Raw genomic sequence first — 72089 nt, forward strand, 5'->3', positions numbered from 1 at the left:
CACTGGACCTCCCCCCATCAAAAGGGAAACCTCTTTAGGGTGCCCACAGGTGTCCCTGTCTCCCAGAATGCACCTCTCCATTCTCCAGGCTAGGGAAACGGAACACCAATCAATACCTCATAATGAGCGAACGTCAGGTGTCACATGGCCACAGTGTAGTCTATCGAGTCAGTGGGGCACTTTTTTTTTTGAGCCCTGACCCCCCCTGGTGAGACAGTTTCTGTCTGCCACACTTCTCCACCAGGGAGCATACTGTCCTGTGAGAGGGAAAAAAAAACAAGAAATTCCAATCTCGCATCCCACAGCCATCAGCGTCAAGATGGGGATGTCTAGGGAACGCGCCCCCCCCCCCCCCCCCAGCAAGCCCTGCAAGAACATCAGCTGCTCTCTGTCACTCTGCTCCCAGAGAGAGACATCCATAGGGCCACAAACAAAGCTGGCAGACCCTGGGGAGCAAGGATTACTCATTAATATGCATTCCCGTGTGTTTACACTGACTGCCACCGGCCGGATTCCTACTCGTCCCTTAAACACAGACCGGGGGGAGGGGTGCACTCTTTCATCTGTAAATGGCAGCTACATGGATCCATGTATATGAATACAATCCGATCATTCAGCGGAGTCCATTCATTTGCTTATTAGATTTCCTATTTGCTGAGCTATTGTCTGGGTGGCGTTGGGAGGCTCATGTATGGGCTGTACAGACCATCTCCAGTCAAACCCATCCTTACGACTCTCTAGCCAGCAAATCAGACTCTTCTTTAGGACTCTCCTGCCGGAACGCCGAACCCTTCCTTAGAACTCTCTAACCAGTATGCCAAATCCTTCCTTAGAACTGTCTAACCAGCATGCCAAACACTTCATTAGAACTGCCTAAACAGCACGCCAAACCCTTCTTTAGAACTGTCTAACTGGCATGTCAAACCCTTCCGTAGAGCTCTCTCACTGGCATGCCACAGTATTGCCACAGGGTCTCATCATAGAGCGCACAGTGTCAGGGCCTCAGCACAGAGCTCACAGTGTCAAGGCCTCAGCAATGGGCTCACAGTGTCAGGGCCTCAGCACAGAGCTCACAGTGTCAAGGCCTCAGCAATGGGCTCACAGTGTCAAGGCCTCAGCAATGGGCTCACAGTGTCAGGGCCTCAGCACAGAGCTCACAGTGTCAGGTCCTCAGCACAGAGCTCACAGTGTCAGGGCCTCAGCAATGGGCTCACAGTGTCAAGGCCTCAGCACAGAGCTCACAGTGTCAGGGCCTCAGCACAGAGCTTACAGTGTCAGGGCCTCAGCAATGGGCTCACAGTGTCAAGGCCTCAGCACAGAGCTCACAGTGTCAGGGCCTCAGCAATGGGCTCACAGTGTCAAGGCCTCAGCACAGAGCTCACAGTGTCAGGGCCTCAGCACAGAGCTCACAGTGTCAAGGCCTCAGCAATGGGCTCACAGTGTCAAGGCCTCAGCACTGAGCTCATAGTGTCAGGGCCCCAGCTCAGAGCAAATAATGTCAGGGTCCCAGCTCAGAGCAAATAATGTCAGGGTCCCAGCTCAGAGCACACAGTCTCAGGGCCTCAGCTCAGAGTATATAGTGTCAGGGACCCAGCTCAGAGCACATAGTATTAGGGGCTCAGCTCAGAGCTCATAGTGTCAGGGCCCCAGCTCAGAGCTCATAGTGTCAGGGCCCCAGCTCAGAGCTCATAGTGTCAGGGCCCCAGCTCAGAGCTCATAGTGTCAGGGCCCCAGCTCAGAGCAAATAGTGTCAGGGCCTCAGCTCAGAGCTCATAGTGTCAGGGCCCCAGCTCAGAGCTCATAGTGTCAGGGCCCCAGCTCAGAGCAAATAGTGTCAGGGCCTCAGCTCAGAGCTCATAGTGTCAGGGCCCCAGCTCAGAGCAAATAGTGTCAGGGCCTCAGCTCAGAGCTCATAGTGTCAGGGCCCCAGCTCAGATCACAGTGCCAGGGCCCCAGCTCAGAGCTCATAGTGTCAGGGCCCCAGCTCAGAGCTCATAGTGTCAGGGCCCCAGCTCAGAGCGCACAGTGTCAGGACCCCAGTTCAGATCACAGTGCCAGGGCCTCCACTCTGAGCTTACAGTGTCAGAGCCCCAACACAACAGAGCTCATAGTGTCAAGGTCTCAGTTCAGAGCTCACAGTATCTGGGTCCCAGCTAAGAAGGCCCCAGTCGCAGTTCACAATGGCCCCAGGTCAGAGAGTTTCTCCTCAAAGCCCCAGTCCGGAGATATGTTGTTGAGGGGGGTGTGGGCATTCCTCCACATGTGACTTCTCAGTCTGTGGGTTGGACAGGCACCAGATGGAGAAAGCCTTGGAACACTTGAATAAGACAATAGGGTGTGAGAAAGCGACTGGGTGACATTTGGCACCAGACCCTCCTTACTGGGTTTCAAAAACTGAATGACATCACAACAGAATTGAACAAATAAGGGAAATAAAACAGCCAATCACAAATCAGCTCACACACAGAGCATCAGTGAGAAATGCTGGACACACCAAAACAAGCATTTTATCCACAGTGGTTTGTTCTTTTATTGTCTGATAAACATGGCTGCCACAGTGCCTTTTCCCTGCCAGTTTCCCTGTGTGTTAGTGTGCCCTCACTGGCCAATGGCATCTCACCATCGTGGGCTTTCCCACCGCGTCGTTTATTCAGTGGCCCTTGCACGTGACTCCACCAGCTGGTCCATTCTCCCAGTCCCCCCCACCCCCAACCTCCCCCTCCGGGGGTCTACGCTTGGTCTGATAACATCCGTGCTTTGCGTGTCGCCACGGAGCTCCGCCGAGGCCCACAATGCTGCCCCGGCACCGCCTTCACACACCATCTACATGTGAAAACACACTGCATCTTATCTGCGGCTGACCGGGGCCCCGTCCGCGGGTGAACATGCACGTGTGCGTGTGTGTGTGTGTGTGCGTGCCTGCGCTCTTTGTGTGTCAGCCTGCTTGTCAGATTATCGTCCCAAGCGAGAGTCCCTTTCAGCGGCGGATTACGGACCCAGGGATAGAAACTGTCGAAAGAGGCCCTTAATTCCACTGCTCTCCAGAAGAACGGGAACCTTCTCTGTGGTGGAAGGGGCACTTTGGCCAAGATGGCGGGCACTTATCCACCACTTGTCCTGCGCGTGATCTCCATCCACCAGGAGAGACACACGGCGGCCCCTAGGCCCTGTGGAACGCTCAACGCTTTTTCTCATTTCCGGAACGCGGGAGGGTGGCGTTCCTCTGAGCCTGGCTACTTGAATGCCCCTCCTTGGTCCTACTTCTACTCTCCAAAATAAGCGCTATACTCTCACAGCTGCTGTGCATAAAGACTGCTTAGATCAACAGATTAAGCGTCTCAAGAGACAGGGACTACGTGGCCTGCGGTAACCCCAACCCCCTCCTCATGACACTGAGATGATGACGTCGTGGCCCTTGTTTGGGGTGTGACACAGTAGGACTGTGGACCTTCTTCCATGGTGTATGCCAACCCGCAGACTATAGAGATATCAGGGGTCTTGTGTTTTTCAGTACAGCTGCCAAATTGAGTACCATTGGATTGGCGAGATGCCCTACATCCCATCTTCAGACTCATCACTCAAAGATTAATAAATAAACCTACAGGCACAAAAGGAGCCACATCTGCTGCTCTCTATTAGTAGGGCTGATCTGTGATGTGGGCGGAAACAAGCAGAACAGTCACTCAAAGCCACTCGCTTGCCTCAAGTCAGCTGATATGCACCATGTGACTGCTGCTGTCACGTCAGTGTTCGCAGATCAGTTTGGAGTCATCAATTCATCGATTTAATTTCTTTTGCACATTTCAGTGTTTATAGATGTCAGCACTGTGCCTGCAGCTAATTGTCTTTAAGACCCGGTGAACAAGCTGGACCCACAAGTTGCACCGAATTTATCAGATTATTTTACCTGATATTTGCTAGAGGTCCAGAAGAGCCACATGGGGAAATTAGCCCCATGATGAGAAAATGAGAATTCAGTCTTTTTAAACAGTGCATTTCAACCAGGGACCCACATCCCCCTGGGGGCCCATGAAGGTATTTGCAGGGGTCTGTGAAAGATTACTGTTGCAATCCAAATGATGCTGAGTGGAATTTATCCATTTCTTTATAAATCTGTTGTGTAACTGCTATCATAGTCAGATATGCTGTTTTAAGTTTATTTAACTTAAATTACAAAATACAAGAACAATTTAAATATTACTGAAATACAAGCATTATTTCGTTTAAATAAAGAATACTTTTTTGACTAACATAATTGTAATTAAGATCATATGTCTGTAAGGACCTGTCTAATATTTCCATATCGGAACTATAATAATCTTCTGTGCAACCAAAATGCCGGGCCAGTATTATCGGTTGCACTTTTCGTCTTTCTGGTTTGAGTTCGGCACTTATTATATAGCTGAGGAGAATGTTTTAAGTTTGCAGTAGTAATGTTCTTGGAAAGTTATTTGACAAGCTGTAAGCATGACGTTTCCCCTCTTTAACTCCCCTTGAGTTAACGCGGCCAGTGAGGTATGAGAGTTTCTGTCCATTTTACACTGTACTTATAGTTATTGCAGATGCCAGCAGTCTAGCTAACGGCTAATGCTACAGTAGTGATTCGTAATCTGCAAGATAATGGCGTGCGCGAGCTGTATTTCTGAGATAACCATTAATTATTTTCCAGGAAAATGGCTGTATTTTTTCTGATTTATTTTATGATTTATGTACTTTATTTGATCTAGTTCTCACGGCATGCTCGACAGACTGGATATGCAAATAAATGTCCGTGAACAGAGACCGATTTGTGTTCGTGATCGTAATTAAGGGGAATACCATGTTATATTTGTTGAGTCTTTTGTAAAGAAAATACATCCCCATAATCATCATCTGTTGTTGCATTATTTGTGTTGGTAATGTCTTGCATATTTTTTCATCAAAAGTGAACAATTAGCCTAGTTGAATACTGGAAAACACCTGCAATTAAGACCAAGATAATTGTACATTTGTTGGAGTACATAAAATGCACAAGACAGGCCTTTGAGCTGGTACATCAATAAGGGTTGACCCCTTCAATTCACAGTAATTGTAAGTTAGCTAATAAGCCAAAATGGACCAGTTCCTGATTAAGAAATGACCTGTTAATGGTGTATAAGAACCATTCATGTCCAAAGAAGGAAGGAAACTGGCAACTCAAATGAGAGGAAAATCAAGAAAAGAACATGATAAATAAATTTATGTGAAATATTTATTGATTCATTCATTGATTCATTAATTCATCCATTCATTCATTTTCTGTACCCACATGTCCTATTGAGGGTCACAGGGAAGCATATCCCATAAGGCTATGGGCACAAGGCATCGAACAACCCAGGATAGGGCTGTTTGTGAAATATGAATCCTGATAAGGCAGAGCGTTAAGTAGCACTTGGTGAGATGTGTTCTGCCTGTCTATCCAACAAGAGCAGGTGGCTGTGAAAACTGACCTATAGAGAGACATCACAGCCATCTGAAAGCCAAACCTGATAAATGTGCTCAGGAATTACGGTGGATATAAAAAAGGGCTTGATAGAGGACTTCAAAGGCTCTGCAAACCTCATATAAGGTTCCACTTAGACTTGAGCAAAACAAGAAAAGTTGCACGATAACAGAGGAACGCATTTCAGTGGCAGCCGTGAAACAATGACGGGCAGAGAACGTGGCCGCCTCTGTCGCTTGGCACATCGGCCCAGCTAGTGGTGGACCTGCTGCAGGATGTGACGCCACAAGATAACTGAGAAACCCAAAGTACCTGATGGGTTTGCAGTTCAGGTGGAGAAGGAGACACAGATTCCTCAGGAGACTCAGCCGCTGGTATTTTATTTGTTACCTTGAGAATAGCTCCATGTGTGAAGGGGGGTCCTTTTCTGAAATACACTGCCTGGAAGCACACCCTGAAGAGAAGACCTTCAAAATGCTTGAGGACGACTGCGAAGTGGTGATATACCACAGTAAATGTGGGGGTGGCATGCAGCTCAGCAGGTTAGGACTCTGTGCCTGTGATCAGTTTAAGACCTTCGCTGACAGAGTGATTTCACTGTTAGGCAAAAGCGGCAAAGCCTTTAACCTCAATTGGACCAACTCCTAATTAGCTCCTAATTGCTTCGTCAATTCAGTGTTGCTCTGCATAGATGTTCCTGCTAAATTAATGCAGATGTTGCATCTTACACTGACCGTCAGAGGGATGACTGGTAATCAGAGCGTGTTGCTAGTGCATGTAAGGAAGCTACAAGCCACCGGGAGACTTTGCCATCTAAAGAATGAAGTTTCCAAGCTGAGTGAGATGCTTAACACTACAATAGTAGTCGTCAGCCTCATTAAGGACAGAGGCCTCATTTCAAAGGGCTGGGAAATGAGCACCTGTATGGGCTGTGATCTTCCGTATACGACTCTGATTTAGCAAAGCTATAGGCATCTCGCTCCTTGTTTTGAGACAGATTGGTCTTCTAGGCTGGCCTATGTTACATATGGGCTTCTGAATTGATCACATTAAGCATGGCAGTGCAGGGAAGAGACACGATGAGCTTCAGGTGTACAGCTCAGCAGCATTTACTTGGCACTTTTATCCAACGCGACTTACAGTAGAGGGAATGGTTGCAGTTTAGTTGGGCTCCCTGGGATTTGAACCTACAATCAATGCGTTGTTAAGACAATGCTGTGCTTGTTGCACTACAGTGAAAAAGTGGAGTGAGAGAGCAGAATGAAGGTGTGCAGGGACAGAGCTGACAGAAGTGTGATCTTCTGCCCCCTGGAAGACCTCCTGAGTACTGTGAGTACTTGGCACTGTGATGGAAAATCGATTCTGGTACCTTTCAGTGCCAGAGGGGTCAAGCCTAAGAGGAGGATCAGTTGATTGACGCCATTCAATAGCACAGGTTTGGATCGCAGTCTCTGGTCTAGTCTTGGGTGGGATATCGATCACACTTCCCCAATCTTCAGATGCTTTGAGTTGTATGTTTACGCTGTGCCACTAAGTGTGGCTGTGAGGACAGATTCTTCATGCTCACCCACCTAAAGAACAGAAGATGATGAGATGAAGTCTGTCTACAAGTATGTCACCAAGAATAGGAGGATTGCAGATCATCAGGCCCCCACATCACCAGTGCTAAGGTGTTTCCTCATTTATATTTGTATATTTGTAGGCTATTTGTGTGTGTGTGTGTGTGTGTTTGTGTGTGTCTGTGGGGGGGGGGGTTAGAAAGTCCATGGGTCAAAAAAGTTTCAAAACCCCAGCTTTAAGACGCCCACCCCGTCGCAGGGTAAGCTGCAGCTATGCAGCTGCAGGACTCCCTAGACTTGGGAGTTTTTGTTGGTCCTAAGATTTGTGAGTCAAAACACTGCTAATTGGCTTAGTGTCAACGGGGAGGTCTCCTGTTTTGCTGCCAAATACAATGAGCAATAACTAATTTAGTATGCATGACGTGGCGGCAAATCTGTGTATAAACACAGAATGACTAATTGTTCTAAGGGGAGGAAAATTCCCCATTACTTAGTATGAATTTCTGTGCAGTGAGGAAACACTGACACCTAGTGTGCAATAGGTAGAACCACAACATTTGAGGTAGCGATTTACTTAGCTTTTTCCTGCCCATTTCTGCACATTATTGCAGATTTTGGACTTCCTTTGCTGGTCCTAGGAGCCTGAGCTCCCCCTTTGACCACAGTTCCTCCTAAAGTTACTACCTACTAGGGTGTTTTTCTTGCCACCACACATAGCAACTGATTCTGGGCCAGATCTGCCCGCATCTTCTTAAATCTGGGTGCCAGTGACATTCAGGGAGGAGAGTCTGCACCAGAATCAGTCCAGAGTTCTAAATGCTTACAGTTGGTCTGTATACACTCTGCAGATCCAGCATGCATTCGCCTGATCATACATGTATGATCAGTCACTTACCAGATGCGCAGCTGATGCGCTAAGAATCTGAGGGGCGATCGCCTCACATAACAAGATGAGTCTGAACCGAATCTGGGCCAAATGTTGTTCAGAAATCGCCAGAGATCTGTAAACTGGATCTGTTCTGGCCTTTATCTGCACCAGAGTCAAAAGTCAGTTTCAGAGTTGTGAGGGGCTGGGTGAGCTAAGTGTCTGTGTGTCTGAGCAGAAGGTTGCTGGTTCAAGCCCTTGCCTCCATGCGGGGAGCTGTGCAGTAGTTGACCTTGCATTGAGACCCCCATGCTTTGGAGAGTAAAATGGGGTCAGTGACGAGAATCATTCCAATATATCATGTTTGTTAAATGAGGCTCAAACTCATTTTTTCCAGACTGACTGACCAGTTCTTGTCCAGGATCCCAGCTTAACATGTGGATGGCGAATGGCTCAGCGGCGAAAGTCTCTGCGCTCGTGAGCAGAAGGTTGCTGGTTTGAGCCCAGGCCCCGGTGGCTTGATCATGTGTCTGTGGAGCCTTCAGCAAGGTCTTAAAACCCCAGCTCTGCTGCATGTATGCAAGATGGGTGAGGAGAAGCAGTGTGTTCCAGAGTAGCTGCAAATAAAAGCATTGATTAAGTTGTGTGCTCCAGGATCCCCAAGTAAGAACTTAAGCTTGTATTTACATAGCTATACTGGAATGCTTTTCTTTCTTTCAGCACCACCATTCCACCAGGGCTAGGGCTCGAACCAGTAACCTTCAGCTCATAAGCACAGAGGCTTAGCCCACTGAGCCACTCACTACCCTGTTAACTCAGGACTATGGAGCAGAACTGGTCAGTTTACATCCTTGTATGAGCAAACATACAAGGATGTTTTTTAATATTATTAATGTCTTGTACTATTGTGATGCCATTGGTTATAAGGACTGGTTTGGGACAAAAACTTATATGTCAGTAAGGTGTAAAATAAGGTATAATAAATTTTATTGATCACAGAGGAAAATTCTTGTATTTGAATGTTAAAATGACGTATCTGTTTGGTTACTTGATCTCAAATGACTACATTAAATTCAAATAATTTTTCCTTGATTTTTATTGAATGTTGCTGAGATCATTTAACTTTAAAATACACACATACAATACTATGGCACACCACCAAGCACACAAAAAATCAAACCTGTAAATACACAACACCATATTTATTTAATAAAGTTAATACAACAAATAATACAGTCAAGAAATGCACATTATAAGGCAAAGAGGATAGCAGATTATATACAATTTACAGATAGCTTTGTTCATATCGACGACATGAGCCATTTAAAACGGCGCCGACTGGTGGACATTATCGGTATTGCAGACTAGTGTTCTGCCTTGCCAAGTTGTCCGCAACTTTTCAATTATTGGCTGTAAACGTAATTTAAATAATCGTCACACGCACATATAAAGCTCTGAAAAAATTGAGACCACAGCAAAAAATTTTATTTCACTCATTTCTCAATTTATGGGTATTTTTTTTTTATAAAATATACATTGTTACGCAAACTGCAGCCTGGCTCTTCCCTGCTTCTCATTAATGAAGGGCTTCTTCCTTATTTTATGGGACTGCAGTCCTGCTTCTAGCAGCCTGATACGAACTGTCCTAGCAGTGCACTTCACACCGCTTAATGTTTCTCATTCTTTTTGAAGGTCACTTGAGGTCATCCTCCGATTTATGAGGCACTGTCGGATAAGTTGATGATCATCTCTGCCATTAGCAAGTCTCTTCTGCCCTCTCCCTGGCTGGTTTCTGGTCGTTCCTAGTGTCTCCTGCTTCACCTTGTTCCTGTGTACTGGTGTCTTAGAAACTTTGAGCCTGGAAGCAGCCTGCCTCGCAGTGTAGCCTTCTGCTACCAGAACCAGGATCAAACCAGGATTTAAAAATGCATATTTTTAAAAAATACAGAGTGGTCTCATTTTTTTTCCCAGAGCTGAATGTGTTCTCCATACCTGTGCTTTCTGATAAGGCTTCACAAAACTGTCTGCCAAATGAACAGATTCTTGAGTGCTTAATGTGACACCTGCTATTGACATTACGAGCTTCTGTAACAGACTACCATTACTCACCAACTCGGATAAAATCATGTTTTTTGTGTTTTTATTTTGTGCTTTGCAAGCATATTTTTCTTTTCACCTCCTACAATGCAACACACGTGTAAACATTAACATACATTTCAGATAAAATTGGTCTCTGGACATCAGACAGCCATTGAATTTTCAGGCATAGAAAAACAGTCCGGTTTAGAACACAGCTCTAGAAAAGACAGACATTCCAGTTTAAAAACTCACCGATTTCTTCAAACACAGTGAATGACAGATGGTGTGTGATATTTACTCTGCTGCTCAGAACACATCTTTGTGGGACTGGGATTTCTGCTATAATTAACTTGCAAGGAAATGGGGCCTTTTCAAAACAGAAGAATAATTAAAATTTAAAAACAAGAAACTCTGGCATTTACTTTAGCCTCACTGTGGTGCATTTGTCCTTGGGCACAGGCTCATGGGAAGGAGGAGGTCAGCCAAGCACGTTACTGCAAAAATACCCACAATGCCATGCGAACTGTGTTTGTAAGGCAAGACAGGGGGCCCACATTAATGTTAGCATTATTATCTAGTTCATGAAAAAATATCCTCATCCTCATTTTTTAGTTATATGATCACAGATATGATTGGGGGTGGGGGGTAGATTAATTTGGGTGCCCCTGGTTTCAGACAGGTAGGAAACCCACATCTCTAAAAGCACATGTAAAATTTTCTTATGTACATACTTATACAGTAAATTATTTTGAAATTGTCTTGCATGTTTAACATTGTACCAGAGCACTCACAAGGCAAATCCCTCAATACATTTAGTATACTTGCCCAATAAAGATATTTCTGATTCTGATTCTACTTGTAAGAGACAAGACAATCTGTAACTGACGTGAGGTGTCACTGACCTGAGAGGAACCATCGTGTTTGGGCCGTCGAGTCTGTCTATGTCACCTTGCTTACAGGCGCTCAAGGGGGTGAGAAAGCCAGGCGGGTCGGAGAAGGGAAATCCCGTTATTATTCACAAACATTTTGGCTTCCACAGGCCAAGGAGAACAGTAGACCATGTAGAAAGCTGGATAAATCGAAGCACGAACTAACAGAATGTTATGTGGAGCAGTGCCTGTCACATGTAGCTCTTTGAGGGATGTATTCCTCTTACTGTAACCAGCCGGTTGCTTTCTGACTCAGGTCTGGACTCACCTACTGCCCTGCTGAGCTCGGCCAATCGGAAAAGCCCTCGCGGCTACTGCCCTGCTGAGCTCGGCCAATCGGAAATGCCCTCGCGGCTACTGCCCTGCTGAGCTCGGCCAATCGGAAAAGCCCTCACAGTGGCAACGCTGGCCTGACATCACATATCCATGTAGTGTAATCATTTACCTAATGACGTGGCCCCAACCAAAGACGGCCTGGTGTGTTTTTAACTGATATCAGGCCAGGGCTGGTTTAAAGTTCAGCTGCAGAAACTCGATAGCAGACTATTGTTAGCTAACGGTTGGAAATCCTCTTGTAACAGACTCAGTGTAATTCAGCTTTGCATGTTAACTGCTACTATTAGGGTGACTCAGTGAGCAGTGCTACTGTCTCACACCTCCAGGCCTTTGGATGAGGGGGGACTTTCCTGTCCACAGCTTTTTGTGCGTCTACAGCTGAATTTTTTTTTTACTGTTGTGGGGGAGTTGCCAAGCTCTTGTGAATCTGCTTCATATATAAAGCAACATTCTTCTGGCCTTCCTAGAGAACTCAGTAATGAAAGAAAAGATTCTTGAAGCTCATAAAAAATTAGATTGATTTTTCGTTTTTTTTACACAGCTGTGCTTGGTTTGTAAACGAGAGGTCTGGAACGTCGTCTTTGAAAGTCTTTCACTGTGGTCATTAAGTCCCAGAGATCCAGAGGCGTTAGAAGGACAAGAAGGAGAATCCCAAGCAGCGGGAGGAGCAGTGGGAAGGCAGGCTGACGGATGGGAGGTCAGGCCGGTGTCTGTTGGCCACGCAAGCAGCTTCAGATCAGGATGTTTGGAAGAAACCAGGAGTCACTCTACTGTGCTTTGGCTGGGATTTACGGAGAGTCGAAAAGGAAACATTCTGAAGTCTGCAAGTGCTACAGGTATGCACACACCCAAGAAAACTGACGTCACAGAGCGTAGGGAAGGAGCACGATGAAGACAGCACATGCAACGGGGCACAAATGGCAGGCCCTGATGGTACGACACACAAGAGGAGTGGTGAGGTAGGATACGTCTCTACATTCGAAAGGACAGGGGGGGCTGGGCCATCCAAATCAGCCCGGCAGCGATGAGGGCTGCCCAACCCGCCAGCATAAAGCAGATGGACCTCCAAGAGCCTTACTGAGCATCAATGCAATTGGGCCCTACGACTGGCCCTACGACGGGCCCTACGACTGGCCCTACGACTGGCCCTCAAGCGCGATCCTTGGCAAGCAGCTCCTCCAAGCTTATATTCCAGTTTAAAGTGGGTAGAAAACCCCCCTCCTGCAGCTCACGGGAGGAGAAGGCGGGGCCCTGACACAAGGAGTATGAGAACAGCAAACGCAGAAGCGGAAAGTGTCAGGAGGCATCATGGACAACGTCACACGTCTCCTTGTGGCACTACTTCCATTCAGTGCCACTCGGAGGCGCTGTTGCCTTACAGGAGTGCGGGAGTGAAAACTAACAGGCAAGTTTCTGGGGCCACACCGAGCTCCCGAGTATTTTACCATATGCACTCATACGGAGTAATAAACCCTTCTTTAAATACCTTCAGATTCTGTATTACTTACATCAATATTACTTTATCTGTGGAATCATCATATATACATAAGAATATATATATATATGTACATACATACACAAACATTACATTTTTTACACAACATCATATCGTCATATTGTAAGCAGTGAAAATATTGGTAAAAATACTAGTGAAAAACTAGTAAATATATCTGAAATCATACTGAAAACATACATTCCAGTCGATAAAGAAGAGCTACATGTTGAGCTTATACACTGAAAGTGCGCTAGAGTGCCCTCTGCTGGAGAAGGGTGTTAGTGGCGCATCACCCTACCAAGCGCACCTCTGGAGTCCATGTTGCCGGGGTTCATACGGAGTAGCATCCTTCATGGGTGTGCGCCAACGTCAGTGAGGCGTGGCGGCTTTACCCGTCCTCCGCTGGGGGAAAGAGCATTTCGATGCATGCAGAGAAGCAGGGGTGATGGTTTTCTCCATAGAATCCTCCAACAGAAGGAGCAGGACCTCCAACCGGAGCTCCATGTTGACTGGCCCAGTTGGACCTGCTGTTCATGCACAGGCAACGGACGGATTACAGCTGATCCGACTGCTCCCTGGGGCTGGCGGGGGTCCTCTCTGGATGGATGGACTCGGGTGGGGCTGATCGGGCCTCGTATGGGGGAAGATCCCTCTGGGGCGGAGCCTCCCCGTCAGGGTGGTAGGGCGGAGGCGGGAGGTCAAACCAGGGGGGGCGGCTGCGGGTAGCGAGAAGAGGTGGATTGGGGGTTTTAGAATGTTCTAGAAAAAAAATGCAGCTAATGGAAAATGTCCTGATAGGATTAAGAAAAGTGAGGGAAGCTCCTTATTTCTCTTTCATTAGACGGAGCCGTAAAAACTCTGGGAACGAGTATGAAATCGCACCCGAAAAAGGCACTTAATTCCTCTGCTAATAACTTGACTGGGTTATCCTTTTTGCAAAAGCTTTAAATGTCCAGTATAGCCAGGGGAGGTGGGGGGGGGGGTTATAAGGAACCGAGTCAGGCTAAAGGGAGGAGTGGGGGCGTACCTGACGTCCAGCACGGCCTGGGAGTAGGAGGGCGGGGAGTCCATGGGGTGCCCCGCAGGGTAGAGGGCGCTGGAGAGCAGGTGGAGGCTGGGGCGGCTGCTGAACATGCCGGAGGTGGGCGACAGGCCCGGGGCGTGGGCCCGGTCCAGGATGACGAGGCGGGACAAGAGCAGCGGCTGCTGGTGGCCCCCGGGCCGCACGGCCCGCGGGATCAGCATACTGCGCTTCCGCTGGTGGTGCAGCACCAGGGCCAACAGCGCCACCACCAGGACGAAGATGACAGCGCTGCCGATGACGGCGTACGTGATGCTGGGGTAGTAGCGCAGTCGGTAGTCCAGCGTCACAAAGTCCTGCCTGGGAGCCTCTGCAAAAAGAAAGGGGGGTGGGGGTAAGAGCTCAGTCCCGCCAGCTGACAGTGGAGCACTGTCTCCCGCACTGTCTCCCGCACTGTCTCCCGCACTGTCACCCGCACTGTCTCCCGCACTGTCTCCCGCACGTACAGAAGGACAGTGTGCGTCCGTGAGAATGACATGACTACCCAGATGCAGCCGCCGTGAAGACAGAGGGATGCCCTTGTTACCCCCCCCACCACAATCCCGGGTCAGTGAGAAACATACCCCCCCCCCACACAGGAAGCACACGTGAAACAAAGATGGCTTCACCATCCTCTGGGGGCCCAGGATGCTTGTGAGCTCCGTGTCCTTTTGCTCACCCGGAAGCCAGGGGTGGGGGGCAGCTGGGGGCACCGCCTTTTTATGCCCATATGGTGTATCCTTTTGTCTTGGTGGGGGAGGGGGGGTGGTGCCTTGTGTCAGGGCACGCAGAAGCCCAACAGGGAGCTCTGTATCCATGGCAACCTGTTGTGAACCTGACCCCACGACCGGGGCCGGTAGCAGGCCATGCCCCGCCTTCCCCCGCCCGGCTGGCCAGCCAATGAAAGAGCCCCTCTGAATGGTGGTGGTCGCCTCCTGCGGCCACAGAGCCTAATTATGAGACGGCCCCGGCTGGGCAGGGGACAAGGGGAGGGTAAATACAGCGGCCACTGACCCGCCATGGGGCTGATCTCAGTCATGCAGGCGGAGGCTGGAGGCCATAACGGCATCGGGGAGATCAGATCATGCCGAGCACTTTGCCACATCACCCCGAGGATGGCGATCTCTAAAACATCGCCGGGCTGATGGCAGGAGCGGGACAGCGCCGTCACCCCCTCAGGCGGAAATCCCGCAGATTGGGACCTGCGCTCTGTCTCCGTTTCTCTCGGTCTGTTTCTGATCGGCCTGTGCTGCTCCTTTAAACTGCAGGATGTTTTATAACCCTGCAGGATTTCAAGTGGCTCCGATCCCATCCGGCATGATTCGGCTCTACCTGCTCAGCGTAGCTCTGTCACACACACACAGATAAGGGGTCTCCAGCCACCACCCACACCCACACACACACATTTGTATTCATGTCTTTGTGGGGACCGTCCATTCATTTCTATAAGAAAGACCCTAATCCCAACAATGACAACCCTACCCAGCCCTAACCTTAACCATAAACAACCAAATAAAGTTTGAGACTTTTGGCATTTTTAGTTTTTTGATTGCATTCACAGATTTTTATAAAACTGAGTTTCCCAAAAAATGCCCCCCACAATGTCAAAATAATAGGCTTTTATCACAGTTCTGGAGCCCCCAGTTTCAGTTTCAGACCCTGTAAATTGACTGCCCGTGGGAGGTGGGGGGTGGAACTCGGGGTGCCACGGCGACCTGCTGCCCCACACACCCCGCTCTGCTAAACCCTGTGATCCGTGATACACTGTAACGGCCATGGGGAGTCGCGTAATCAGCTCCCCCCCCTCCCCCGCTGTTCTCCACCAACCACTAACCTCCTCTGTTGACTCACTCTCATCCCAATCAGGTCGGTGTCCTGTGGAGGGTGACTAAAGCCAAAGGCAGCACTCCTCCTGGGGGGTCAAGGCCAGCCCTACACCATCTCTGCTGCCCTCCCCCCAGTAGACCAAAGGCCAGCCCCCACCTGCTGAGGCTCGGCTTTTGTTTACCTACGAGGCTGTGTGCGATGGCCGACAGCCGACTCGGCCCTGACGGACGCGCTCTCGGAAATTTTCTTCACTTTCATTCACTGCTGTTTGGAAATCTCTCCCCCCCCCAAAAAAAATAAACACTAAGGTCCCTTGAGGAAGAAAATAACAAATAAAAAACAAGAATAAATTACATAAAAATACATAAACAGGTTCAATGCGGAGAGATGGGTGTGGACACTCTGCCTGTGACCCCCGTCCCCATTTTATCCCCGTATTCTGCTGCACAGAACTAGCTCAGCGAGTCACACATGTGGTACTGAAGGGAACTAAACTCGTTATGAAATGAAAAGCCCCCCTACAAAGACAGAGAAAGCCTGAACAATGTCCCAGATGGAAATGTGTTACCGTGACCCAGGCACGGAATAAGAGCCAGCTTTGCAGGACGGCTGTGGGACCCTGCTTTGGTTCAACTGGGGATGAACTTTAATTGCTGCACACCATGGTGCCTCGTTGCTGAGATACAGCATTTTTCAGAGTGAAATTCTCAATCCCCACTGGTAGCCAGGGCCAAGAATGTGAATGAGCGGCAGGCCTGCGACTTTGTTCCCACCCCTGCTGGACAGACAAAATGATGAAAGGTGTTTGTCTTGTTTCGAGTGCGTGATCGCGTTCAGGTGCATTGTGGGAAACCGCAGGCCTTTAAATTTCCACCTTCCGGCTGCCTTTCTGTTGTACGTGGGGATTCAATTATCCATTGAGAATTTTTCAGTCAGAATGTGGGCAACTGAATTTGACAAATAAAGAAAAATTTCAAAAACTTGTGGAAAAGCATAGCAGTTCAAAGGACCCATTTTAAATACTGGAGATTATTTTGCTGAGATTTTTAGCATGTTTCTTCTAGAAATCATGCCGCTGATTTCTCTTTTCCCATGACTGTGACCAAGATCAGTGATCGTGGATGGATGGATGGAAGGATGGATGGAAGGATGACTTTTAATCCACATGTTGCTTTGTTGCCATAGATAATAAGTGTGAACTCATACACGCAATCACATGAGTCACTGCAGTGACGGGCAAATCAAAGGCAAAAAATAAAAAATAAATGTATTACAAAAACCTGCAAATATAAATGACCCCAGCAGGGGGCAGTATGATATGTTAATTTTTTACTGAAATCCTCCCCTTGAATTACGCCTTCCTCGCCCCCTTTGGGTAAACGATCCCAGATAAACAAGGCGGAAGCCAACTTTCCCCACCATTTACCCGCAGGCTCCAATTCAGGATGTCAGTGGGACCGTGGGCTGTGAAACTAGGCTTTATAATATGCCTGCCGAATCAGGTCTCAATTTATATACACAACCCGGACCCCCAGCCACTAGCTCAGGAGATCATGTCTGGCCAACTGCACTCCGACTCCTTGCCAGATGCATGTTCTTCCACGCTTTATCTCCAGGGGGCGCCATAGAGTACACACACTCAGTACTGAGAGCGTGAGAGGCTGTCACGCTCTATCCAACGCATTTGGCTCCCTTATAATAGCTTGTCAGGCTTGGCCTGGGCCATTATCTCCTTGGCTTTTGCGCATAGAAGCCGACAAAGTGGCCTCATTGTTGGGGGGGCGTTGCCAGTCAACACTGACAGCAGTCTGCAGGGCGGGAATTTCAAGATTACAGCCGTGTTTAAATAAATTTTGTAGCAGTTGATTAAAAATAAAAACTTTTTTTAACCACAGAGTGATCAAACCACTGAATAATTCAGTTGGTTTCCAAAGACGGCATGACTGGGAATTATAAAATCTTTCAAGGGCAGCTGAAAGTTCTTTCTGGGGGGGGGGGGGGGGCGGTTGTGGTGCAGGGTCATAGTTCAAAGGAAGACTGTGGAGCAGCTTTGAAGATGAGATAATCACGGGACATGCAAAAAGGGGTGAGCGGTTTCTGTGGCAACTGGGGGGAGTGGAGGGGGTAGGTCAACATATTCTGGCCTTTAGGTGGGTGTCCGTGGGTGACTGAGGAAGGACTGGGGGATTAACTTCCGTGTGCATGCTGAGAGCAAAAAAAAAGAGTAAAATTTGGGCCAGACAACAAACCTGGAAGAGACCAAGGTTTCCACTCAGAGCCAGAATTAAAACATGGACTCCAGTTCTGACCAGGCCTGCAAAGCGTACGGGTGCGTTAGATCGAGCACTGAAGTACAGCGCAGACTGTTACAGGCACAAAAAACATCCACTCCTCGCTGAACCGCTTCCACGTGACTAATTAAACTTAAATCGGCATTACAATTATCATCAATTCGCCAGGAGCCTTTTTCAGAAAACACATTACATTCTTGCTACAAAAGGCTGCCACAAACAGTTATAATTAGAGTAACAGAGGAGCTGTTTTCATAGAACAGTATTAAAAAACTTACCACAGGCATGAACAGACATGTTAGTGCCCCACCCCCACCCCCACCCCCGCAGCCTTGCAGTACTACCAGGTCTGCTAGCCTTCCAGCCGGCCACATCAGAAGAACCGTTTGACAGTTTCAGTTATTTAAATTTCTCTTTGTTTCCTTTGTAATAAATGGTCTGAAAGTCCTTCTTAATAGATGAGGAATAGTGTCTTCAGCACAAGGGAAACACCAAAGATGGTGTGGCGACTGGTGACTGGCGTATGGGGGCTTTTCCCTAGCAAAGCGAGATCATTATTTTCTGTAACCTGAAAAGGAGGAGGATTGTATTTAACTTCAGAGATAATCAGCCCCTTCTCAGAGTTGTTCTGTTGAACAGTGAAGCGTGGGGGGGGGGGGTGTCCAATGAGCCCATTACATCTCCCTCGTCTCCTGCCCTCAATTTAACCCCCCGTCGCTTCTCCTGAAAGATCCTGCGGATGAGAGCAGGCATGAATGAGGTCCTACCTAGCAGAGTGGGTGACACCCCGAGATCCGAACCTCCTCTCCTCCGCTGGCCCCTTTCAAAGCGGCTTTCCTCACACCGGCATGGAACACAAAGGAGACGACACTTTAACCGCCTTACGCCGAGGGCATCTCAGAACAATGCGGCCTCTGTGAGTCAGGGGGGCCTGTGGCATACTCAGAAACATCCCATAATGAGCCTCAACACAAATAGCCTGCTTAATTGACCCGGGAGCGTCGTCTCGAAGATGCCACAGAGACTCCGTGCGCCTTGAGCGTGGTCTTTGAGGAGATGTTTGGGTTTCAGAGCCCAGTTCCTTGACTGCATTGATGGTGGTTTTGTGGGGGAAGATTAGCAATAGGGGGGGGTGTAAGGAGACAGTTTAGGGGGGCAGTGGAGTAACTAAAAGGCACATTAAGAAAACACTCACTCTCTAAGCACCGGCACACCGATTCCTGGCTGATTGCCTCCGGCCGGAATGGACGCAGGTCCGCTTGGGATCATGTGGCACCACCTCAGATAAGGGTGGGCTTAGAATAGTCCCAACTCAACCCAAGGCACCTAATGAGTGTGAGAGGTCATGGAGGGGGTATTCACGGTGGCCACTGATACAGCCCTGACATCCGGAAGCCAAAGATGACATCAACCAGTCCAGCATCCACCCTCCCGCTCTCACTGAGTCTTCATCAGAATACAACGGTCAAATCTTCCGAATTGGGGCCCAGTCTTTGTGTCTCAAACCGCTGGATTTGACCTGCTACCATCAGTAGCTGTAGGGCCACCTCGTCACCACTAACCTACCTAACGTTAGAGCTCAGGCAAAAAGGACACTGACGTTAACATCGGGGCAGATCTTCAGGAGTGCGAACATCCCCGGCACTAAGTGCTGCGTAGGGATACAGTTGGTATGTGGAGTTCAGCAGAAAGAAAATAGTTCCTACATTAAACTGCTCACTACAAAGTCTACGGATTATCTTGAGTAACCGGGTCAAGATTTCTGGTAAGAGGCATTGCTGTCAAATTTTTATATTCAAGGGAAGCCTGACATTTCTATAGCAGATTGCTCCAAAACTAGGCAACGCTCACCACAACAATCTGGATGGATAGACAGTCCTACAGCATATTTGAATCATATGTTTTTTTGATTTTTGGGTGAGCTGCCCCTTTAAGTGCGGTGCGGACGCCACGCCGGCCACGGCATCAGTAGTGGGTGGTGAGAAGTTGGTCCGGGAATGTTTAGGGCAACCAACACATGCTCACTGCTACAGCACGAGTGTCCGAATACATGGATTGAAACTTTAGAAGTTAATTTAGCACAGGGACAACTGACAGATTTATTCAAGCGGCTATCATAGTGCTTTATGGGTCCCTCATTCACAGCTAGAGGGTTGCTAACGTCCACCAGGCTCAGGCCTGTAGGGATGTTAGCAGTTTGCAGGCCGTTAGCCCATTCGGCTACCCTGCTGACTGTCGGCGCCTTCCATGAAGTTTGATGAGCTTTGCGGACCGAAGTCGTGTCAGCTACAGATGGTCGACCTCGTTCTTCTCCTCTTGGTGTGTCACCTGTGTGTGACACCTGCAGCCAACATGCTTTCCACATGGGGAGCCCGGTCTGGCCAATGGGAGCTGGAGGGTGATAGGCTTGACGAAAACAGAAGCGGAATGAGGCCAAGAGACAAGAGCCTGGCGGGAAGGTCAGGGAAGCGGGAGCGGAGAAGGAAGACTTCCGGAGGCGGAAATCCGACAGAGCATCGGAGGAGGGGAAAGGGAGGCAGACAGGGGAGAGACGGATAAAAATAAAGTCTCTGTGGGAGCCGTCTGGAATTACCACTTCAAGCGGCTTACGCATCATGTCTCGGAGCAAAGCGCTAGGCGGGATCCTCGGGGAGGGCGTGCGGAAACGGCAGTAAGAGGCCACTGCGGCACGACTGTTGGGCTGGCAGCATGGTTCCATGGCCGAGCTCCAGGCAGGTGGGGCATTCTGGGATGCGGCACAGTCAGCCAATGGGCACAGAGCAGAGGAAAGGTTAGAAGTAGGACAACAGAAATAGGGTCAGTGATGGTGTTGGGTTTTGGCTTCACTTCCATCATTAGCTTTGCTCCTCCTCACCTCCCCCCTCCCCTCAGTCTTCACTCTTCATTGGACACCTCCCCCCTCCCTCCCCTCAGTCTTCACTCTTCATTGGACACCTCCCCCCTCCCTCCCCCCAGTCTTCACTTTTCATTGGACACCTCACCCCTCCCTCCGCCCCACCCTCCTTCCTGTTTTCCATTTTGTGCCCTGGAACACAACAATGATGACCCCTCCCTGCACATGTTTTTCTCATCCCTGTGCTGGTTTTTCCCCCTGGCTGGTGGGCTAACGACCGCAAATAAAACCGACAAAGAACACTTCTCCGTTTAAAACCGCGCTGGCTGTCCTGCTCCGCCGGCACATGATGGGGTTTCGCTCCCGCGGTTCCTCCCACGGGTAGCATGCTGGTAAAGGAACACGCCTGGCGGGTCTGCAATGCTCTCCGTGTCACCAGAGCCCAGGTCTCCAAATTAAATTCCTCACTCTGGGGCAGAGCTGCCCACGCTATCAGTCAGCACTAAACCAACAATAAATTTAATGGTTCAACACACGTTTGCCGCTGACCTTCTCCTGTCACCCCTGCTATGGTATAATGATCAATGTAAATGAAGCAAGACAGAAATATTATTGCAGCCTGACTGTAATAAAGCACACCTCTGCTCTGCTCGGGGAGTGTGCCTATGTTCTGTTCCTCTCAGGACCATATGGACCTCCTGGGGTCCAAAGACATCCCATTAGACTGAACGGCACGCACCGGGCATCTCCAGTGCTTTAAGTCTGACTCCTGGCCCCACTGGATAGGTAGAGTTTGCATGGTCTTCCTTCCAGATACAAAAAACATACCTCTAAATTGCCCTATGATAGACTGGCATCTCATCCTAAAAATTGCCATGAGTTTCCTGAAATTGGCTCCAACACCGCCCCCCCCACCAAACCCGTACTGGATAAGCACTGTATGGTCGGCTGGTTCCGTATTAAAATAAAATTCTTGCTACTTACTTCATGTAGGAATGCCTAAGAAATGAAACATGGCGGAGTGAGATAAACAGGCTCACTGGAGGCCCGATAAACGCTCTGCTACTTATGTCAGCCGTGGAGCGAGGAGTAGCGGCACTTAAAGAGCCGCAGCCTTTATCGCCGCGTAAATGAGTAGGTGCCATTTCACGCCCGGACCCTGCAATGTCCACTCGTCACCACCAGAGAGCCTGTGCCTTCCACCGCAGCCCGGCACGGCCCTCCCCAGCTCGCTCACGCTTCTGGCATCGGCGTCAGCAGACCCACAGTCTTTCCGTCAGACTGACTGGCATCAGGAGAGGTATAACTCTGAAAGGAGAGGTTTCCTGGGGCTACGTTGCTGTACCACAGATATTCTGCTCTGCAGTGCTGCAGCCCTGTTCTGTACCGTCTGCCTGCGCCGCTACAATAAATGATGTATGTCCTGACAGCCAAAGGCGAACAGAAAAAAAGGATCTTCTGTTCTCTGGAAGTTCAGGGGGGGCCTGGATCACCTCTGTGCAGGGGCATAGCTAGACACTCCGGGCCCCCCCGGCAAAATGTCATCTTGGGCCTAGGGTTGCCACTTTCTGAAGAAATTCCTCCCCTTGATGATAAAATATGCTGCCAGGTGTGGTGGGGGGGAAAGGGGGGGATAAAATTGACCATATTCCCCTAAGTTATAAATTGCTGTATTCAAGGGCCCCTATAGTGCTGGGCCCCTATAGCGCTGGGCCCCTATAGCGCTGGGCCCCTATAGCACTGGGCCCCTTGAATCTGCCATGGTATCTATACCCCTCTTTGGCTCCTGCTTCTGTGTGACACGACTCCATATACAGATGGGAACAGAGTGAGAGAGAGTGACAGTAAGAGAGAGGGAGAGTGATGTGAGCCAATCTCCGCCCACCTGACATGAAGCCACGCCTACGTGCACATTCCCGGAGAGCACATCCATGGATACGCTGGAGGAGGAGTTAGCAGGAGACGGAGCCCTCGGAGCGGGAAAGTGCAGCACTCTGCGGCCTCTGAGATGTCAGGAGGTGAGGTGTTCAGTGCCTTCGCGGTGATCTCAGCCCCAACGCCGGCCAAGGTCACTCCAGGGGGCAGGGGGGCGGCCTGGGAACACTGGCTCTTTTGTCCTGGCTGAAATTCCACCACGGGTCGCTGGACTAGTACGTTGCCACTTGGCCACCATCGCCATGGTTACGCACCGGTGGGGAGGCGGGAGTGATTCTGGGAGCTGAACAGCCTGGCCTAGTTCAGGGTTTGGGGGCGCGTGACACGCTAAAGAATGGGGGCCGACGGACCCCTCCCTCCTGGGGGACAGGGCTGCCAGTTCACCCCATCCGCCCACACGCTCGGATGGCCCTATTTAACCCTTTGATGAAGACTGGGGGGGCGGGACTATGCCAGTGGGGGGAGCAAAGACTCACAAACACGCGCAGCAGGCAGATGCACGCGCAGAGACACACACACAAACACACAGACACATCATAAAAGTGTTCTGGGCTGTAGAAGAGCTGGAGCAGAATTTCAAGGGCATTTCAGAACCCATTAAGAATGTGCTGGGGAGGCCGGCCCATCCTAATGTGGGCCGGCGAGTTTGGGGACAGGCCTGCTTTCGCGCTTGCAGGCCAGCTGGCCGCCAGTGATGGATGAGGCTCCGCAGTGTCTCCTTATGCTCCAGTATACGCAGTGAGCATGTCCGGCTCCTCGGGACCAGAGAAGTGTGCGATGGCGCAGAAGGAAACACGGCTGCTTCTGAACGAGCCAACGTGTAAACCGATGGATTGCCATTGGCGGCGCGCTTGCCGACGCCGCTCTAGCTGCCAGACCAATGCCGTGACGGCGAGGATAACTGATGGCAGGTTGGCATCTGTGACTGGAGTCTCTCGCTGCAGCCTGCTCATCATGCCCCTGACGAGGCGTGAAAGACGGTCACACACACACACACACACACACACACACACACACACACACACACAGTCCATGTATTCATGTCTTTATGAGGACTCGCCATTCTTTTCTATGGGCCTAATCCCAACTATGACGACCCTAACTCCTACCCAGCCCGAACCTTAACCATAAGTAACCAAACAAAATACAAGACTTTTGGCTTTTTTTTTTTGATTCAGAAAAAAAAATGGTCCCCACAACGTCAAAATAACAGGTTTTTATCACATTGTGTGGACATTTGGTCTCCACAATGTAATACATACATAACCTCACACACACACTCACTCACAAACCCTAGATACTGATCCATAACTAAAGCATCAGATGTCACCAATCAGAGGACAAATGACACATCTTCAATGCACAAAGGAAGTGGATCCTTTTCCACCATCAAACATCAGCGTCTCCGCTGAAGTCCTGTGAACTCACTGGCCTGGAACATCCAGGAGACGTCAAGTCAGCGTCACTCAAGCGAGAGGAAAGTAAAGGAGGAGGAGAACAGCCCCCCACCCACCCATTCCATCCCAAGGTGCTACAGGCTGAATTAATCACCCCACGGAAACCGCAAACTTCAGCATTAAGGGGCTGACGGTGTGGCGAGGTTTAATTATCAGAGGGTCTGCAACATCACTGGGTTGCTGCAGGAGGATAGCAGAGATTTGGGCCCTTCAGAGAGGAGCGACGGAGACGGGGTGCGGCTCAGGTAGCTTATCAGAGCTCGTGGCTCTTATCAGCCCCCGACAGCATGCCTGCGATTAGCACAGGGCCAGGCCGGGCCAGACCAGAGCGGGACGGAGCAGAGAGTGGTAGGCGCTTGCTGCATCCAAGCTCTCCCTGACAAAGGAAGGGCTGAAATTTTCACCCGAAAGTTTGCAGTGGCACAGGGACTGGTGTTAAGGCGTTTGCATTTGGATGCAAGTGCCTTACTGCTCAGGGTTCATACTTACTCAGCAATTTGCAGCGCGGTGCAAATAGTTAGTCAATAAAAACGATGTTTGAATGATCTTCCTGTTGGTGTAAAACGATATTATGCCTGTCAAAGTGTGTTAGCTTTGCCATTCCAAAACCTCTGCTAAAGTCACTACAGTATCTTCATAAACCAACCAATACTCACATGTAGTTTCTGACTCGACCGCTAATATGCCTCGAATGACTAATATCTCATTGAGTAATTTAACATATTATGTTAATTCATTAAGTCAGCTGGTTGTGAACTAAAACATGGAATGGCTACGGTGCCCCTGAGGAGAGGTTTGGGAACTGAAGCGGTGTTCGTCTAGCCATCCAACAAGATACCAGTAACTTTTTGGACAACAAAAGAAATTCCTGTTAGTTTTTAATTGTGTTTTTTTTTGCATATGTTTTAATGTTAAATTGTGTTTTTTTTTCTCTGAGCAAACCCTTACCCTTACTACCCAGATAAGTAGCTTTAAACATTTCCTTTGACTGCCTAAGACTTACAGTACTGTACACTATCGCCGACAGACAGGAACAAGGTAACAAGGTAACCATAAAGCCAGCGTATGCATGACGCAGCCATAAAACAAGGAGCTGCAGGAGAGCCGGAGGGAACCGGCACGTTTAAACTTTAAAACATTTCCCTCAGACCACCTGAATTTGGCATTCATTCTGGCAAAGTGACAGATCACACGTAACAACGAATTCATTCCTTGTGGAAAGCAGGTGCACGGTGTGTGTGTGCATGTGCATGTGTGTGTGTGTGCGTGCGTCCGTGTGTGTGCATGTGTGAGTACATATTTGTGGGCGTGCTTGTGTGTGTGTGTGTGTCTGTGTGTGTGTGTGCACGCATCTACGCACCAGGGGTGGTGTGGCATTCCTCCTCATCGCTGTTGTCCAGGCAGTTGTCCTGGCCGTTGCATAGGAAACTGCGATCGACGCAACGCCCGTTGCGGCAGTGGAAGCGGGTGGCGGAGCACACCAGGGGGTTAGCCGCTGCATGGGGAGAGGACGCAGTGTCAGGGTGGGGGGGGGGTATCTGCCGCTGTCACAGCCCCGCCCCCCTCTCGGCGAGGCCACGGGCCCGACACAGAGACTGACGCTCCCCGGGACAATGGGGCTGAGCCAGCCCGTGCTCCCTGCTGGGGGGGCACTCTGTGAGACGTCAGCCCCACCCAGAGGGAGGCTGTGGTCCATGGCCGTCGACACCACGTACGGCTGAGCTGGGAGAAGGAACTGGGCTCTGGAGACCAGCGCTCACACCATGGAACCCCCATGTTACATTTAATACGGGCAGGTTTCCCTTGCCTGTACTCGCGTTTAATGTCAGGCCGTACACCAATTACCCACAATCCCTATGTGCTTCCTGTCACATGCCCCAAGTAGAATCACACTCTGGCCTTTAAGTGACCCCCCCCCCCCAACAACCGGGGGCACCGTCGGCCAACTCACTGCAGTTCTCCTCGTCGCTGCCGTCCGGACAGTCGGTGAAGCCGTTGCAGCGGAAGCGGCCGATGATGCAGTGCTCGCCGTTTGCACAGGCGAAGAATGTGGACGCGCACTTGGACCTCAGCTTGGCTGCGGAGAGGAGGCAGGATATAATTAGGGAACCGGGGACTGGTTAAGGCTGGACCGGACTGGACCGGACCGGGCGGTGTGAGCGGGGGGGATGCGGTTATAGACTGGGGGGTACAGTGATGTGGATATACAATAGGGAGACTTCTGGCAGGGCTGGGGGAGCAGGGGACAGGATACAATTACGGGGGTCCAGAGGGGGGGTGAAGGTGATTACAGGACCAATAATGGCTGTATGGCTGGTAGGAGGCAAGCCTGCTATAGTGTTTCTGCTTTCCTTGTACTGCTTGCATCCAGACCCCATGTTGCTCCATGCTGGAAGCTTCTCCAGCAGGAAGCCATCAACCAACCGCCCTGTCGGCCAATTTAGAGGAAGGACAGGGCAGGGTGTGGGGGGGGGGGGCATGCAGGAGCCTGCAAGAATGTTAAAAAGCCAGCGAACCGCCGGAAAGCAGCGACCGTGCAAAGGGTCCCACAACGGGCTGCAGGCTTGGTGCAGAGACACACGGCTGCATGGCTCCGCGTGTCACGCTTCATGAGTAAGTCGCTGGGGGGGAGGGGGGGGTGGAAACGACCCAGAGTCTGCGGTTCAGGCGGTTACCGCTAATTCCCGCAGGCTTTCCACGTTCGGGCCGACATGCACACATAGCCCCCGGCACCAGACCTGCCCAAAAGCGCAGATGAAACAGCCTCTCTCAAGGAGGCGTTAAGCACGACAAATCGCGCCAGACGTTACGAAAAGGGATTGAAGTGCACCCTGTCAATCCCCCCCTCCCCATGCATAAAAACAGCAGTGCGTCTTAGCTTGCTTAACATAACGTCGACTCCCTTCCATTCCCTCAAATGAGAACTGAGCATGACACGGGACGGGGCTCTGAATTTTAAAAAACTGCACGAGTGAACAGAAGCCCCACAGACCGAGTCTCACTCTCCCGCGAGCATCTGGGGGCCCAGCTCACAGCTTCCACGTGCAGAGGCCCCTTTTCACGCTGCTGAAATGCCAGGTACTGTGTACGCATCCAGACAAATGCGACAAGCAAAACTAATCAGAAATAATGGAATGTTGTGTTGTAAAACCTCTAGTGAAAAATGGAATGACAGACAAGCTTTGAGAATACTTGGGAAAATATTAATTACCCTTGTTATTCCTCCAGTAATGTTACTTGATCTCATCTGGCTACTCGGACCTGCTTATACCATCCTACTGGTTCTCTGGTTTACCCCCACAGTCCAAAAACATGCCAGGCCAAATTATCCATGGGTGCGACTATGTATGAATGGTGTGTGAGCTTGCCCTGCGGTGGGTTGGTACCCCATCCTGGGTTGTGCCCTGTCTTGCTTCCATAGTTTCTGGGTTAGGCTCTGAACCAGTGACCCTGCATAGCACAAGTGGGGATAGAAAACTGATGGACGGATGCAGTTACAGTGTTTTTCCTTTGTGTGGCAGCACTGAATGGGCAGATCTCTTGCCCTGGGATGCAACCCCCTCCTACTCGCAGTCCCAAGACATGTGTGACCCCCCCTAGCTGGGGTCGCAGGGGGCCTGCTGCCTGCCTGCACAAAGCTAGCGGACACCTGGACCATCATCGGCGCTTTTTGGTCCCACGCGCCAAACGGTTTAGCGGCTGCAGGTTGGCTGCTGCCCTCGTCGATTTTCTGTCTGGTCGCTTAAGGGCGCCGCTGGACTAATTAAATTGATGCAGCCCCCCCCCCCCCCCTCCCCTCGATACTGACACTGAGGAAAGTAGGGAAAAAAACACCCGCGAGCGCTGTGGCCTCGCAGGACCAAGGACGAGAGCCATGGAAATAGGCCCCCAGCCAGTGAGCTCAGCCATATTCAACAAAGGAAAGTCCAGCGTATGACTGATTACTGGGTACCAGCTACCACCGCTGACCTTGATAATCACAGATGTCTACTTAAATGTATTTAGATTTAAAGGTGCTCCATAGTTTCCTTATTTCCTCCATGTTTAATTTCTTTCCAGGCATTTTCTGTTACAGTCGAACGTTGTTTACAGATTTCATCTCGTCTCCCTTCTCTCTGTGTCACTGTCAGAATGCCTCTAGGCTCACATCCTGCTGCCACGGCGGGTACCGACGGGTCTGGGTGCGACAAGAGCTTGCAATGCTGCCCGCGTCGCCGGCTCACAACACTAGGGGGTGCTGTCAGGAGGGTAGGAAGTTGATGGGGAATTTGTTGGGCAGCTGGGGTCAGAGCCTGGCCCTACCTCCCCCACTCCACTCCCTGTCATTGCTCATCACCAGCACCACCATCAGGGATCGACTAGGACAGATAGGTGATACAGGAGCTGAGCGCTGTGCAGAAAGCCAGGGAGAGGCAAGCAAGGCACTGGGCTGAACACACCCTCTGACCCTGTATTCTGTATCCTGAAATAAAATCAATAGCTAATGGCACTCGGATGTAAGGACAGTGGCCACAGAGACAGGCTGAGCCGAGTCAGCAAGACAAAAGCAATCAATCACCACATTTTAAAGGATGGCCCCACCTTTGACGTGCAGATGTGATAGAATGCTGCCCCCCCCCCACCCCCATCGACTCGCCATGGTTTTGGCCAGCTACGTTTGGCCACCCGTTAACGCTCCATTTGCACAAATATTTTAGGAATGGTAACTTTCACCACTTTCATCATTTGATGAGCGAGCTTTGACAGTGAAAGGAGGGAAAATAAAATCTTGGCTAAAATATCACGGAATCAGCTAGTCTCTCACACAGCGAGCCACTCTGGCTGTTAATTACATCATTAAGTGCTTTGTAATGGACCTGCTTTGAGTGAACGGTTTTCATGGCCACTATAAACGTGAGGCATCGTCATGCTTCAGTAAGTTCTTCCTCATTTTGCTCAGGTCTCACCTGCCGTCTCCGGCTGTGCAGTAAACACGGCCCATTCGATACGTCATGGCTGCTGGTCGCCATTAATTACAGTATAAGCAGCTGTCCAATCAAAGCCGGAGGGAGGAAAACCTCATCCAATCACGTGGCCCCTCAATCCTGCCCATAGGACAGAATCTCCCCTGACTATTTAGCCACATCACCTCAATCCTAAGGACACTGAAGCACACGTCAGGACAGAGGGAGGAATTGAGGATGCAGTCACTTGGTATTTAATAACAATAACACTTAACAATAAATTCTCTTTTTGCCTACCCATCTTGCTCTCCATGACGCACATGTAGGTGTGAGCAAACTTGGCAGCCACTGGCAGTGGTGCCCATGGAGCTGGGGGGTTAAGGGCCTTGCTCAAGGGCCCACAGACATGATTATTCTGTCAGGGCTTGAACCGGCGACCTGCCGATCGCAGGCACAAAGGCTTAGCCTGTTGAGCCACACGCTGCCCCCTAAGATAAAGGTGGTCAAAGTCACACTTTTCTGCCTTGCGTGTCCCATCTCATATAAGCCCACAATGAGCAAACAGAGATTGCAATAGCTGCCTTTCCTCTCCTCTAACCACCTCGCTGGAGTGCCACCCTAAAGCGTTCCCTGGAAACAGGCCGGAGGACCGGTGTTGGGAAATAATCTCACTTATCTGCACAGCTGGGCCAGGTGGGAGGCTCCCCCAGGGCAGAGGAGAGACAGGCCAGCCCCCCCCCCCCGATGCTGGCTTGCACTTGGGACTTCATCAATGGTAGGCAAATATTCTTAACTATTAGTATAGTCCACAGCATGGCCGTCATGGCAACTAGCCCTGGAAACGCGGTGTGTTCTGATGGCGCCATAAACATGGTGCTCTCTGACCTGACCCCCACGCCCCCCCACCCACACCAGCACTAATTAGACCGTAACATGTCTGCATGTAGGCTGGAAAAAAACATATATATAACGTAATTCTTAGAATGCTGACGTGAGCAAGCCGTGACATCATCCCATCTCGTTGGTGGGGGGCGTTAATGATGTAATGATGACCGCGAGGCAACCGGATACAACCTCAGACACGCTGAGCCTCAGGTAAACACGCATGACCTCCTACACCAAAAACCACACATGTTGGCTGCAAGACTGGGGGAGGGAGAGGATGTTTTGGGGCGGGACAGGGTCAGGTGACCCAGGCCCTGATAATACAACACTCATCTTTTTTTCTGCCCCCCAACAGAACAGACCTTACGGCTACAGCCCCCTCCCATTTGTAGACCCCAAAAATTGGCTGCATTTTGGGTTTGAAATGTGTATAAAAATACAAGACAAACAGATAAATGGATTAATATAATTTCAGGGATGCTGAGATAAAAAAAAATATGGTGGCTAGAGCCCCCTAAATCTGCTATATTCCCAAACCCTCATAAAGTCCCCTCACTTCCTTCTACTCTCACCATGTGGACCTGTGCACCCGCCTGAAGCGAATCTTATAATGCGCAGTGCCAATCCCTCTACACAGAAAAGCATCCAGTAAGCAAAAAACAATATTAACATTCTTTCTTTGCTGCTGAGCTAATGATTACATGCAGAGCTCCTTCATCCACCTGGATATTTATTGAAGTTAATCGTGTTTGGTGGTCTCCTCGACGGCAGTAAACCAGTAACTCTTACAGTAAGTCATGAATCGGGTTTCTGGCTGGTGTCCTTAAATGGAAAGGGCACAGCCATGAAAATCGCAGTAAGTCATGAACGCCGCTGTAGGGTCTCTTATGTACCTCCATAATAATGCGCAGATATGCCTTTGAATACAGCAGAATGTTCTGGAGGGTGCAGCAATTATTGAGTGACTGGCTGAGAGACAGACAGACAGAGAGACAGAGATAGACAGACAGAGATAGACAGACAGACAGACAGACAGAGACAGACAGACAGACAGAGATAGACAGACAGACAGACAGACAGACAGACAGACAGACAGACACAGACAGACAGACAGACAGACAGATAGGAGCTTTATTGATCCCGCAGGAAATGTAGGCACCCTGTGTCTTACACATATAAAAGACCACAATGGCATCCTGTATCTTACATATACAAAAGACCAGAATGCAAAGGAATAATTGGAAGAAGAATAAAGAATAATAAGACTGACAAACTGGGAGGGGGCTGGAAATGATGCTTTCCCTGGTTAATTAGGTATGTGCAGGATTCAAACAGCAATACGATTCACTTAAAGCAGCGTTAAAACCACTCAGAGCCGGCGCTATTCTCCAAGCCATGGAGCGAACCAAGGGTGGATCTCACGGGGGGGGGGACGGGGGGCGAGGTACACGCAATGGACCTGGGTAGGACACCTTTTGACAGGGGACTTAAGGTATGTCCCCCAGCCCTTTCCATTTTTGCGCTCTTCCTATATGAATGGTTTCAAACAGTGTACCACACATAGATTGACTGGCTAATTGAGGCAGTCACAGACTAAGCTCACAGTGTTTGCAACAGTATCACGTTTGCTGGCCACTGTAACTGCTGTGGGATCCAATCCAAGGGCTTTTAATGGAACAGCGGGATCTTAGACTGGAAAGAAATGAGCTGCTTTCAATTATATCAGACCACCATAAGGGATATTGGACAGTGTCAGGGATACAGAACTGTCTGTATCTGGGAGATGGGACATTTGTGAGGAATATCGGTCTGCCCTCAGGGATATCAGGATGGAATGCAGGTCAGGATGACGGCGAACTGCAGAGCGGAGCCCCCTCGGGGAATGGAGGCAGAAGGCCTCGAGGTAAAACATTCCTGCTGTCTGAGTGGGTTCCCCATAACAGTCTCTCGTCATTGTACCCCCAGTTAACCGTCCAATCAAATGCACACAAAAGACCAACAGAGGTCTCCAGGACAACCACATGACTTATGAATAGGACAGTTCACGCCTGTCTACGAAGAGCAAAGGGCTGTAGGCATCTGGGAGGGGAGGCTGGAAATGTTGCTTTCCCTGGTCAACTGGTAGGAGCCAGACCAGAATAACGCACCCCCCCCCACTTTAAACGTTGAGGAGCCCCACAAAGAAGACTAGCACCTCCTCCTGCCTGAGGCAGACCCAGCAGAAAGAACAAGATTGCAGGGTGTCATGTGTGTGAGATGCCACCCCCCCCCCCCCCCCCCAAGGCAAGGCGTGAGGGGCCTCAAACGATCATTAAAGAGACACAGTGAGACCAAAGTGGAAGCCCCTCCCCCAAAAATGGACCATCTACAGGCACTGTAATTGGAACCATATATCAAACCGGGAGTTTCTGAGAGCTGGGCGTGAACAGGCAGGGACGGGGCACGGAACACTGCCACCCTCCCCCCCCCCCACTCCTTGGTCCTTCTGGTCTCTTCCGAAGACTTGGGACTTTCCAGAGAATTCCTGAACTGCAAAGCAGCTTGCTATCGTTATTGAACTGCCCCCCAGGAAAGGGGGGGTGGGGGGTGCGGGAACGCTTAATGAAAACCAAACTAAAGGCACTTTGTTACTTAACGTTCCCACAGCGGAATGAGATGCTGAGTGGGCAGCATCATCTTCTCAAGTCTCCAGGGCTGCAGGTTCAAATTCAAACCCGAGATCTGTGACTAAGTCTACAAGTCCTCCCTGAGGTTAAGGGTGTCGTGGTTGGGATTAGGGTTTTTACAATAGAAATGAATGGACGGTCCACATTTCGATAGGAAGACCAACTGGTGTGTGTGTGTGTGTGTGTGTATCCTAAAGGCCAATGCTGGCCAGGACAGGCTCTGTATCACAGCTGCTTAAGTGTTAGAAGCAGATGGACTTAAGCACAGTGCCAGGATTATCAATGCGGGTGAGATCTGAGATATGCTGTGTTCAGCCATTCCTGCGGGGGGGGGGGGACACTCACGGCAGCCCCTCTCATCGCTCTTGTCGAAGCAGTCGGGCTGCCCGTTGCACTGATAGCTTCCTGGGACACACTTCCCATCGCCGCACATGAAGTTACCCGGGATGTTGCACTCCATGGTGAAGTTGTTCCCGGGAAGCAGCTGGCTATCTGTGGGGAGGGGGGGGGGAGAAAAGCATTAAAACCCCCACAGGCACCCGCACAGGTACACAGAGAAGCATGACACATGTCCACGCTGGATAGAGTCATGTGACAAAAGTCACCAGAACATAACTCACACACACGCTGACACATTTACCGCATAGTACGGCTCCACCATCTCCAACCCTGCTGCAGGAAACACCCACGCTCTTGTGAGCACAACCATACACACCACAGCTGCCCTCTGTTACAGCGCCACCCTAGTGGCCTAGTACAATGAGCCTCTTGTCTATCTCTTTCAGTCCACCCTATTGAGATTGAGGTGGACGAGGGACTGGCAGTGATATGAAATGCCGGTAGATGCTGGTATTAATGCTGAACCTGATCGCTTGGTGATACAGCAGCAGCTCAAGATAGAGTTAGCGCCTAGCAGGTGGGCTGGACAGAGTGTTGCTGGAGCAGGTTTACCCTGAGGCCATCCACCAATAGCCCATGGTAATGCCCGGCCAGGGCCCGCCTCCTCAGCACTGACCAGTCTCGTGCCTACATCTAGCTGATTGACAAGAGGCAGGAAAAAGCAGGTGTGAGTCTGAGTCTTCAGCCAGCATCAGAGATGCCGTAATTCACTGCATTTAACCGTCTGGAGTCGGCGATCCCGCCAGCGGGATCTGACCCCATGTATTTGTCCAAAATGGCAGCTTGAAACAACGATTCACGAGTCCTAGTATTCTCCCTGCTATCATATAATTTTCTACATAATAAAGATTCTTGAACTAAAACAAGATACAAAACAAGAGCTCTTCACAAAGTCCGTCCCTATGGTTTAATCTCCTTGTACTTGGGATCTCGCCCATGACTTTTTTACTGAAGGGGCCACGCCCCCCCCCCCACACACACATACAGTATATACTGTATATATATATATATATATACTGGTACACAGAAGAGCACAAATACCATAACACACAATCTTTGGTTTAATGCCCCCATTTCCCAAGACACAACACTAACAGACACTTTCCTGGGTTGGAGAAATGATTTCACCAGCACGCTCCGCTTTCTAATCCCTGGGGAGATCAATTACTCCACACACCTGGCACTCTTCTCAGAGATGATAACACTTTTGGAATAAAATCCTCCAGTTTGCAGAAGAATACTCAGGTCTGAGAAGGAGTACACTAGTAAGATCTGAGCAACTACTACTCCCCAGGAAAGCCTTTTGTTTTAATTTTTAATCTATACTCTCTCTCTACATCAGGCTTCATGTAATGTTCCCTGAAATCTGACCAAATACCTTGCGGTCACTGCAGGACATTGTCTGTTCAAAGTGGGACAGTCACCGTCAAGCTGGCGAATAGCTGAAGGCTCTGATGTCCCAAAGTCCATAAAGGTGATGCCAAACTTCCGGTGACAAAGTCGTTTACCTCCCACCATTAAGGGCTAATCTAGTACAGGGTCACAAAGACACGGGAGCCAATCCCAGAAAGTACAGGGCACAAGCAGGGGGACTCCGTGGACAGGCACACACACGATGGGCAATTTACGGAGCTTCTGGGCTGTGGGAGGAAACTGCCATTATTAGGGCCCAATGATTTCCGTGATGTGGAAAATGTGGACGGAATCGCGGAATCAAGGCATGAAAATGGTGTTTACTTATAAACACGGAAATCTGAGGATATTGGGTTGACATTCTAAACCTATGACTTCTTTCACATTTTGTGATTCTCAAGATAGTGTAAAAGCAGGCATTAGCTAGAAACTTTTTAGTAGGAAGGAGTCTGTCACAGCCGAATCTGGCCAAGGGCAAGGATGTAGCTTCCATGAGGCTCGTTTGCACCTCAGAAACTCAGGACACATCCCAGAACATCTACAGGAACGGCCCCCTAATCGTGTAGGAACCAGTGATGTGCAGGTCTGTCCACAGGCGACCTGAACTCCTCCAGTGCTTTTACTCAACCTGACTGTGACTCAAACCTCTAATATTAATACACAACATGATGTCTGACCACTATGTTATGTTTAAATCTTATATGCTTATAAGGGTATAGGTTATAGGCAAAAGAGACAGAGTACAACGCATCGTACTCTAAAGACAATGTGACTTTTGTCTCCTTAAAAGCTCATTTTTTTTCGGTTCGTCCGCTTATAAAAAATTTAAATCCAAAACACATCAAAATAAATCTGAAAAAAAGAATTTGGAATAAAATAAAACTGAATCTGAGAATAAATTAAATGGATGTCTTAGGTTCCTACATTAGCACGGCAGGACGTGCGAGCATGACACTGAGATAGATCTCGACGCCAGTTCTGCTCCACCGCTCACAAGGCGATTCTGTTTCACTAGATAATTTATTCATCCTCACAAGGTGAGGTAATTTTTCTTGCATTAAGAAGGTGTCTTTCGGCACAGCGCCCCCTACATGCCGAAGGGTGAGGTTTGGGGTGGCTGCTTCTGCAATAGCTCAAATACGACAGCAGGTGGCGATCCACGGCTCGCATCACTTCAGTGCCTTATCTGCTGCTGTCATTCGTTCTGATGGCTGACTGGGATCTGTGGTGACCGTGCCACCTAAAGTTCCACACTAACTCACTGTGTTACTCACTGGATCCTCTATCCCCCCGTCTGCAATGAAAACGGACAAAGAAAAAAATCTATTTAATCATCTGGTTACAACGTCAAGAGGTCAAAGGTGAGCAGTAATGCCAGAGTCTGAAATCATCTCCATGCGCAGAATATCGTCTCCTTCATAATTTATTACGAAAAACAGGCTCGGGTTACCCAGCATGCACTGCAGCCCCCGTTTAATCTCCCAGTCGACTCGCACACAAATATCATTTACAGAAAATCCCGAGAGGCTAAACAAATATGTCATTTGATCTAAACAAAAAAAAAAACTAGATAATTCACATCAGGATAATTCATTTTTTTATAGGGCTAAAAAAACAGCGCAGCTTCTGTCCACCAACGGGAAGGAAAGACAAGAGAAGGGATAACTGGAGTTGTCAGATTGTCTGTAGGTGTGTGTGTGTGTGTGATGGTGTGTGAGAGAGTTCCCTGGACCCCCAGCAGCCCTGAACTGGACAAGCAGGTATGGAAAATTGTGGATGGATGGATGGATGGATGGTATGTGTTCAGTACAAAATGACAGTAATACGCTCTGTGCCTCAAGATCGGGCCTTTTCTGTCGCTGGAGCAGAAGCTCATTCTGCGGCCCTGTAGCTCTCAGAGGGGTCATCAGGAGTGGCGGGACGGCAGCCCTGTGAGCCAGCGTGCCATTAGGCTGCCATGGCTACAGCCGCGCTTTCGCGGTGCTCTCACCCTCAATACAGACCTGTTTGGATGCCAGAAGTCAGAAGATTCGTGGCGTCGGAATCACGATTAAGGGAGCAGCTGTGATTGAAGACCAACAAGATAACAAATAGAAACCAGTGCCCGCTCCCTCACGCCAAGCGGACCTGCTGTTCACTGGAGTTTAACTTCAGAGACTCCGAAGGGCCATCTCCTGAGGACAGGAAGCTTCGGCTCGCCCCCGCCAGCCCCCGCCAGCCCCCGCCAGCCCCCGCCAGCCCCCGCCAGCCCCCGCCAGCCCCCGCTGATCTGCCCATAAAACTGGCGCTGAAACAGGTGATAACTGTCAGGGCATCTTATGAGCGGCTGGAGTCACTCTCGTCCTTTCCCATCTCGCCTCTGCCGTTCCCGGGGGCGTTTCTGTGGACATTATGAAAGCGTTACAGTGACGACGCCAGCTGAAGGTTCCCCAGGAGGGTCCTTCACTGAGCGAGGAGGCCACTTGATAGGAGTCAGGAGAGATCTTCTGGTGAATAAGCATCCCCATTTACGTGTGAGCGTGGGCGAGCGGCACGAGGGTCGTATCTCTGCTTTTGTTACACTGCGGAACGGGGATCACAGCAGATTAAATCGAATTACATGACTACCTCATAGTTACTGTGGGCCGAACACTCCCGCACAGCAGAATATGGTGTCTGACGGCATTGGATACGATATGTTGTGCTGGAAGGTTAGAGGAGAGCTTGCGTCGTGTTAGAATTCAGAATTAGCTTCCCCCTGTGAGCGACCGGCTGTGGTGAGGCCCGCTTACATTCTTATTCGATACCTCCCCTGACAGCCGACCTCTTTTCAGAACCATTCCTGGAGGCGAGAACACCAACAGTTTCTGGTACCACGTGCATTCGGCACGGCCCACAGTGACGGCTCTCCTCGTTCCTGCTGTTGTGTAATCTGCTTGAACACGGCGAGCTGAGAGGCAGGTTTCCGGGACATTCCGTCCATCTGCCAATCTGCCTGTATAGTTCGAGGACGGCAGGCTGGCCAAGCAGAACTTGTTAGTACTGACTGTCTCTGCACGCAAGGGGTGGACGGGGGGGGGGGGGGGTGAGTGCATTAAATTCCTTCCCAAAAATGCCATAAGGAGTGGGCTTATACACCTAAGGCAGGCCCACCAAACCCAAAGAGGGGACAGCACGGAAATATGAAATACAACCCCCCCCCCACCCCAATCTCCAGGGCAGAAACAACCGTTGAGAGGGGGAACCACCCGTGTCCAAGTACCCTGAATATGACCTTTTTGTCCCCAGTACACTGGGCGTGTCGCCATGGCAAATCCTTCTTGTGGTTTCACTTGACAGCTTAATCCCATCAGAGCCCCCCCAAGGTGAGCCGTACTCGGTCCACTGCAGTCGCAGACGGACAATGCAGTCTGTGTGCTTGTCTGTGTGTGCATGGGGCTGCCTCACAAGCTTCTCCCTTCAAGTCCATGCCGTTGTAGCCTGTAGCGTTTTAGCGAATTAGCGCCTAGCATGGGCTGTGGGGTTAGCGTTGTCCTAGCGCACTCTGCCAATGCACTTAACACAAACTCATGTCCTGGCCGCGGAGCATCCTCAGCACAAACTAAGCTCCACACTCGTCTGCCTGGAAACTCGCGAAGATTCCATTTTTTATGGTCTTCCCGGTGAAGCAAGCAGCCCGGCATCTGTGTTCTGTTACTTTATCTCTTGTTAAGAGCCCCTGCATCGAGGGGCGTAATTTTCCACACGACGCAGAAAAACGATTTTAAACGTCTGGGGCCTCGAAGACAGAAGGGGTCTGCGGCAGGGATCCGCAGCGGAGCGAGGGAGCAGAATGCCGTGGCAATGCTCTCCTGCTGCTGACGCTGGTGGATGAGGGGTCACGCAGACAGGTGACCCCCCCCCCCCCGCCGAGCCTGGCCGCTCATCTCTGCTCGTTTTATTCACGTTTAAAGCAGGTCCGTCACTGACAGCCTGCAGGCCCCCTTACAGAACCAGCCCGGTCCTTTGGCTTGTTATTCTCTACTCCCCTAGAATAACAAACAGCCCCCCCCCCTTCCATCTGCTGAACCCCAGCAGTGGATGTCAGTCATTCCTTCCCTAAGGATTCAGGTTTTTAAGAGCGCTCTCTGCAACCCCCCATACCACCAGTGACTTCTGTTTCTTCAAAAGCCACCCGCCCCCCCCCCCACTGCTCCCAGTCACACCAGCAATAACAATCGTCTCCCCATAGACACACCAAGGTGACCGCACAGACAGACAGAGAGATAGACAGACATAAATAGGCTGCATAATAAGCAATGATCAATATACTATTTACACCCTTCCATGAATACCCCCCTCCCCCATAAAAGCTTTTAAAGGCTTTTTGCCCATGGAGGATGAATAATAGATAATGGCCAAGCCAGTGGGCGTGGCTACTAGAGACACAGACTCAGATACGAGGACTCAGATACAATATGGTCTGTATCTGTTAACTCTAAGCACTTCAATCCCACCAGCCTGAGTCTGACCATCCCGGCAACGCGGGCCCTCGGGGCGTCACGGGCCCTCGGGGCGTCACGGCAACGTGGGCCCTCGGGGCGGCACGGCAGCACGGGCCCTCGGGTCGTCACGGCGGCGCGGGCCCTCGGAGTGTCACTTAAACGCGGGCCCTCGGAGTGTCACAGCAACGCGGGCCCTCGGAGCGTCACCGCGGCACGGGCCCTCGGGGCGTCACTGAAATGCGGGCCCTTGGTCACCTTGGAGTGGCCCACCATCTTGCAAAATGCCCACTGATGTTGCCAAATTGACAAGGATTGTCAGATATTTCAAGATATTTAAAATTAGAACCAAAAACTGTTAAGCATAACAAACCATTCTCCAATTTGGATTACAGACCTTCTTTGAAATTTTTGTTTAAAAGCTTTTATTTTGCAATGTGGGACAGTTTTCACTGATTAAACATGTGTAAATTACATCACTTCTATTCATGTTAGAAAAATTCAAATGAGCAGAGACTTTATAAATTACAAAAATGCTACTTCTCTAATTCTGATCACTACTTTAGGTAAGAGCAAGTTTTTGGGGTGAGAGCACAGGGTCATCCAGCACCCCAGGAGCTGTTGAGGTCAAGAGCCTAATGGTGATTTGATTACTCTGTCGGCAACAGGATTGAAACCTACAACCTTCTGGAGACGGACAGAGACACCCAAAGCCCGCTGAGCTGCACACTGGCCCCAAAAAATATAAACTACCGTCATGAACGCCACCCCTTTCCCGCGGACGTTCATTTCAGTTCTGCTTTCTGCGGAACATTTTACTCGTAATTCATTAAATTATGTGCTGGACTGAAGAGCAGGAAATGCGACGCGGCAGAAATGTCACCACACAGTATGTGTCACACCCCTGCCTCAAAGGCTGACATCTCCAAGGTGATCAGAGCTAAAATGAACAGCCCCCCCCCCCGCCCCCCCAACATCACATAGTCCATTAAAGACACAGAGGAATGCGGCTGGTCCCTGCATACTGCATGGTGAGGCAACTCTGCATGGCAAAAAAGAAAAAAAATCCACTGTTAATCAAGCCATGGTGTCAACAAATCAGCGTCCGCGTTTCAGTTCTCTAATTTTAATAGGCTGGGTTAATTACTTCACTTAACAGCCCGACCCTGGAAAAGCAGCTACAGAACACGAGGGGGGGAGGGAGGGGTTACTTTGTTTGAAGCAGGGCCTTTTAACACAAAAAAGTGAAAAAGGGCTTTACAACCAAAATTCCAGAGTCAAGATTGCAGATGTTTTATGGGCCATGTGCAAGGAATAACTAACAGATGACAAATCGTTTAGAGGGGAACCTATCGCCGGGTGTGTGTGATATCACACCCCGGACACAGTTACGCTGCCTGCAGTTCAGATTTACATCACGATTGCCTTAAATTTACATACTAACAGCTTGGCAGGTGTTTTTGCTCTGTGCACAAATGATCTGCTCTAACAAGCTCTTCTGAGGGACCAAGGAAAACAATTAAATCTGCAGATCCCCAGGCAGAAAAGATTTTAATAAGCAAATCAAATAAATCATAATGATAAAGAGCAGAGTTGTTGACCTTGGCAGGGCGTGGTATCCAGAAGCAACCAAGACTTGCCCGTAAAAACACGACTCCCTTCGGCGGTGGAGGGAACAGCCTAAACCTTCCCTTAGAAACAGGATGCTTTTTGAGCAGAGGAAGGAGCGACCTCCACAAGGGCATAGATTGGGTATGGGGGGTAGGGACATGTTTCTACCATTATTTTGCGAGTACACTGTGTGTATAGGGAGGTGAAGTGGTTGGGGATGATTTGTTCCCTAGCAATATTTTAGATAGATCTACGCCCTTGGACCTCCACCCTCCCTTACAAACAATGTCCATCAGCAGGGATCAACCTCCACCTCCTCTTAGAAGCTGAATGTCCTACTGAGGAGAAGGGAGTGACCTCCACCTTCCTTCAGAAATGGGTCACCTTTCAGCAGAGGATGGAGCATACTCCACCTTCCATTATAAAGGGCATCCCATTTTTAAGGGGAGGTCCAGTCAGGGTGCCCTTCTGTGGAAGAGGAAGCGAACCCTGGCTTCCCGTAAAAGCGTGACACCCTTCTGCGAAAGAGGGAGGGGTCCTCCACCTCCATCACCTCCTTTCACTTAAATTACACGATTACACAACTGTTCAGTGAGCGTGGAGAGTCACACCTGCACTGATCAAATTCACATGAAGTACTTGAATACAGCAGCATCTCTGGGATTTCTGTTGCCTCAACTGCTGCTCCACCTTCTGGTCTTTTCACAGTTCTGCACGAGATTGTTATAAATGTAGCTTCAAACTGAGGAGGCTATTGGGGGGGGGGGGACTAAAATTTCTCTGCCCCCCCACTCTGCAGGATGCCCCAGCCGCCTGTCACGGTGTGCTGCTGGGTGTTCCCACAGGGCTGCCAGAGAGAAATGGACATCGGTGGGGGTCACAGCCCCTGCACACACACCATCCCCCCCCCCCTCCTAGACCTAGAGAGCAAGTCACAAAAGATTTGGCAGATAAAATGGGGCCTGGAGGGGCTGGGGGCCACAAAGCCGGAATAATTGGTGGACTTTTCACATGAACAACTAACTTAACAAGCGCTGACTTGTTAAGTTTTAATGAATTCATTTGCATATGGAGCCTCATAATTCATTCAGCAGTACAAAATGCATACCAATGATGCTGTTTTCGGTTAAATATTTTATTGTTAATTGTTGAATTGCTTGTGCGCACTGGCTGATGACCAGTGTCCGCACCTGGGATCATTATTTAAATTACATGTGGGTATCACAACCAATCAGAGGAGCTTATTTTGTTTACTCTTCCGTGCTTAATTTAAGAACCGGAAACATTTAGGATTTAGACCGATTTCCCAGTTTTATTTCGGGGTTTTCACTTCAGAGGAGGGACTTGCGGCTGACTCCCTTCACAGATGGTAGAAAAAAAACAAAAATCACAAAAAAAGCAGAAAAGCGTTTGCTTTGTTACGCCCGCTGAAAGGCGGAGAGGGCGGGTGTCTGTTGTGGCTCTCCCCACTAAGCACACGGCTGACCTTTCTGAGATAATGAGTGGCGAAACATCGTGGCATTACTGGATTGGGCCTTTTCACAAATGAGCTGCCCCTGGCAAAACACCAAAGCTTTTATTTACTGCGGGGACCAGCAGGACTCCTGTGCTTTTCAGCAGAATAACGCTCTTTAAGTTTGGGTGGACGGCACAGCTTCAAAGCCACGAGGAGCTGAGGTGCACATGTTTCATCCCTGCCTCTCTTTCTCGTTCTCCTTTCTCTCCTTTCTCTCTGGGCCGTGATTTACAGATCTCCTAACTGCCCCCTTCCAGTACTGCCACCCCCTCCCCCACCCCCGCATTAAGCTGATTAGTTAGATAATCAGCTTAATACTGTCCCCGTAACCGCTGGGTGTATGTGTCCATCCAGAGGCTACCTTCCTCTGTCGTTGTCACCGGCGAACGAACCGGCTACATCCTAAATTCTCAAAATGACAAACCACAGCCTCCCTACTACCAGTGTCACACATGCAGCGAGGTCTGAAATAATTCGACATGAAGAATTACACCTTTGTAAGGATAAAAATACTGAATAATACTGTTCCAAATGAGAGAACCGACAGAGAGAGAGCCAGAAAAGTATGGGGGGGGGGTAGTCTTCAAATCCTAATGAGGATTTATAGAGGACCTTGTGAGAGCAGAGTGAGGCCAACAGGGGGGTCAGTCTTACCTCCCGGTTAGTTAAGGAGCCTCACACTTCCTCACTGCTCTCAGGAGAGCCGGGCCTCCCTGGCGGTCAACGCACACAGCATTTACCGTGGATCCCTTTAACACAGCCTACTGCCCCGCCCAACCCCTTCCTGAGAGAACCTGGGTGATGATCAGATGTCACGGACTGGAATTAAAAGCTCAGGCAACCCCCCCCCCACCCCCAGCTCTGACTGTCACTATGACAACATGCTACAAGGAAACACAGACGGAACAAACTCCAATTACGCAGAACCCAGGAAGAAATCAAAACCATAAGCAAGGAAGTGTGAGAGTCTGCGTTGCTACCCACCGAGCAATCACGGGATCCTAAAATTAAAATCTGTCTCACTACTCTGGCTGCCTGTCAAATTTAAAGTTTAAAATAATATGTCATGCCTTAAACAGACCAGCACTGAAGCAACTACCCACAGGGGCACCGTGCAACCCAAAAGGGAAATCATACAGTTCCAAAACACCACTCCTATCACCCAGTCATGGCAGCTGCGTGCTCACCAGTGAGCCTTAGTTACTGCTGCACTGCAAAACCAAGGCTCTGCTGGCTGCGAAACTACTGCAATTTCATTAACCTAAAGCTGTTAGATGGTCCTCACTGGCACAGCTGAGGGTAGCTGTGATTTCCTTTTGATGCTTGAGTGTCTGCGAGAGTGACGGGGAGTCACGATGAGTCTGGCCTCAATCCCACGCAACACAAAGGGCCAAGTATTACAAAAGAGAGGCAGCTCAGAGAATCTAAGCTCACGCTGCATCCATTCATCTCCTTCAGCACGGGGAAAAAAAAAACATAAACTGCAGTGAAACTCCCGCAACTCATCAGCGAGTGTGATTAATTAACCTGCCGGCTTGGGCATTTCTCTCGGAGCATGAGTGCGTGCGCAACTCATTCTGCATGCATGCTTAGCAGGTGCCAGGAATACGCCCATGCATCCAACCACCTGGCCGTCTAGCCATCGATCCTCCACGCGGCCATGCGACCTAGGGTCACAGAGCCGGGAACATCTGAGTTTATTTACTATGAAGCAAGTGGAACCCGTGGAATGGACTGCAGAACACTGGGGATGTGCACTGCGCCTGAGTCCCACTCCCAACCACGACTCCATTAGATATTCTAAGCCATTAGCATTAGCTGGTCCATAACTTTTTCTAAGACTCCGGTTTGCAGATTCTCATTAGCAGGGCACAGAGGCTAACCCAATTACAATGCCTGACAGTGCTGCCAGTTCGAGAACCGGATAACAGAGCCCAGTACAGCCCGTCTAATTAATGAGACCAGCCATCCATCCTCCCCTATTTCCGTCTAGTCTACCAGGAGAGCCTCAGTTACCTAGCACTCAGGTGCCGAAGTGCCAGGGAGATGAATCTTAACGAGCGGGACTCTTGGATCCTCAGTCGACAAGACTCATTAAAGGAATTATGGTGCGATTTGAATATCATCGAAGACAGCAAAGTGCTCTTTGAGGAGCGAGGTGTAGCCAGAGATGGGCTCCAGTGTTAGTGAGACCAGGCTCGTGAGGAGAATGGCTGAATAGGACAAGGGAGGACTGAAGAGTGAGGCGTGGGCAGAGAGAGCCAGGTCCTGCCTCGAGCACCACCACCCAAGCATGGGATGGAGGTCTGATTCAGTCTCTAAGGATGCTTCACCTCTCTCCCAGCATCACAGAGCCTTGGGGCTGTGAGCTCAGGATGGGCGTGGCTTATTCCTGACCCCTGAGCTACAAGAAGAGAGAGAAAAATCGAAAGTGACCAGCATCTCTCAAGAAATCACCCCTCTGGACGAACAAGAAGCACCAGATGGATGAGTGATGGTCATGCCTTTCCAAACTCCAGACATAAACAAAATACTACTCAAGACAGCAGAGATTTACTCTTGGTTGCTTATACCTTTAAAGTTCTGCTCAAACATGAGACTACAGCTCTCACCTCAACCAACAATACAGGATGATGCTAGAACTGTAGCTGCAATAAAACTCAGAGTTAAAAACACTGCAAACTCTCACTGAAAACAGACAGGAGGGGAGTCAGGTCTCTCCAAGCCTCTGAACTGCTGCTTTATCTCCTCTGCTAAAGGTGTAAATTCACATGGAGGGAATTCTGTGCCGGAGGCCAACGGACCTGCCTCCCCGGAAGAGGTGTGAGGTCAGGGATCCGCTCCACACTGGGATACTGGGTATCCACACTGGGATACTGGGTATCCACACTGGGATACTGGGTAAATCTCAGACACAATTTACCGCAAACAGACCGCAAATTACTGTCATCTACCAGCCATGTGGCAACAACATTTTCCTTTGACGCAAATTGGATGATGGGATGATCAAGATATGGGTGCCGTTTTTGAAGCATATATAAATTTAGGTTTTTCCATTTCAATAAACAAATCGAGGGATAACAGAAGATCAATGTAAAGCCTGAAGAGAATAAGAGACTAGGAGAGAAAACTATAATTAAAAATACAAATATAAAATCTTTTCTGAGAAATCCCTGTCGCTATACCCACGCATCTGGTTTAATTTCCTTAAACTATTAATGTTCCTCTAAGCGAATCGATCAAACAAGCACAAAGCAAAAAGCACTGTTTATTTTATAAACACGCCCAGGGCATATCAGGTCAGTGGGGTCGTTTCTGACCTGCCAGTACACCAGAATCCCAAGGGTGCAAAAGTCGTGTCTTCCTCCAAGCGAGACTAGATCTGCTTGCGTCCGCAGGTTTTTTTTTTTTCCATTTTATTTTTACTAGCATTACTGCCGGGTTATTATCTGAAGCGCGAGTAATTAGCTGAGCTGTTAATAAACTGCCTTTCAGCAAGCAACTGCATAATCCGTACTGCTGTCTGGACTTGTCATTTTGTGAAAACAGCTAAGACCGTACAAAAAGAGCCACTGCTTCCAGACTTGGACCTTCTGGAAGATTTATATCTACATAGAAATCTGCATCTACAGCTGCTGAAGACACTGGATCTTTAACATCCTTAAAGACATTATTGAAGCAACATCCTATCATTAATTCATTAGTAAAGAGTGGGGTAAAATCCCATATCTACTTAGAGTAAAATAAAGTGTCATTTATATCCAATGTAATTTCTGATTGTTTCTTTTCCACATTGCTCCCCCCCAGTGAGCTAGCAGCAGTGCTACAGTAATTTGTTATATACTCTTAGCGGGGAGGGGGCTGTATATTTAGCTCACGAAACCGGAGGCCACGCATCCTCAGTAGGCAGAGAGATGCCCTTCCAATGTTTCCCCCACAGCACTCAGAGAACTTAAAATAAACATAAACTAAAGTGCTCAAATAATAAAATATTTAACGTTCTTTTAACAAACTAAGTCCTCTTTTGGAAGACCTTGGCGTGTCCCACAGCGCACAGGGCTGCTTGCACGGACGACGTGACCAGTCTCTGGTCCAGTGGGCAGGCACGGGTTCTTCAAAACACCTCCGCGATGTGATTTCCAGCAACGCTGCCCCCTCCCCACCCACCCCCCGTGAAACACATGACTCTGAAAATGGTTCCAGATTTACTGCAGTCACCAGGAACCTGGCTGTCCTGGCCATCGCCCTTCTCTTGTCAGGAGGGAAATGAGGAAGGGGGGGCGGGGAGAGGGGTTCATTTACATTCCCTCGCAAAACCAGGAATCAAAGATGAAAAAGTGAAAGGTGGCCGGATGCTGTACAAGGGAGTGACATCAGAGGGGATGGCCCTCTGGACACATGTCAACAAAAACCGTTTTGCCTAAGATGCCCACTAATAAGGGAAATTAATGAGCTACCATTCTCAGGAAAGTGCTGGTGCTGACCAACAGGCACAGGACTGTCCCAGAGCAGACCAACAGGCACAGGGCTGTCCCAGAGCAGACCAACAGGCACAGGGCTGTCCCAGAGCAGACCAACAGGCACAGGACTGTCCAAGAGCAGACCAATAGGCACAGGACTGTCCCAGAGCAGACCAATAGGCACAGGGCTGTCCCAGAGCAGACCAATAGGCACAGGGCTGTCCCAGAGCAGACAAACAGGCACAGGGCTGTCCCAGAGCAGACCAACAGGCACAGGGCTGTCCCAGAGCAGACCAATAGGCACAGGACTATCCCAGAGCAGACCAACAGGTACAGGACTGTCCCAGAGCAGACCAATAGGCACAGGGCTGTCCCAGAGCAGACCAATAGGCACAGGGCTGTCCCAGAGCAGACCAATAGGCACAGGGCTGTCCCAGAGCAGACCAACAGGCACAGGGCTGTCCCAGAGCAGACCAACAGGCACAGGACTGTCCCAGAGCAGACCAACAGGCACAGGACTGTCCAAGAGCAGACCAATAGGCACAGGACTGTCCCAGAGCAGACCAATAGGCACAGGGCTGTCCCAGAGCAGACCAATAGGCACAGGGCTGTCCCAGAGCAGACAAACAGGCACAGGGCTGTCCCAGAGCAGACCAATAGGCACAGGACTATCCCAGAGCAGACCAACAGGTACAGGACTGTCCCAGAGCAGACCAATAGGCACAGGACTGTCCCAGAGGAGACCAACAGGCACAGGGCTGTCCCAGAGGAGACCAATAGGCACAGGACTGTCCTAGAGCAGACCAACAGGCACAGGGCTGTCCCAGAGCAGACCAACAGGCACAGGACTGTCCTAGAGCAGACTAGGGTTGTCACTTTTTTGAAAAATCAAGTTTGAACAAATTTCAAATGTCATGCTAATCATTCAAATATATTTGAATACCCCCCCCCAACAAACAACACATAATCATTGTTTTCAGTATTTTATTACCAGCCTGTATAACGACACAATAGTATGGAGACCCTAAGAGGACAGGGTGGGAAAATATTTCTTAAAAAGGTTTTGCGTTACTAATAGCGACTGAATTGCTAGAATTAATGGACTACTACGTTTAAAAATAATATGGACATGTCCAGTTAAGTCTGCTTTAAGTATTAAACTATGGTGGACAATGCAAACCATGTGACTGTCGTACTATGTATTCTTATACACATTTATTGTGTCAGTTCACAGCCAGTGGACTCTAAGCAGGACAACAGGGCTATTGATGGTGAAGTACACATGCTAACATCCATCCATCCATTTACCAAACCGCTTATCCTTCTAGGTCGCGGGGGGTCCAGAGTCTATCCCAGAACCCACGGGCACGAGGCGGGGAACAACCCAGGACGGGAGGTCAGCCCATCACCGGGCACACTCACACACCATTCACTCACACACCATTCACTCACACATGCACACCTATGGGCAATTTAGTGACTCCAATTGGCCTCAGCATGTCTTTGGACTGTGGGGGGAAACCGGAGTACCCGGAGGAAACCCCATGACGACACTGGGAGAACATGCAAACTCCACACACATGTGACCCAGGCGGAGACTCGAACCCGGGGCCCAGAGGTGTGAGGCTAACCACTGCACACACTAATATTGGAATATCAATTAAAATTTGCTCATAATGAAATCTGGAAAACCAAGGGGTGTTGCGTGCTTTTGTTGAAAGATATTACAGCGGGAAAACTGAATATAAAGCCAACTTTACCGCAGTCTCATAGTTAAGGTTTAAACCTGAAACCACACTCAGGAATACCTCTCTGGTATTCTCGCTTAATGATATATGTGGGATATGCGGATCTATACTGAAATATTCCAGAAAGCAGGTCCAAGTTTAAACCTTATCTCCAACACCGCAGTCAAGATAGCTTTATATGCAGTTTTCTGGCTCTAATATCTTTCAGTGCTTGCGATGTTTCAGTGTTTGTATGACTTCACGTCGTGTTCAACTTCGTTTGTTTAAAGACACCTGCGGTGAATGGACCCCATGCAATTATTAATAAATACGTACAAAAGCACAAGTTTCACAGTGCACATTGTTCCCCATAGTTTAATGTAATTATTCATTACAGGACATGTGTGTATTATTTAGGTTTACCCATGCCGTAACATTGCAGCAAATTTATAGCAAGTGGGCAAACGTGGTGGGATTCCAAAACTACTGCTATTTAAAAAAATATTTTCCCACCCTGACCTTTTACAGGATCCTTAGACGGCAAACACCAAAATTACAACAAATGATCTAATGCGCTTATAAGCTACGGTGACAATATATTTCGAATGCGTTAATTATAGTTTCAATATGAATTTTTCACACCATGTTTGAACAAATGTTTGAATATTGATTAAAAAGTGACAGCCCTAGTGCAGACCAATAGGCACAGCGCTGTCCTGGTGCAGACCACCAGGATGGGGACAGTCCCGGTGCAGACCACCAGGCCCTGAAGAGTCCCAGTGCAAGTCACCAGGACTGGTATAGTCCTCAGTGCAAACCAACAGGGCAGCACAGACCATGAAATACAGGACAGTACCAGTGCAGACTACCAGGTCCAGGACAGTTCCAGTGCAGATCCCAGAGGACAGGGCCATCCCGGTGCAGACCCTCAAAGACAGGGCAGTCCCGGTGCAGACCTCCAAAGACAGTGCAGTCCCGGTGCAGACTACAGCTTGCATGCTGGGCAGAACCGTGACTCTAATTACAGAGAAGCTTAGAGCAGTTCAATAAAGTCATGGGCGTCCGGCGCGGTGCACTGAGAGGACAGCTGCCTTCAATCAGTCAATATTTAATCACTTTGAAGGCCACTCTTACTTTTGAAATAGAGGGCTACTGAAACGTTCTAGTTAAAAATGCAGTCGTATTACTCCAGTGAGGATACTGAGAATCCCTGGTGGGCAGAGTGTGCTGTTCCATGTTTTTTGCCTTCCGGAAACCCCCAAAGACCACACCTTGTTTGGATTAAATGGGCTTGGCTTGACCGGACCACACTGGATCAGACCGCCTGTGGATGACGTGAACAGCTTGCCACAGTCCCCCTCCCATCCTTTATAATCTGATCAATGGATTTGTTTCATCCGTCACCTGACATCTAATACCATCTCTGGTCGGCCTTTTTGCGAGGACGGCATCAGTGCAGGCGTTCACCATGGAAGTGTGGCTCCGCCTAGCTAAGGGGCCCTAAGACAGTGTTTTCCAATCTAGTCCTCAGGGACCCACAGACAATCCACATATTTGCTCTCTCGTATTTCCTGGTAGGGAAAAAATGTGGACTTTCTGGCAGGGAGCCGGGAGGGAGCAAAAATGCGGACCGTCCTTGGGTCTGCCAGGACCGGGTTTAGAAACACTGCCCTAAGAGACCAGCGGTGATAATTCAGATACCAGAATCGAGACTCACGGCTGCCTGGGCATACCTGCACAGAGAGATAACTCCTCAGGAGAAAGGATTACAGATATCTTATTGAGCGGGAAAAGAATCCATAAAGATTTATAACTGGCTACAAAAAGCATAATAATTGCACACCCATAACTTTGGAAATGAGGCCGCAGTGAAATTTGACTTTGCCGTCCTGTTTTGAGTGATAAACTCCCAGCACCCACAGACAAAAATACCCTAGCACTTGTGGCCCCCTCACCCCCCCGGCCTGACCAAATGACAATGATGCATCAGAGCTTGGCAGCTCCTAGCCCTCCTTTGTACCTAGGAACACCAATCACTGACCCTCCTTTGTACCTAGGAACACCAATCACTGACCCTCCTTTGTACCTAGGAACACCAATCACTGACCCTCCTTTGTACCTAGGAACACCAATCACTGATCCAAGTACTGATGATGTACATGACAGGTGTGTCACTAGAGATCTGTGTAAAGGGGACTTTACCTTACAATATTTAACTAATTAATGTTCATTTAATTGTGGGGGTAAAAGCATTTTGTATAAGAGCCCTAGCAAGGCCCCCGCTACCTGCTGCCCCTGTGCCCAGTGAATAAAAACACACACTGAGTGTCTCATCTGATTTAAATAACAGACATGCAGTTATTATCAGTATCAACCACGTGCTGTTGTACTAAGAAATGCAGCCTTATTCTGTAATCTGTTTCATTTAGCTCAGTGTATTCCAGGAACATCGTTAATGCAAAACTACTTCTATAATTTGAATTTCACACTTTGAATTGCTTAATATTTTGGTCACATTCCCGGAAGCAGCAGAGCCAGACAAACACAGCCCTGCACATCAAGGCTACTTGGTGTCAATGTGAAATTATTCGGACTACTTAGTCTCCTTATCTGCAATCAGGCTCAGAAATAAATATCATTAATGCGCAACAACTATGAAAAGCGTGTATGTGTCATGTAACTGGCACTGGACAACATGCCCCCCAGCCTTCAAATCCCATCACTGATTCCCACGCTGATAAACGACAGACTTATCTGGATTACGGAATACGACATGTTTAACGGGAGCTTCATTACAGTTCTGATTATTACAGATAAGGGAAGGATTTACCAATTGGTACAATCCTGACCAACAACACAAAAATTCGCCTGTGCGGAAAAAGAAACGTGCACACCCATTTAAATAAATACAGGCTGTTGGTTGCTGAATTTGTGAACGACGTGTGACACGTGCGTGCACGTGCGAGTCAATGCTCACTTAATCAATGATACCGTTAAACTATCAACCTTTCATCTAGATACTCAACCATACCCCAAAACAATGGCTGTGTGTGTGTGTGTGTGTGTGTGTGTGGCTCTGTCTGTGAATATGGGGGGGGGGGGGGGGGACGGCATGTTACGATCACTGTTGGGATGCCGGGAAAAGCAATACATTCTTTCCATCGCATGTGACCGCGCGCACACACACATACACACACACACACACACACACACACACACACACATCTGTATTCATATCTTTGTGGGGACTCTTCATTAATTTCTAGGTTAAAAATACAGTGGGTGGAGCTCCCCCAGTAATATTTACCCCCAATAATCAAAACCGTCCAATACATCCCCCACCCCCAATAATCACATCTCTCGTAAAATGGGTGGATACCTCATCCCCCTCAATATTTACACCAAAGTTACACCATTGAAACCACCGATGACACCCTAACCCCTACCCAGCATATATATATATATATATATATATATATATATATATATATATATATATATATATATATTTATATTTATATGACAAACCTCCCACACACACACAACCACATGCAACCTCTCATTGGCCATTTCCCCCTAGATATCAGCCTTAATTATTCACCATTCCAACAACCCTACAGTTAGTTCCTCTACAAATGAGTGTTAATAAATGCACTGCAAAAATGTAAAATGCACTCACAGATGTTTCAATTTATTCTGTTTAGACATAGCGTAAATCAGCAGTTGTAAACTGCGCACATGTAAGAGCTAACATAAAATCTTATTAAATAGATAAATACAGGCAGCCCAAGTCTGTCCTTCTCACTCTTCGCGTCAGCGCTAAAAAATATGTAATGCACACCCTGTCTTCAACCGATCCAAGGCCCCTGACTTGCAGGCAAGGCTACGGGACAGATTGACTTGTCACCACCCTGCCCTGTCAACGATCCCCCCTCCCCACACACACACACCGATCATCTCCGCTCCTTTCCACGTCCCCTCGCAAAGCATATTTCAAACACGGGAACTAATGCCTGGTTAAATATGGCAATTGCCCGTCGCACATCATCGTGAGACTTCTGCACACTAAACACCAAGTTACACGTCGATCTATGTCTAAAAAGTAGCTCTTTTAAACTTCAGATCAGAGAAAAACAGAAAGCAAGCAAGAGTCACAATGCGAATGGTATACATCTCAGATGTTCCATAATCCGGACAAAGGGTCGCTGCTGGTGTTTTCAGGGAGAAGTGTAAATAAATAACACGTTTATATGCGCGATCGGCAACAATTGTAGCAGCTGCTTTGTAAGCAGCGACGAAGGCGAAGCGAGGTTTCCAGACCTACCGACAAAGCTGGATAACGATCCCGAACCCAGCAGGAGATAGCAGATCCACATCCTTAAGTTTCGGCCTGCTCCGGGTCCACCCCGCCGCAGGCCTACAGTGAGGGTTGGACGAAGAAATAAAGCCCTTAGATCCCCCTTTTTGATCGCTTTTTGTTTTTTTTCCCCCTCTTCCTTTGGGCAAAGTTTTGAAGTTACTTGCATGAAGGAGCGGAGCTTCACTGGGACAGGCGTACGGAGCCAGGGTCATGCAGGGGGGAGGCGTGGAGAAGAGGCTGGGGATGGCGGAGGGGGGGGGAAGGGACAGGGATCGTGTTCGCGCACCGAGAGGCGGAGGCTTGTGGCAGCGGCCGCTGCAGCCCCCAGTCGGCGAAGACAAGCCTTGTCATATTCGGTAAGCGCCGCGCCTCATCCGGATCCCAAGTGCTGCCGGAGGGATCAAAGTGCACAGTCGTGCGCTGTGTCGTGCGGGGCTCGCGGTGTGTCTTTTAAACATAGTCATTAAAAGCTCAACCACTGTTGAATCTCTCGCCTTTCCGTTGTGTTCTGCAACCATTGTCCGCATAGTGTGAATTAATTGAACGCTCTCATTTCCCCAGTGTGTTCTACTGTCTCTGGTGTTAAATCATTTATTTCTGGATGATATATTCAAAGGTGTTCATAAGTAGCCTATTTACCGAAACAGCTGCAGGCACTGCTCAAAAACTAATGTCCTTCCTACAGGAGAGGGAAGAAGTATGTCTCTCCACTTTTGGAGATGTTCTTGTTGCCTCGCAAATACTTTGTAAATTAAGTAACTCTCCACAATGGCCACCATCCCATAATCACAGTGTTCCCCTGCAGTGTGCAGTTTGTGGTGGCAGATGCTTCAGCCTGAACATCTGATATTCCTACCAAACCCTTTACATCGCAGACAGCTGTGGAGGTGGAACAGAGATCTCAGGTCCCGAATTTCCGCATTAATTTGATTTTGGACTTCTTTGCGAACCAAAAAATCGATTTCTAGCTCCAACTCTGACCAGTGGGGGTGGACTTTGCTGCCACCTCCCCAAAGACTCACCAAAGGAGGAAAAATATTATTTTCATATTAAAAACAGAATATGAAGTAAGAATGCTGTCCACGATTCTGCACCCCTCTGCTAAGAGACCTTAACCTCAGCATAAAGACAGGAGCAGTGTGGGGGTGTGGTGAGCAATGTGGGGGTGTGGTGAGCAGTGTGGGGTGTGGTGAGCAGTGTGGGGGTGTGGTGAGCAGTGTGGGGGTGTGGTGGTCGGCACCTATGCCTCACATCTCTGGGACCAGGGTTTGCATCTCTGACATGTTTCTATGTCTGTGGAGTTTGCATGTTCTCCCCGTGTTGGTACCAGGCATCTATAAACAATAGCATGTTAATCTATGTTTCTGGGCATGATGAACTGATATCCGGTTCAGGGTGTCCCCAGCCTTGTGCCCTGTGCCGGTGGGAATAGGGTCCAGGCCCCCTGTGACAGTGACCAGGATTAGCAGTTAGAAGATGGATGGATGGATGGATGTACTCCTTTGAAGTCACACGGAGTAAAACAATCCACCCAAAATGCCCTACCACACATTTAGACATGGGGAAGCCTTATCATATATGAGTGCAGACAGTTGTGCAAATTATGTCAGTCAAAGGTTTCTCACGGACTGGGAAAGCTATTTTTGTACATTGAAAAATAAACAGTCCAGTTCAAAGTGGAAAATGAGAAGAGCTGTTTGCTATTATACCCATCAATTAGCCTATGCCATCTATAAAGAGAGAGAATTAAGGACCTAATTAGCCTTTTCATGAGTGACAAATGCATTCTACGCAACTGTTGGCCAACACACAGTCTCATTAAACCCCATTAAACTCTAATATGCCCATGACGGTCAACTTAATGGGTAGGGAAACCAAATAATGGCCTTAGTTTGTAGAATTCTGTGGATGGAGCTTGTTTCAGTAGGCAACAAGGATTCCTGGGTAACCTGGAATAAAGTCGCAGAATTCTTCATTTGTTATTGCAATATTGCCGGTTGCAATTATTAATTTTATGAAGATAAAATTTAATTAGATAGATCTGATACAGCTGGTTGTCAGAATGATCAGCTAATACACACGTTTCCACGAGGTATGCTGTGCATTTCGATGAGTTTGCTGATTTGCTGTTGTACAATAACAGCCTGCTCTACAGCACTAATGACAGTGATATGTACTTTTTATATGTTCTTCATTGTATATGATACATAGTTTCTACCTACATGTTCGACTAGCTCAGATAAACTAGGCGATTGACTAGTGCCAAACCCAACATAAAACATATTTCCACAGCTGTCAGCCTGCCTGGTTTGGCTGGAACTGAGGAATGATTAAAATGACAAATTCTTTGACTTATCAAAAATGTCCTGGCTAAATTAGATGAATGCTATTATTCATTTTAACAGGAGAGATTTTAGCGAATTCGTTATCTGTTCATCTAAAGGCACAAGTTCTCAGTCCTGCTCAATCAGGGTACATTTATCATTGGTTCATTCTGCCTGAGCACAAAGTACCTGACAGAAATAATTATTTCTCTGAACTAATTAGGCCTTTCAGCTTTATTATTTGATTAACAGCAGCTGCAGAACTTGCCCAGGCTGCAGCCCCCCGGCACCAGCGCTGGGACCCTCAGAAGTTTGTGAAACGTGGGTTCTCCACAAATGACAGTGTTACAGTCCCTTCCTGTCCTAGCCTATGTCAGAATTACCACCGGCGCCCCCTGTCTGAGGCAAAGTGAAATTGGCTGGCAAGTCAACATTTTGGAGCTGCCTATGTCACCTATAGGAATGACAGGCCCTAGTTGCAATGCATCCTGGGAAAATATAAAACACCGAATTAACAAAAGACCCTTGGCAGTGCTGCTAGTTTCCTTTGCTACAAGTATAATGCATCCCAGGAAAGCCTGAGATATGCCTCTTTAAGCAAGTAAATATCAGTAGGTGGAAATACAATTATTTCTGAATTAAAAGCATTACGTCCCTCTCCATACCATTGTTCAGCAGAGGTAGCGCCCCCCACTGGCCGCCTCCCAGCACATCTTTCCTCCCTTTGTGCCTCACAGAGCTATTGATTAATAGATGAATCAATTTTCTTCTTTTTCTTCCTCTCCCAGAGTCATCGCGGCTCCTCCAAAAGAGATACAGGCATGAGACAGACATCAATGCTTCTGCAGTGAACTTTGTAAAAATGTTTGGCTGCCAGCTCCAGCACAAACGACTCCCAGTTAAGCGCTGATTTGCTGCATTTTAACAAAGGCTGTTTTAAACAGCTGAGGATTGCGGCGAGCAGGTGTCATTGTGCTCACAGATGGCTTCTTGTCTGACGGATATGGAAGAAGTACAGATGGGCAGCAGGACCAGCAGGCGGACGTTTCCTATTTGTCAATATGAGCTTCTCCCCACAGTGCCCCTAGTGTCCTACTGGAGTATTGTGCCTTTGGGTCTTTTGAGGGGCTTAACTGGGTCTCTTTGATCATTTAGGTGTTCCCCAGTCTCTAGTGGTTCACCATCCCCTGACTGCAAGCTGAGAGGAACCTGGAAAGCTGACCAGAGAGAAGACGGCCACACTCTGCCTCAAGGTCTGTGTCAGCAGAAAAGAGAAGGGGCCATTAAATATAGGGGGAGGGGGTTTGATCACATGGAGAGGAATTAGCCTAGTGTTCGCTAAGTTGCAGTCTTCCCTTCACCCTGGGCTTGAATCTTCACTAGCTTAGCAGGATTACTGCTGCTGAAAGCCCAACAAGCTGGCCCAAGCCCCTTGTGATCCACCCCAACAGGCTCTTCTGCAGCCGCCGACCTGCAGAGACCTTCAGTAAAGGCCGCGGCCTAACCAACTGCACAGTGGGGAGGGGGTCGCAGGGGCGTCATACGCCTCTTCCCTCCGCGCATGGGGGTCAGCAGAACATGCCACACATCAACAACCTGCTCGAATCAATAAAGATACCAGTTCTGACTGCCTCAGCTATCTAGACCACATTTGTTTTGTCCATACATAGACTGGTTATTTACTTTATTTCTTTATCCATCCACTCAGGAGGTGAACGGGGCGGGTGGTTTTGACCAATGGCCTCCTGGTGATTCCCACCCCCCCGGATGGGTAGTACAAAAACAGCAGAGCTTGTTTTGCCCCTGGTGCTTCAATGGAAACATCCTGTGGTTGGGGCAGAGAAATACTGGAAACAAGCAAAAATTAAGACTTTGCTTTGATGTTACTCTCGTCCTGACAATAGTGAGGACTGTGGTGTTACTGCTAACCCATAAACTGGATCTTAGACTGGCACAGAAGCCCATTTAACCCTATTAGCATGACTGGATTGAAAGTGGGGGCCCTTCTTGTTGAGTCATGTCCGTAATACATGAACCCTTGATGGGAATGACCTTATATCACAAGACAAATTAGCATGACTACACGCCTCCTGCCTCACCCATCATATGGAATAGCTGCCTTAATAGATTGAGCGTTTTTATCGCTACTGTCTTAAAAGTAAACGAGGGGAGAGACGCTGCCCTCTTCAGCGGTGCCGTGACGCTAAGCGATCTCGTCACCCTATTCTTCCAGTTGTCTGGAAACCGCTCAGCTCTCTGAAAGCCGGGCTTGAAGCGACCTGTGAAAAATGAATGTGGCAATTAAAGGAGATTGAGTTTTCTGGGTTTATTTTTTTGTTTCGGCCTGGAGCCGACATCCAACCCCTCCCCCCCGCCACCACCCCCAAAAGCAGTGCCATTACGAATGTTTTCAAAGCAAGGAGGACCCCTTTTTTTCCGATGTTCTCCAAGCAGAACACGAGGAATATTGATTTGGGTTCCATTCTGCTGTGTCACCGATGTGATAAATTGGAAAGTGAGTTGCCTGGCTGGGTGTTCTAGGTGTCAATTAAGTGCTAATTAAAACATATTCTGAAATACTTCCAGAATAATCAGGCTTGGGGTCTGGCTCTGCTCTAGATGAATCATTCAGATAAAGGACAGAGTGGTTGTTTGCTTGACAAGGCCCCTGTGATACGTGCCTCTTTTCTCTGAGGTAGGCTGGATCAGCCAGACTGGATCGAAGCGGGTGCATGGTTGCCATCTGCCTGCCTAGAAGCCTTTTAGCGTACGGTGAGCGTGGGATTGGAGCGGGTGGGGTGATCGTGAGAGGTCACCCTGCTAGGGAGAGCTTTTGTGGTGGGGGTCCTTGGTGGGGAAGTGTGTGGGCGGTATGCAGGCTGGATGCTGCCCACCCACGCCAGACCTTTGTCAAGGGGTCACCGAGAAGATCCTTTCTCCCCAGCTCCGCAGGGAATCGGAAGAAAGGTTCCTGGAGTTAACAGAAGTCGGGGCCGTGCTGAGTCACCACATACGCCACTCGCCAGGTTTCTGTCGGACACGCCGCTGTTGAGCAGCAGAAAGACAATGGCTAGAGGCAATGAAGTCTCATATAGCAGGAACATTCTCGCCCGATCTCTCACTTTGTTAGTCCTGGTGCCTGCCGGGTTCCTTTGGGTACCCAGAGACTGTATCTACTAGGAGAAGTAGGAGTTAGTTTCCAGGGCAATTGTAGAATTATGTGGGTGGAGCTTGTTTCAGCAGGGAACAAGGATGGGGTAACCTGGAATAAATTCACAAATTTCTTCAGTTGTTATTGCAGTACAGCTTGCTGCAATAATTAATTTTATTAAGATAAAATTAAATTAGATAGATCTGATATAGCTGGTTGTCAGAATGATCAGCTAATACACACGTTTCCACGAGGTATGCTGTGCATTTCGATGAGTTTGCTGATTTGCTGTTGAACAATAACAGCCTGCTCTATAGCACTAATGGCACTGATATGTATTTATATGTAATACAGGAGCGCAGGGGAACGAGCAAGTTTCTGAGGGAATCCTTTGTAGATGTGGCTGTGGCAGTAGTTATATGGGCCCAAGCCCAGCCAGGGATAATAGGCTATTTGTGTTCAGTCAGCTTTGCAGGCAGGCTGAGGTTTTATCTCAGCGTTAAACAGATAATTAGCAGAACAATTAGCCATTTAGTGGCAAAGACTTTAGCTGATACTCTTCCTGATGTCCACCATGGCTCTACCAGCCCCTTGAATGTCAGCGTCAGCTTGACACTATTGACACTCACGCTATTCAGTAGAGTTGTGTCTTATTCAACAGAGACGTGAACCTGCGATGTTTGTGTGACTGTTTAAGGTCTTAAGCCATTTCTCCATCTGTTTGCCAGCCTGCTGCCTCAAAAGGGCAGACCGTTGTGGATCGCCCCCCCCCCCCCCATCCTTTGTTCCTGGGAAATCACCGTGCCTTGCGTCCAGATGGGACCAGCGTAGAGAGGTGGTGACGTCATAATTACGCTGTTAATTACGGCTTGCCCGTTGGTCTGTAGAGTACAGTTGTGATCCTGCCAGCAAAACTAAGATCAAAAAGAGCCAGTACACACCTGCCGTAGAAACAAAACTAAGGATGGATGCATGTTGGTCTACACACCCATAAAAATATTGCCTGTTGCACTGCAGATCCATCGATCAGATACATTCCAAAACTCTGGCTGCGATCAATACTGCAGATATGCACTGTGCAGGAACAACAGCTGAGAATATGTTCAAACACGAATGCCTCCCCCCCCCCCCCTTCCCACCATATTATTTTGGTGATGGTCTGTTTCCATGGGGATGTTACAAACCACTCTGAGAGTTGGGTGCATGATATGGAAATTAGCAAACCAGAAAATTATATTACCTGATAGAGAACATAGAAACTTAAATCATACAAGGCTTTACTATAATCGCGCCTGAATCGCTTCTAAAATTATTGCTTCGCCCTTTCGCAGCTTGTGTCTTTTTTTATCGCAGGGAGGCAATTAACAGAAAGGTTAATGAAGGTGGGATGGTTACTCGAGTCTGTGATATCTATTCTAACAGAAATAGGGAGGGATGAGAGACGAACAAAGCAAAACTTAATCTACAGTGCGCCGGAGCAGAACCCAAACGAGTTGTGTTCGGCAAGGGGGGCAGTATTAATGGCTTGCACTGGGAGTCTATTGCCATGGACACAGCAGCTCAAGGAGCAGGAGGCGGGCGATCGACACAGCAAGCCATGTGATTGGCTAAGGGCTGATGGAAGCGGGCGGGGCTACCTAGCCTGACGGATACTCATGCAGGAGGGACTCACATGGCGGGACATCTGCCATCGGGGCAGTCAGCCAGGCAGCAAACGACTGCCCTCGCTCTGTGCGTCCTACTGGAAAATGGAAGATAAGTGGACATTTAACCTTGCAGAAACAGTTTTGGGTGTTTTTTTTTACAGGGTCTTTAATCCATCCATCCATTCATCTTCCACACCACATATCCATCGCAGGGTAACTATAAGTTTGGAAGCAGGGGACACAAAGCAGTCCAATGGAGTCTTTCTCCTGATAAATTAAAAGTTAGTTACCTAGCTGAGGTTTTGTATCTGAAGAACCCCCCAAATTTGAACATACCGATGCAGATTAAGTACAGGACGCAGACGCCTTCAACCGGCAACCTCGAGGTTACGAGTCCTTGTTCGTCCCCATTATGCTACCTGCTGCCCTATTAAATGTGCATAAACGTCTTCAATAATCCATGGTTTCCACCCGGATATGGGGCAGACCTGGTTACAGGGTCAGAGAAGCCAGCACCACACAGTCAGGCTGACAAAGCATGGAGATCAGGAGATGGATCCCCAGCATTCCCAGCTTGTCAGTACTGCGCCGTTTCCACGCATCGACTGTCATGCCTTGCTCACCCTTACATGCAGAATGACAGTCATCTCCTGTGCGCTCTCTAGTCTGGTGTCATGTCCGTGTCCCTTGACGGTGCACTGACAGGGCCTGCCCGTCATCACTCGCAGCCGCTTCTCCTACACGCTTATGGAAATCTATAGGTTCATGCTACCCTCACCTACTCCATGCCTACAGGAACCTACTCGTCCTTTCCCACGTGAACCGCTCTACCACATCTAAAGAAGCCTCCCACTTCTCCACCTACTCCCCACCCATTCAGAGAGAGCACTATTAAATCATAGATACTTTATGCTATAGCAATTCTGAGCTCCATCATGTTCAGAGGGATGGTGGGAGCCTTAGGAGACCTTGGCCTTGCGTCTTATCTGGAGTCTGCGATGTTATTTTCTCTTGTCGGGTAAAAATTTATTTAGTATGTTGCATTTATGTAAGCAAATTTTAGCAGGTCAGCTACATTTTTTCTTGGTGGAATCTAAAACCAATAACGTCCGGGGAATGTGTGTATAAAAGCAGTAATACAGTAATAAATGACGTACAAAAAAATGAAAATGGCTTGGGCAACCACGATTGGGTGACCAGCCATGGTCAGGTGATCTAGCTCTTGGATGAGGGACAGCAGGCTCGACCAATGATATATTAGGTCATGGATAGATAGCCCCAAGCAGGAGGGAAAATGGAAAGCAGAAAAGTGTTTTTCTGGTAAGTAGTTCTGGTTACCCTCAAGTAATAAGCTGACTAAGTATGCTATGGAATAGGCAGAGAAAAGTAATATATGATAAAAAAAAAGATATAAGCTAGAGGATAGACTCAACCATGAGGGAGACCAGAGGCGGTCAGAACAGCAGGGAATGGCCATTAGAGGTAAGTGCATTTAACGTCGGGATGGCCGAACCAACAGCCTGACTCACTATTAGCCCTGTAGGCAGTATCTAGACTCCAACTGCCACCTTTAGGAGAAACTAAATAGGTCGGATTTGACTGTAGGCTTGATTGAATCCCAGACATGGGCACTTGAGTTATTCCATAAAAACAGGAGCTTGGCAGTGAAACAGCCAGCGTCTTGTGTAGAAATTAATAGGGTTGAAGTATAAGCGGAAAGAATATTTCCATGATGCATCAGAGTGAGTCTGTCTAAAGCTTTTAAGACATGATGTTGTGTTTTATACTCTGCTGTAGGCTTGACAGACAGTTAATGTAGCATAGTGAGTAATTTTCGGGTAGCATGCTGACTTAGGGGGCAGTAGCACTTTAGCCTCGCACCACTAGGATAGCGGGTTTGAATCAGAGGTGTAAAGAGTACCTGAAAACCATACTTGAGTAAGAGTACAGATACCTTACTGTATAAATTACTCCATTACAAGTTACAAGTCACCAATTCCAATAAGACTTGAGTAAAAGTCGTAAAGTATCCAATTTTAAAAGAACTTAAGTATTTTACTCGTACTGAATGTAGGCTCAAAGAACACCAAGAAATGTGGAAAACAAGGAACTATTTATTTATGAGGCTTTATTTCCTAATATAGACATTAAATTGAACACCTCAATGTTTCAAAATGGCAGAAGAAGAAAATAGAACAAAAAGTCAGTCTCAGTCAAACTCAAATGTTCAAAAAAAAGGTAAAACAATAAAAAAAACTAATAAAAAAACAAATTCAGAGCTGACTTTAATGGTGTTTTAAGGGCAATTCTTAAGGGCAATTCTTAAGGGTATTTCAAGCAAAAATGGAGCACTCATAGTAATAAAATAATGACTTGAATTACACCATGATAATTATCAATATCGTTTGATATGATCATGATAAAAATATTTTTGCTATATCGCACAGCCTTAATGGATGCTACCACAGTGGCTTTGCTAACTAGCTAATAACTAGTAACCCATAGGAAGCAAGCTGAACAGTCGTTTGAGCAGACAGTAATATCTGATGACGCACAAAGTCTTTAAGTGTCAAGTCTTGTTAACTACATGGAAGCTATATTATCAGCAAGAAGGTCTTTACCTAGTTACCATAGTTTTGGTAGTGAGTCGGCTAGATAGTCAGCTAACTGATGGAAACGTTTAACCAGCAGCAAAACAACCACAAACAACCATGCGGGTCCCACAGTAAAATCTTTGTGCAGTAATTGACAGTCAATAGTGTGTCTAGCAGAAACATTAACAAACAAAATAATAAATAATAGATAGCACTGTTATTACACTGGGATACTAAAGATTTTTAACTTAATGACATAACAGGTACTACAACGATTCCGTTCTGCGAGTTCGCTTTGGCTTCCGCTTTAAGACGTGTTGGACAAGGGCGTGGCTTTCGCGGTACGAATGGGCCGGGTTGGATGTGGGCGGGGTTGGATGTCCAACCCCGCCCTCCTGCAGGCTGCAGCCAGACATACTTGAAGAAATTAGCCGTGGTAGATAAAGATCCTGACTTGTCGCACGCAATCACAATGTAGCGAGTAACGGTAAGCGTCCGTTCAAATGTAGTGGAGTAAAGAGTACATATATTCAGTCACAAATGTAGTGGAGTAGAGAGTAAAAGTTGCTTATATTTTTGATACTCAGTACAAGTACAAAGTAGCCAAAAAAATACTTAAGTACAGTAACGAAGTCCATTTACTCAAGTACTTTACACCACTGGTTTGAATCCTATCTGGGTTTCTTCCAGTTTTTTCAGTTTCCATCTGTAGCCCAGAAACATCCAGTTAGGTGGACAGGTGTCTCTAAATAGCTCATTGTGCCCCCCCCCCAACCCCCAAATAAATTCCCATAGAGGGTATCCCCTGCTTTGTGCCTTATGCCTCTCGGTACAGGCTCCAGCCTCCCCCCTGACCCTGTGCTGGATACCAGTCCATTGCTGGGCACATACACGCATGGAGTTTATAGATATACAGTCATTGTGGGACTCTCCATTAATCCTAACCCAGCCCTAAGCATAAGTAACCAAACAAAATACAAGAATTTTGGGTATTTTAGTTTTCCGCCAAAAAGGAACAAATTTTGACCAGACTATACTTAGAGGAATCTCACAAGGGAGAACATGCAAACTCCACACTCACAGAGCAGAGGTGGAGGCTTCCAGTCCCAGAGGCGTGAGGTACTTGGGTTGCCCACTGTGGCACCATGCAGGCCCAGAAAGCAGATGGTTAATCTTGTCTATACGTAATAATTGAACCAGCTTTTCTGCATGGCGCTCGTGACCTTGCTTACATTCTGAGGATGAAAAATACGCTTTATGTACATTTCAGATCCAGGGCCAAATACCCTATCGAGTGTAGCGGCACGGACTTTAACGGCAGCATGTGAGAGCGCACTCCGACGGCATCTACCTTCATCCTGAACCATGCCCAGAGCCATCGCCATCCGCGCTGATTAATCGTTATGCTCCCTGCGAGGGGGGGAGGCACCACACAGAAATGAAAAAGGTTGGACTGACAGAGAGGTGCATGGAAAGACAGAGGACAAGAAGAGGGGAGAAATCGATGACTCGGGTAGAACCTAATTGGGGAGAGGACCGTGGGAGAATCGATCTGAGTGGAGGTCTGCTGGCTGAGGCGTGCGGACAGAGATATGAGGGCGAGACAGGAAAATGAGGGAACGAATGCGAGATGGCCTTTGGGTGTGTGTGTTGTGTGTGTGTGTGTGTGTGGGGGGGGGGTTATATTGAGGCCATTTATTGTGTGGCGGGCTTCACATTTTCTTCATCTTGAACGGGCATGTAAATCTTTGCTGTATATGATGCCGATAGTTTCACATACGCACACGGTACACAAACATACACAATACAGTTGTGATGGTGTGGTGGAGTAACAGAGTACGCGATGGAGTAAAAATAGTTCTGTGAAACTCTCAGCTGTTCCTCTCGACCTTGACCTGACCGTAGCCCTTCATGGAGCTATCAGATGAGCGACTAATAAAATCCTTTAGTACAGGCAGAGGAGACATTGACTATGGTAATCAAAGCCATAAAGCCACTCACACCCCCGTCACGTACTTAATTTAATCTTAGGGCCCACAGAACAATTAGTTTCTGTCAACGCAAATACACAAATTGCGCTTTGAGATTGGCTGGGGCTATGTCCGAGTATCAAGGTGTAGAGACGGCAGGTGTGCATTGGTGCTGTGATCTGGGGTAATTGACTGCAGGGTGTGTGTGTGTGTGTGTGTGTGTGTGTGTCTGTGTTTGGGCGGGGGAGGGTTCTAGTAAAGAACATCAGACCATCAGTCGTATTCCTCATTTCCTCCCGAATCGTTTGGTCTGTTCATTTCCTGGAGGCTTATTATTGCCCCTTTGATGGGAGTAGATCGATGGATGAAGGCGACGGGTTAGGATGGTGGCGTGTCTGGGGGTTTCTGCTGCAGACAGAACCAGCCTGGGAGTCCGACAGCCCAGAGGCCCATAGCCGGCTCTACTACAGGGCGGGAGGCGATCGAACCCGGAGAAGCACTGCCAGATTAGACATTCATCAAAGTGTGGGAATAGTGCTGAGAATCCCCCAGTGCTTAAAAAATGTCTTGTGAGCATGACAGTTCTCGTGATCTGTCGTCTGAACCGGGTCCTGGTGGACAGGAAGCAGGCTGGAGCAGAACAAAGATGCTTCTTTGGCGATCTCTCAGGCTTTCCAGCAGCCGTCTGGCGGGACCCAATGAACATGACTGAAATGTGCTTCTGTGATCTCTAAGTAATGTATCTGAACTGGGCGGGGGGGCTTTGAATGGGGAGAGATCAGGTGATGAGTTCACCGTTCCCTTACTTCCGTTCCATATAAAGGATCAAATGCATTTTTCTCTGGCGCCCCAGTAATTCCAGACTGACACCGATGAGTGTCCCTGTTGCCCATGTATGATCCAACACCCCATTTGGCATCTCTCCAGTATTTGGTTAAGCCACTGTCATCGCCTATCATCCCTTTTACTTTTTTTCTTCTCTGTATCCCATGATCCTTTTGCCTGTCCCATTCCTCCCTGTATCTCATGATCCTTTTGGCTGTCCCATTCCTCCCTGTATGTCATGATCCTTTTGCCTGTCCCATTCCTCCCTGTATCCCATGATCCTTTTGCCTGTCCCATTCCTCCCTGTATCTCATGATCCTTTTGCCTGTCCCATTCCTCCCTGTATCCCATGATCCTTTTGCCTGTCCCATTCCTCCCTGTATCTCATGATCCTTTTGCCTGTCCCATTCCTCCCTGTATCCCATGATCCTTTTGGCTGTCCCATTCCTCCCTGTATCCCATGATCCTTTTGCCTGTCCCATTCCTCCCTGTATCCCATGATCCTTTTGCCTGTCCCATTCCTCACTGTATCTCATGATCCTTTTGCCTGTCCCATTCCTCCCTGTATCTCATGATCCTTTTGGCTGTCCCATTCCTCCCTGTATCTCATGATCCTTTTGCCTGTCCCATTCCTCCCTGTATCCCATGATACTTTTGGCTGTCCCATTCCTCCCTGTATCTCATGATCCTTTTGGCTGTCCCATTCCTCCCTGTATCTCATGATCCTTTTGCCTGTCCCATTCCTCCCTGTATCCCATGATACTTTTGCCTGTCCCATTCCTCCCTGTATCTCATGATCCTTTTGGCTGTCCCATTCCTCAAAATTCAGCCAGCTATTAGGGACTGTGTTTGCCTTAACTTTATTTACTTTTTACATTCATTCTTGGCCACCTCCCAGTATTTGTCAATCCGGTCAACGGGGACTCCTAAACAGTCCACGTTTTTGCTCAGTGATAAATGTGGACTCTCTGGCAGGGAGCTGGGAGGGAGCAAAAACGTGAACCGTCTGTCCCCAAGGACTGGGTTGGGAAACACTGGTTTATGGCTGCATAGAAAACATGTACAGAGATTCATTTTTGTTACACTCTCCAAAGACATAAACACAAAAATATGGGCAACACACGGTGTTGCTGTCAAACCCCCCCCCCCCCCCCCCCCTAGAAATGACAGAAGATTTTGTCCCTGCTATTCAAATCATAATGTTAATATTCAAGTCACATATTAATGCTGTGCTTCTGAGCTGCATTCAAAATAGGTCAAACAGTTATTAGATTTCACAGGGATCAGATTTAACCGTGTTAAAAATAACCACCTCTACGGCCATTTCAAAATAGAAAATCAAGAAAAGAAACAAAAGAAAAGGTAAGGCATTGATTCGACAGTGATAAACATTAAAACAATAAAACAAACTGCAGACACACACCTCAGCATCGCACCCCGAGGACACAATCAGTGGCACAGTGACACTGGAGAGCAATGGCCGAGAACAGTGCAGCAGTGATGACAATGTTCACAGCAGAGTCACGGTGACCAGACATGATGGGAAAAAAAGCAGCCCTCCCATAATCCTCGTGGAGACTGGCATCCAGTTATAGCTCAATAAAATATCAAGAGAATCACATCATTCTGAATGAGGAAACCCCAGTAATTGACACCATCATAACCAAAGTAAAATGCAACCCCCTTCCCCGCCCCCGCGTGCTTCATGTGGAAGAACGAATGCAGTGCCATGTGAATCCTGCCCGCCTAGAAGGATGCCAGCGATGAGGAACGTCCCAAGACTATGGTCGGGATGTAAAGCTAGGCTTGAGCCCCGCAGCAGCTAAATTGGCTGATTTGGACCCCGTGTCCAGTCATCTGTAACACATCCAGGGTTGATGGAAGGGCAGACGTATCAGAAGTGACAGCGGGATTCTGGGATCCCATGCTGTGTTCTTGGGAAATAATTACAGCCATAGCAGGTGGTATGTGGACTGAACTAAGTCGCAAACATTTAAGGCTAATCCCCCATGCTTTCTGTTAGAAATTGAATGGGGTGGGTGCTTTGTGGCCTTCTTTAGGTCACAGATATTTTCTAGTGCAGCTTAATTTCATTTGGAGACGTTTGCTTTTAATATTACACATTTACACCTTATAAGACAAAGACGCCTCACAAAATACAGAAGACTCTGTATACTTTCTCCTTCAGTGGTATTTACATGAACACCCTGCCCCCCACCGCTGATATTTCCATGTATGCAGTTCAGTTTCACCAGTAAAAGGACAAAGAAACTCAGTGGGTCCAGTGACATCCTGGGGGGTCCCGGGTCGGAGTCCTCAGCTGAGGGTGAGGTAGGGTAAGGGGGGTGCAGCTTGAGCTCAGGGGGCGTGTCCCATGAAGGAACCCGGCCCGTCATCCTCAAAGTCCCGTGGTGGCTGTTGTCTGACTTCCGGTCTTAAAGTAAAAGAATGAAGAGGGAAAAAATGTTTAGTTATGCAATGAAGTAATTCCATCTCTCTCACAGATGCACACAGACACACAGAATTAGTCAGGGAGAACCTATTCTATATTTACTTCCTTTCTTTTTCTTGCTTTTTCCTGTTGAGGCTTCACAATAACTTTCCAACACCAGCCTACTGTCTTCTTGTCTGTCATCCTTCTGACTGTGAATTTGCATAGCGCACCGGATGACAAAAACAGTCCCCCACTTGTGAAATCGGTCCGTCTCTCACCTCTGCAAGAAAGGAACCTAAATTCTCATTTCCTCAGCCTCTGTGAGACATAACAGGTTTCTGCTGAAGGGATTTGATGTCCCAGTCACCTGATTGCACCCCAGCCCCCTGAGTCCACACCTTTTCTTTCTTACAATGAACTGCTTGTTCTTTCGCAGAATTTCCCTTGAGTGACAAACACATATAAAAAACTGCAGCTATTTTCCACACTGTTAAAGAATGAACGACATGGCGGTTTTGTGGACATCTGGGAGGACAGACAGTGCAGAGAGTTAAGCATCAGTGACACTCGAGAGGGCAGGGGAATTGGGTTGTAGCCAGATGCCATGTGACGTTGCTGTAATGGCAACACAGTGTATCAGCACACTGCTGTGCTCACGGAGCCCCACTGCGACGCACTTCAGTGACTTGGGGGGTGGTGGGGGGGGGAACAGTAATCAGGACGCGCTTGCAGACCTGCTTTTTTTTTTCCCTCCGGCACAAAACACAAAAGAGACGAGAAAAAAAGACGACGCCAGTGAATATTTTGTGATTTTTTTAAGGAGCTTATATTTAAGTGCTATTTTCTGTAGAGAGGCACAATCGACTATAAGAGGAAAAAATGGCTTTTTTTAAACCACTTCCCCCCCTCCCCCAATCTCTAATATGAAACACTCAAGTATTTCACAGCTAAATCGATGCTGGGCGGAGCCTCATTTTCACAGCACCAATTTAAATCTTTATAAAGCATGAGCCTTTTGTGTTAATTTCTCAAAGTATTGCACTTTTTTATTTTTAAAAAAAGGTGTTACTTTAGAAAGCTGCTTTTATGGTTTGCGGTCGTGGATGAAGTTGCAGCTTAGGCTGCAGACCAGGTAATACCCGGGAAGCCAGGGGATGGAGAAGCGGAGCGCCTCCGAAGCTAAAACAGAACCTCGGGGATGGCGATGTGCAGGAGGAGCCCCCCCCCCCCCGCACCTGAGCATCTCAGCCGCTGTTTGCTAAGTGGGCTGGGGAGCTGCTTCAGGCCCGCATTCTCCACTGCTATTACTTATTAATCACCTTTAATGCACTTTATCTCTTATTTAAGAAGGCCAATTATTTCCTGTTCTGGGAGGCTCTGACTGCACCCAGTGAGTGACAAGGCAACTCGACTAGGGCTCTGGGATCATCTATTAGGTCTGGTGTGGTGTGGGGGGGGAGGGGGGGGGGGGACTGACATGTTTGCAGTAGGTGGGCACATTGCATTTTCCCTGCTGCGGCTGCAAAGCCAATCATCACTTTTGCCGACTGAGAGGCGTGGCAGTCTGCACCTGTGCCCATTCCCCCCCCCCCCCCCCCCCCCCCCTCACACACACACGGGGCGACCACCTTGTGGAAAGGTTGAATACAAACGAGCTCGTTTACCGAGTTGCCAGGCAATCAGCCGTTATGGGTAATTGGGGGATTTCGGGGCTCCATCACCTTATTCCGTCACAATCACTCAGGTCTGTTTCCTGTGACTGAGCTGCAGGGAGAAAATATCGCTAATGGCTACTGATGCGTCCCCATGGGCTGCCTCTTATCCCCTTCACTGGTTAACGGGTCACGCTTATTTACATATTTTTTGCCGAGTAATGAGCGTAGACGTGCGGCTTCCTTCTGCTGGGCAGTTTGCTCTGGCAGTAGTGGGGGGGGGGGGCGCCGTGGAGGCAGGCCTGTGGCCACCAGAGGCCCGACGGGCACACGTCTGCACATCTGAGTGGCACAAATTGCGTGCAGACCCACGGGACCCAAGCTGGCAGACGCGGCTGCTATGCTTTCATCTAGCAAACGCCAGCAGCGACGGAGCAGCTCGGAAACAGCCCCTTCCTTTGCCGGCTCGCTCCAGGCCCCCCAGTCATTCCCAGAACTCTTTGTAGTCCGAGAAATGCGCCCATTATGAATTTGCTGCGGACGGAATCGAGGAAGAAGAAAAAAATAGGGATGGGAGGGGGGATTGCCGCACCACCAGAATCCTCAGAGAGGGAACGATGTGTAACAAATGTAAATATAAGGGGTGGGTGTTATTGGGGGCGGGGGGGCAAGATTGATCAGGGCACACAAGAGATATGGAAATTCTTTGAAGTTCTGTGTCATTTATAGATCAGTTCCCTTTCTAAGATTCCTTCAGAAGCTTCCGACTTCATGTAAAAATAGCAGTTCTCAGAATGACTTTCCAGCGTGCCTGTAACTCAATGGCAGACAGATACAGTATGTTCAGAGACACCCCCCACCCAACCCGCAGCACCTTGGCCTCGATCACACCATGGCTGAAAACGAGCTCATGGGAGTTTTACTTACACAAAAACGTTCTGATAGCAGAACAAAAAATCATTAGTCCAAAGAGATAATCACATTGCACAAGCCAGCCAATTAGATGTCTTGGTCCCGTATCCTCTAGTTGCTTGGACCCACCTCTGCTATAATCTGATTGGTTATTTACCTGAACCAATCATTTTTCATTCTGCCCTCGGAGCATTTTTGTGTAAGTAGAACTCCCACGAGCTGAAAACAAGCAAACAGCAAAAATCCAGTGCAAGGAGGTATAGTTGGGGAGCAGCCCAGGCTGATGGGAGTCTGAATCAGGGCTGTATCAGGAGGGAATGCATTCCTGTGTTAACAACTGATAAGGTGAAATTTTCGCAGCTGGCTCTGCTGTCAGGCATCCGTCCAACCAGCAGGTACAGAAAGCAGCTGCAGTCACTCTTCATTATCCACCAGTGCACCTTTTTTTACACTCTATCACTTTAATTTGGCACCCGAGTCTGTTTTATCAGCTCCCAGATGCCAGCCTGCCTGAATTCATGCGTGACCTTATTGCGAAGCCAAACCAGCCTGTGCCAAACACTCGTACCACACCAATCCCTTACTGCATTTGTTTGTGTTAAAGATGCAGACACGACTGATGAAACCGCGATAAATAATTTGGGGTGGGGAGGTTATCCGCCATCCAGGATACCATAAAAACAGACCGGTGACCAAGAGGGGGCAGCTTTGTGGGTCGCGACTCAGAAGGTTGCCGGTTCAAATCCCTGGGTCAGCAGAGTGATCCCACCATTCGGCCATTGAGCAAGGCCCTTAACCCCAATTGCTCCAGGGACTGGCTGACCTTACTGTCTCATCTACAGCAGTTCCATGAGATGGCCTCCTGGGATGCTCTTCCAGCTGTCCTGAAGGAGGTCCCACATATATGCTGAGCTCTCATTGGCTGTCTTCCCTTCAGTCTCTGGTCCAACTCCACTTCTAGTGTGTTTAGATCAGGTGGAGAGCTCATGTGATGGTACACTATCTCTCTCCTTTGTATGTGGCTTGGTGTGTCCGAACTTTTAACTGATACTGTATGTGTCACAGGGCTCTATCTAAAAAACGAGAGCGATGGGGTCTGTGCTCTGTGGGAAATGCCACAAGTGCATTTCCATGTGGCAGGATTTTGCACATTAAACCGGCGCTCCGGAGCGTAGCGTTTGTGGTCACGCTTAGCACTGGGTGAGAGCTGGCCCGGGACCTCTGTCTCCAGCTGCTACTCCCATTTCCCTCAACCCCAAGCCCCCCCATCCAAAGGACCCGCAGTGTGTCACGCGTTTGTAGAATTAGCTGATTCGGATGCCAGTGTCACCCAACCAAGTCATTTGAACACGACTGCGTTTACTGATTACACAATCGCTGTCGCCGGTGGGTAATTGAGGAACGGTGCTGCTCAGACAGGAATTAATAATAAATCGCTTATTAATTTGGGTGTGAAATTAAAATCTTGTGCATGCCAGGCAGCACACGAGCCGTGGTGTTTGACTGGGAAGCCTGAGTTCACAGCTTGACGGCTCCTGCCGACAGACGGACGCACGTCATGATAAATCACCCCACGGCGGATAGGCCAGCTACCCGATATTTTCTCCATAGTTGTTAGACTCTGGTTAGTCAGCAATTAATGACCAAACGAAATCCTTAAAGTGGATTCGTGAAAGAAATAATACACTAAAGGCTGATCGAGGAAAACCAGCTTCGCCTAATTATACTTGCCATTACCGCTGAATTAATTTGCATGCAGAATTCAGATTATGCTAAATGCTAATTAATATAGGAAAACATGACTGACAAGCCACACACAGAGATAATAAGAGCCAGCCAATCAGAATGAGCATTATTTCAAGAGATTTAAATCGCATCTGACTCAGCTTGATTATTTGTCACATATGAACAGATTGCGGCACTGGCTGGAAGCTAGTTGTCTTTAGGCTAGAGCAAAATGTCTTGCATCCTGTGACATTTGACCCGGCAAGAA

General features: G+C 48.5%; 2 protein-coding genes and 1 long non-coding RNA gene across 6 annotated transcripts in view; 1 reads left to right on the forward strand and 2 right to left on the reverse strand.

The window, feature by feature from the left end:
- Positions 1-9070: 9070 nt before the first annotated feature.
- Positions 9071-52967, reverse strand: ldlrad3 (low density lipoprotein receptor class A domain containing 3). 2 transcript variants are annotated; one of them, XM_023842188.2, is made up of 7 exons: positions 52753-52967; positions 52553-52645; positions 32988-33134; positions 26100-26225; positions 25509-25643; positions 13752-14115; positions 9071-13440 (listed from the first exon to the last, which is right to left on the reverse strand). In XM_023842188.2, the coding sequence occupies exons 2-7, from the start codon at positions 52602-52604 to the stop codon at positions 13278-13280; spliced, it is 987 nt and encodes a 328-aa protein (XP_023697956.1). In that variant the 5' UTR covers positions 52605-52645; positions 52753-52967; the 3' UTR covers positions 9071-13277. The 2 variants fall into 2 exon arrangements, with proteins under 2 accessions (XP_023697956.1, XP_023697954.1); XM_023842186.2 differs by having other exon boundaries at positions 52553-52967.
- Positions 52861-56491, forward strand: LOC140578165 (uncharacterized). The gene is made up of 3 exons (XR_011982218.1): positions 52861-52944; positions 56068-56165; positions 56364-56491. It is a non-coding gene; the product is annotated as an uncharacterized lncRNA (long non-coding RNA).
- A 9450-nt stretch (positions 56492-65941) lies between these two features.
- The window catches only part of trim44 (tripartite motif containing 44), a 26955-nt gene continuing 20807 nt past the window's right edge, over positions 65942-72089 (reverse strand). For 2 of the 3 annotated variants that reach the window (XM_023842185.2, XM_023842183.2), the window contains exon 6: positions 65942-67532. In XM_023842185.2, the coding sequence (XP_023697953.2) occupies positions 67189-67532 (344 nt within the window). In that variant the 3' untranslated portion in view covers positions 65942-67188. The remainder of the gene's footprint in view (positions 67533-72089) is intronic. The other variant, XM_023842184.2, reaches the window with a different exon arrangement.

This window comes from Paramormyrops kingsleyae, chromosome 13 (assembly GCF_048594095.1).
Source record: "Paramormyrops kingsleyae isolate MSU_618 chromosome 13, PKINGS_0.4, whole genome shotgun sequence".
NCBI lineage: Eukaryota > Metazoa > Chordata > Actinopteri > Osteoglossiformes > Mormyridae > Paramormyrops > Paramormyrops kingsleyae.

What these genes read in the sequence shown, in the direction of transcription:
- ldlrad3 (XM_023842186.2), bottom strand. Translation starts at nt 52,754, where the DNA reads ATGCAAGTAACTTCAAAACTTTGCCCAAAGGAAGAGGGGGAAAAAAAA. An exon ending in CAGCGACGAGGAGAACTGCA is followed by an intron (nt 25,644 to 26,099) that starts GTGAGTTGGCCG and finishes CTCCCCATGCAG; the next exon opens with CGGCTAACCCCCTGGTGTGC. An exon ending in CAGGCCGTGCTGGACGTCAG is followed by an intron (nt 13,441 to 13,751) that starts GTACGCCCCCAC and finishes CGCTACCCGCAG; the next exon opens with CCGCCCCCCCTGGTTTGACC.